This window comes from Mixophyes fleayi, chromosome 1, assembly GCF_038048845.1.
Source record: "Mixophyes fleayi isolate aMixFle1 chromosome 1, aMixFle1.hap1, whole genome shotgun sequence".
Taxonomy (NCBI): domain Eukaryota; kingdom Metazoa; phylum Chordata; class Amphibia; order Anura; family Limnodynastidae; genus Mixophyes; species Mixophyes fleayi.
This window is the reverse complement of record NC_134402.1, coordinates 343,296,831-343,368,919: the sequence shown is the minus strand read 5'-3', so window position 1 is coordinate 343,368,919 and position 72,089 is coordinate 343,296,831. Positions and strand designations below refer to the sequence as shown.

Here is a 72,089-nt window from a genome sequence, read left to right as displayed (position 1 = left end):
TGGATCATTTCTTTCCCACAGAGGGGAAGCCCATGCGAGAGCTTGTCCGGAAAACAAAGAAATGAGATAGGCCACTCTGGAACGATGAGTAGAGAAATTGTGAGGTTGAAGCTCAAAATGAACTGAGCATTGATTTAGAAAACCCCTGCATGTTTTGGGGTCTCCATCATATTTTGAAGGAATAGGCAGGTGTAGCGTGGAAGCAGTAGACACCTGGGATGGCACTAGGGAAACGGATGAAGGCACAGGAGCATCAACAGTAGCTGTGATATTTTGCGCAGAAGTTCCTTGGGAGGCTAACGCCTGGCAACATTGCAGCAATTGTTGTTGGCGAACATCCTGTTGTTCAATACGGGTAACCAGATACTGCAGCATCTCTTTAGCTGTAGGTTCCGATCCTGGGTCTGTCATGGCCTGATCTTACTGTCACGGGCACTAGGAGTCTTTGCCCAGGATATCACCAGATGATGTTCTTACTAGAGTAATATAGCTGGTACTATGGTCCTCTGGTAGCAGGGTGACAACGGAACAGGAGAATCAGCAAATGGTGAGAGAATGCTCAAGGAAAGTCTATGACTAGCAGCAACTGGTAATGACTTAGATGTATGAACACGAGGAACCAGATGGACAAGTAAACGTGAGGAGAGTCAGTGGTCTGCGTACAGCAAGTTGTACCACTGCTATAGTGAGAAAGAATGTCCAGGAGTAGAGAGGAGGTAGTGAAAGTCAGTGGTCTGCGTATAGCAAGTTGTACCACTGTCTATAGTGAAGGAACGGGTTCCAGGTGCAAGTAGGTAACAGGGAAGTCAGTGGTCTGCGTACAGCAAGTTGTACCACTGCTTATGTGAGAGGATACTTGAAACTGGTGCCAATGGGAAACAGGAATCAGTGGTCTGCGTTCAGCAAGTTGTACCACTGCTATATATATGTGAGGAGGGGCACGAGGAGATGAATGGAATACAGAGGATACACGGGCGGCACACGGAACTTGATTCCACGATGATAACCACAATACAATAATAACTGACAAGCGTTGCTTGAAGTATACAAAGTCACTATAGAGATCCAGGTAATAGGAAACAAGGTCAATAGTAACAATAGCTTCAGTAGATGGAAGACTCAGGAGATGAACACAACACAGTCCAGACGGATATGCAACACAATAGCAAAGTCAATGGAAAGTATGCATACCGCGGTTCAGGAGAGCAGGCTGTCAAGGAGAAGTGCAGGGATACCTGAACGGCTGAACGCCGGCAGGAGGAGAGACCACTGGAGGATGGACGCGGTAATCAGGTTGGTGCAGCGCACGAAAGGTTACCGGTAATCAAAGGAGCAATACTCAGGAAGCAGTAGTAAGTAGAACTGGAAACATGATGAACACAGGAGAGTTGAAGCTGTCTGGTATCCGGCAGTAGTAGCGGAGGGGAGACACGCTGAACACAGGAGAGTAGAGGCGGTCTGGAATCCGGCAGTAGTAGCGAAGGCAGCGGAGGGGAGACAAGCTGAAGACAGGAGAGTAGAGGCGGTCTGGAATCCGGCAGTAGTAACGAAGGCAGTGGAGAGCTGACACGATGAACACAGGAGAGTTAAGACGGTCTGGAACCCGGCAGTAGTAACGGAGGCAGCGGAGAGCAGACACGCTGAACACCTTCAGAGGCTCATGGGGAATGAGACTCCAAGATCAGGCAACTAGGTAATGATCACAGGTGGTTTAAATAGGGAGGGTTGCCTGATCATCCAATTAATTAAAAGCAACAGGTACTGAAGGTTTCATAAGGGCTGCACATGCGCGGACCCTCAGGATGGTGGACGGCCACGGTTCCTGAACACAGGAGAAATGGCACTCACAGTCCGGTGAGTGACAGCATGGACCACAAAAAAGACCAATCAATGCGGTTAAAAGCCTTTTCGGCATCTGTGGATAACGTGGCTGGAGTATTTGAACACAGTGTCGAGTGTACTAGATCGATAACCTTAGTCGTGCTATCCCTAACCTCTCCACCTGGGACAAAACCCACTTGATCAGAGTGGACTATTCCTGGGAGCATGAGTTTCAGCCGATTGGCAAGGAGCTTGGCGTAAAGCTTAATGTCTATATTGAGTAAGGATATCGCCTATAGCTCGAACACTGTGACGGGTCTTTGCCTTCTTTAGAAGGGTCTTTGCCTTCTTTTGTGCGTGTGTGTGGCGGTGTATATGTTGTGTGTGTGAGGGGGCTGCTGTATATGTTTTGTGTGTGTGTGTGTATGGGGGGGGGCGGTGTAAATGTGTGTGTGTGTGTGTGTGAGGGGAGGCCGGTGTATATGTTGTGTGTGTCTATTGGAGGGGGTGCCGGTGTATATGTTGTGTGTGTGTGTCTGTGTGAGGGGGGGCCGGTGTATATGTTGTGTGTGTGAGGGGGCCGCTGTATATGTTGTGTGTGAGGGGGCTGCTGTATATGTTGTGTGTGAGGGGGCCGCTGTATATGTTTTTTGTGTGTGGGGGGCGGTGTATATGTCGTGTATGTGTGATGGGGCTGGTGTATATGTTGTGTGTGTGTGTGTGAGGGGGGGCCGGTGTATATGTGGTGTGTGTGTGTCTGTAGGAGGGGAGGGCGGTGTATATGTTGTGTGTGTCTGTGTGAGGGGGCGCGGTCTATATGTTGTGTGTGTCTGTGTGAGGGAGAGGGGCGCGGTGTATATGTTGTGTGTGTCTGTGTGAGGGGGGGGGCGGTGTATATGTTGTGTGTGTGTCTGTGTGAGGGGGGGCTGGTGTATATGTTGTGTGTGTGTGTGTGTGTGTTAGAGAGGGGGCCAGTATAGTGTGTGTGTGTGAGAGAGGGGGCCAGTATAGTGTGTGTGTGTGAGAGAGGGGGCCAGTACATGTTGTGTGTGTGAGGGGGAAGGGGTATATGTTGTGTGAGTGTTTGTGGGGGTCGATGTATATGTTGAGTGTGTGTGTGTACGTGTGTGTGGGGGCCGGTGTATATGTTGCGTGTGTGTGGGGCGGTGTATATGTTGTGTGCGTGTGTGGGGCGGTGTATATGTGTTGTGTGTGTGTGTGGGGGGGGGCGGTGTATGTGTTGTGTGTGTGGGGGGGGCGGTGTATGTGTTGTGTGTGTGTGTGTGTGTGTGTGTGTATGAGAGGGAGCCAGTATATTGGGTATCTTATTTATTTTTATGTAATTATTTTTTATTTATCTTTTCAAATACAAAAACATAGAAGACAATAACCAAACCCGCAAGTATAAGGTAGCTTTGCAATGACATAAAAACTAAAAAAGAATTACAATCTGTTTGTTATAAGAGAAGAAGAAAGGAGAAGAACGGAAAAAGAAAAGGGACAGATGGGGAAGGAGAACAGGGACAAAGACGGGCAGAGGGGGATGAGGATCAGGGAAAGGGGAGGTGTATGGCATCCTGGGACACTGAGGAAAGATAGCCGGGAAAATGAGAATTAACTTAGACTGCTGCTTGTAGGAGGGGGGAGAACAGGGCTGATCAGAGAGACATATCCATAGTCCAAAAAGGACAGAGAACCGTACAGTCCCACCAAGTATGTAAGTGAATGCCTGGTACACTGTGACATCTCCAACAGGAATCAGATTCTCCTCGATAAAATTTAGCAGGGTGGGTTGGACACCTATACCATCTCGAAAGAACTATGTAGTGCGTCTCGACAACGGAGGTGCTAACGGAGCATGCATGGGTGGGCTTAAAAATAACTGGCCAATCTGCCTCCCGGAGACCCCCAAGTCACACTCCCAGGCTGTAGTGAATTTAGGCAAGGAGTCAATCAAGTTTTCTACTAGGAGTTTATAGACTTTGGATAATAGATGTGGAGGGCATTTCGAGGCCAAGTACATTGATTCAAAGACAGTGGGATCTCTTCCTGTGTCAGTGCGGGGAAGCCCCACTGATAGCAAGTGCTTAATTTGGAGATATCTCCAGACCTCAGAGTGCGGTAATTCCCATTTAGCTTGGATGTTGCCAAAGCAGGATATACACGATGAGCTGGTCAGATGGCCGACACGTGTGATCCTCGCCTGCACCCATGTTTCAAATGAACTAACTTGTAGGCCTGGAGCGAATAGTTAATTATCAAATAAGGGGGACAGAGGTGAGATGGAAGAAGAGATATATGGGGATGTCCGGAGTTTAGAGCACCTTGAAATAGTGGGACCAATAGTGGGATGTCCGACACTGGGTAATTTGCTTAGCCAAGGAGTGTATTGGGTGCTGAGATGGGAGGAAAGATCCCTCAATAGTAGACTACTGCTTCTTACAGTTGGGATTTGTTCATTCAAGGATCCTCCCTAGCATGACAGCATTATAGCAGGAAGGAAAGAGGAGGAGCTGGAGTCCCCCCAAGTGTCTGCGCCTATATAGGACATAGTGTTTAAAACGGGGCCTCTTTCCCCCCCCCCCCCCAACACAAAGTCCCTCAACAGTCTCTGTAGGTCATTGAACCATTTGTCAGAAATATAAATGAGTAATGTTTGTAGAAGGTAGAAAACGCAAGGGAGGATATTCATCTTAACTATATTAATTCGTCCCAACCAAGAAAAAGCCCTACCCCGCCACTTTCTCAAGTCGGTCCGCAACCTAGCTCTAAGAGGACCAAAATTAAGGAAGAAAGGTTGCGATAAATCTTTAGAAATGATCACGCCCAAATATTTGATATGGGCAGGGTGCCATTGGAATGAAAATGCCTGCTGGAGTCCCCCAGCCATGGTGAAAGGCAAGGATAAATTAAGGGCTACTGATTTTGAGTCGTTGATTTTGAAATTTTAATAAGGACCCAAAACATTGAAACTCTTTGACCAAATTAGGAACTGAAATGACTGCATTGGTTACCACGGCTAGGAGGTCGTCTGCGAAAAGCGCTAGTTTATAGTCCACCTTCCCCACTAATAAACCTGAAATGACAGGATTGGCTCTTATGGACCTGGCCAGGGCTTCCATACAGAGCACAAAAATGAGCGGGGAGAGAGGACAACCTTGTCTGGTACCATTACCGATCAATACCGGGTCCGAGAGCGAGCCATTGATTTTTATCCGGGCTGTGGGATTGCGGTAAAGGGCCAAAATCCGGTGTAAACCTAATGGGCCTAGACCCAAATAGAAAAGCATGGACCGCAAAAAAGACCAATCAATGCGGTTAAAAGCCTTTTCGGCATCTGTGGATAACGTGGCTGGGGTATTTGAACACAGTGTCGAGTGTACTAGATCAATAACCTTAGTCGTGCTATCCCTAACCTCTCCACCTGGGACAAAACCCTCTTGATCAGAGTGGACTATTCCTGGGAGCATGAGTTTCAGCCGATTGGCAAGGAGCTTGGCGTAAAGCTTAATGTCTATATTGAGTAAGGATATCGCCTATAGCTCGAACACTGTGACGGGTCTTTGCCTTCTTTAGGCATCACCGTTATATGGGCTTCCAAAGATTGCTTGGGGAAGAAGGTCTCCTCTGACACGACATTGAAAGCTGGCACCATCAGGTGAATGAGTTTATGCTTAAAGGCTTTGTAGTAAGTGGAAAAACCGTCGGGGCAAGGGCTTTTGCCCGAGGGGGTAGATTTTATTGCGTCTGCCAACTCACGTGGTTAAAGGGTTCCTCCAGTGAGGTTACATCTTCCTCTGAGAGAGTGGGGAAACCAACCTCTCAAGTAGGACAAAACTGGGGGACTCCTGTCCAGTAAGTCAGCCCAGGGAGCTTTTCCTGAAATATTATAGAGTCGGGAATAAAAAGAGTGGAAGGCTGCCACGATGTCAGTAGTAAGCTGACATTCTTTATCCTTATCGTTTTTAACCATAGCTATTAAAGTTTTAGGTCTTTGAGAGCATAGGGCCTTCACAAGCATGGACCCAGGTTTATTACCCCAAAGGAAATACCGGTTACATCATTTACATATGTCCAATTTAATTCTATCATAGAGAAGTTTTTCAATGCTGTTCTAGACTCAATTTCACCAATACCTCGGGAGATAAGTCGGCTTTGTGCCTAGATTCTAGTTCAGTGATTTTTTTTTGAAGGAGCTGATTTTTAAGTGAGTCCTTTTCCTTCTTCATATATGAGCCTAGCTGTATTATTTTGCCATGGAGGAAGCATTTCTGTGCCTCCCAAACAGACACTGCTGAGACTTCCGAGGTATTATTGAATTCGGTATAGTCGCCCAAGGCCTGTTCAATTTGGTTCTTGCAATAAGGATCTTGTAAAAGTAGATCATAAGATCTCCATGAGCAACTCTTAGTCTTGGGTTGTGCTAAATGTAAGGATAGAGAGATAGGGGCGTGATCTGTCCAAGTCGCCAAGCCTATAGATGCGGAGTGAATCAATAGATGTCTATGAGATAAGAGTAAATAGTCAATATGAGAGTATACTCCGTGTGGATGGGAGTAAAAGGTGTAATCTCTCTCTGAGGGGTGTTGTAATCTCCACGTGTCGACCAGCTGAGAGCCATGTAAGGTGCGCCTTACCTTCCCATGAAGAGATCCTCGGAACCTGGGAGCCCTGCTAGATGTGTCTAGTCCTGGATGCAGTGACCAGTTGAGATCGCCTCCCACCACCAGTATGCTTTCTGCCAGTGTAGCCACCTTCTCCAAAACCATTCCCAAGAATGCAGGCTGACCCCGGTTCGGAACATATAAATTGACAAAGGTATAAGTAGTGTCATACAATTTGCATTTAACCATGAGTGCTCTACCCTAAAAAAGTCAAATTCTCTGCAGGATATTTTAGGGATGTTTTTTGGAATATAATATTGCCACCCCGTGCTGTTGTTGCTAAAGTACGAACTGGGATAGTAATGATCCCGGAAAAGTGGGGAAGCACCCTGTTTAAAATGTGTCTCCTGTACAAAAACAACATCAGCACCTTCTTTATGAAACTCACGGAGGCCACGTGAGCGTTTCTCTGGTAGATCCAATCCCTTGGCATTGACGAAAGCACTTTTAGGATATCAGTCATGAGACCCAGCTATCAAGAGGACATGCTATGGAGAGAGCCACAGAGTTAAACCATACACAATATATATCCCAGGAGCCAATGGAGGAAAGAGGGGACACGAGGAGAGAGAATAAGAGAAGGCAAAAGGGAAAGAGAAAGGCATAGAGAAAAGCAATAACATAGAATAATAAACAACAAACACCGCTCCAGAGCAAGGGAGAAGGCCAAGCCACTTCCATTCTCTAGGAAAAATGTACTGTGGTGGGGATCAGTTAGGGTCGGTGACCAAGATAATGTTCAAAAACAAGAAGTAAAGAAATTAAGAAATGATCCAAGAAGACCTAGGGCTAGATTTACTAAGCTGCGGGTTTGAAAATGTGGGGATGTTGCCTAAAGCAACCAATCAGATTCTAGCTTTCATTTATTTAGTACTTTCTACAAAATGACAGCTAGAACCTGATTGGTTGCTATAGGCAACATCCCCACTTTTTCAAACCTGCAGCTTAGTAAATCTAGCCCCTAGTCTCCCTTCCAAGGGAGGCTAATTAAATTGTGGAGGATAAAATGAATAAACACCTATTAGTAGTATACGGTACTAGAACCAGCACAAGGGGGCCTAAATAACAAAAGGACCTTGTTAATCTGCAATAAAAACACAAAACATCAAAGAGGACGTCTACATTATATGTGTAAACTTAAGAACCAGCGAAAGATGACTCCACTTGTTCTTGAGGTTGAAGTGGGTATGGTGAGGACTGCTTTATCGAACCTGCAGTAGGCAGAGAAGAAAGAGAAACGGCATACAAAAACAGCATAATTAGGAATCAAGTGAAGAGAGAGGAGAGCTAGCATCGAAATGTCTAAGAGTCAGCTTATCCAAGTGCTAAGCAACTTCTAGTTTACGTCTCGGAATCGCTTGCAGAGGACTGTTGCCACTTAGATGATTTTCTTGAATTTTCAGCAGTCTGCCAAGTCTCTGTCGTCATAGGTCGGAACCTCTCTGAGTGTTCCCGCCACTCCGGGAGTTGGACAATAGGGATATCTAACGCGGAGCAGGAGGAGGCAAGGTCCCCTGGGGTATGAACCGATTCAGTCCGCCCATCACACGTAACCTGTAGGCCAAACGGAAAGTTACACTTATATTTAATGTTCCTGTTACGGAGAGCATCTGTCAGTGGTTTGAGCATTCTCCTTAGTTGTATGGTATGCCAGGAGAGGTCCTGGAAAATTTGGATTTTCTATCCATCATAGTCAATACCATCCAGGTCCCTTACTTTTTGGATGATCGCCTCTTTTTGCGTGTAATAATGGAGCCGACAGATGACGTTGCGTGGCCAATCAGACTGGGCGCCCCGCTGTTTAAAGGCCCTATGGGCTCTGTCGAAATGTATGCGTTCTTGAGGTTCTTATCAAAATATTTTGTTGAATATTTTCATTAGAAATGGGACTAAGTCTTGGAGCTCGATTGACTCAGGAAAGCCACGGATCCTTAGGTTATTTCTATGCCCTCTATTGTCCAAGTCATCCACCCTAGTTGAAGCTCTTGCATCTGTCTATCCAAGACCTCTGAAATCTATCTTGTCTGGCCTCTGAGTTCTCCCTGTGGCCTTCCAGGATGAACAGTCTGGAGGCCAGCTGAGCAAATTTAGACTGCAGCTGAGCCACCTCCTTACGGATAGCTTCATGGATTCTTGTCTCGAGAACTTTTTCGTTGGGAGCTTTTCCTTAGTGGGAAGTGATTTTATAAGTTGCAGAATTGTGCTGAGGTCCTGACCACTTGTAGAGGTCTGTTCAGAGGAAGCCATGTCGCCAGAAGAGGATATGTTAGATGCTGGAGAGCTTGGAGAGGAGGTCACAGGCTTATCCCCTGTGATGGAGGAAGGAATTGAAGCCCTCAGGAAATGTCTAAGGTCAGAATGTTGCGGAGTGTCTGAAGGCTTCCCCGGATTCTGTTTAGTAGGACCCCTTCTGTCCTTACCCATGAGTGACAGATGAAGCACCGTAGTCAAGCTGAAAAAAAAAATAATAGGAGAGGAGAGTCTTAAATATTGGGAGTGAAGATGAAGGCTAAGCTTGGCCACATCCACCTGCAAAGGGAGCCATAAGGCCAGGGCAACAGCCGTTCCCACAATCACATAATAGACAAACTGATGAGAAATAGTAGAATACTAAATGCATATATGGGATGGTTGCAATTACAAGGATTCAAGCAAGCAATATTAATGTTCTCCACTAGATGGTGCTACATGCTTAGAAAGAATTTTAGAGCAGCAGTAGGTGCAATGAAAATTGTATTAAACAACTTTCGCCACTAGGGGTAGCTGCTTGTATAGAAAGTCAAATCGTCGTGCAGAAGAGCAGGTTATATCTCTTAGTTGATGCCGGCTTTCACCCTTCGTGGGAGAAACAGATCTGTGTGGCAGATTGAGACTTCAAGATACTGCAGACCTACAGATCTCCTTTCTGGATAGCGGACGCTGTGAGACTTTTAATCGTCAATTAATAGGGATATCCATGGGAGAGAGACTGCAGGAATACAAACAAGGAGCTATGGCGCCAAATGCCTATTCGGTGTTTCCATTGGCTGATCCCCTTGGGCGCTCCTTTATAAGGCTCCTCCCTTCATTCCTCAATGCTAGTTCTTCGCATCATTTTCCTGGCCTGAAAGCAGCTCCCTACTCATTATCATCATCATTATTTATATAGCGTCACTAATTCCGCAGTGCTGTACAGAAAACTCACTCACATCAGTCCCTGCCCCATTGGAGCTTACAGTCTAAATTCCCTAACATAGACACAGACACAGAGAGAGAGAGAGAGACTAGGGTCAATTTTGATAGCAGCCAATTAACCTACCAGTATGGGGTTTTTTTTGGAGTGTGGATGGAATCCGGAGCAACCGGAGGAAACCCACGTAAACACGGGGAGAACATACAAACTCCACACAGATAAGGCCATGGTCAGGAATTGAACTCATGACCCCAGTGCTGTGAGGCAGAAGTGCTAACCTCTAAGCCACTGTTCTGCCCAGTACTCCTCGATGTGTTTGATCTCTACCTCTCTGTACACTGCCACTGATCTCCGATTACCTGCTCCACTTGATAGTGTTAACTGCTGTGGATCATCCTCTCCCTAGTGGTTAATAATAGCTACAATAGACTGCTACAAACTGTTCCTCTGAAGAAGTTGCCTGAGGGCAAGGAAACGTGTCAGGAAGCAGTAAGAACAAACATTGGAAAGATCACTTACTATTTACTTGGTGGCCATTGTGTCCCAGCACCAAGCGGAGTGAAACAGTGTGATTTGGAGTCACAGAAAATTACCTTGATTCTGTCCGGATGTATGCTGTGCTGTGAACCTTCACTTTATGTGGTCAGCTTGTGGATCCTATCAACAAAGGTCCATTTTTTCATTCTTTCTACCATCGGGCCGATGCTCACTATGCTGAGCCGAGGTAATCATATTTTATGGGCATTATTGAATGGACTCATTAACAGACACGGATTTCTGGACTGCAGTAAAATCTACATATAATATGACTGCATCTAATGCAGTTTTCTTGAAGCTCCCTCTTGTGGACTGTGAGGACACCAGGGTTAGAACCAAAGCTCACTAGATACCCTGTCCTCTAGGTTCACAGGTCACACAGGTAAGGAGACAGGAAAGAAATAATAATCCCTTTTATTAAACAAAGTGTACACACTTAGTAAAATACAACAGTGCTCCCCAAGGAGAAACTTGTTCCCCCACCAAATATATCAAGTGTCAGAAAATCACCAGTGCAAGTAAAAACTCCCCAACAAAGTCCCCAGCAGGTTACCTCCAAGCACAGAGTCCTAGCAGGCCCAAACTCCTGGTAATAAAATCCACAGCTGACAATCCAAGTGGCCCACGGTTTCTGATCCTTAAGGTGGGTCTGTGTATCTTGCTGATCCCAGCCGCTCGGCCAACTCTCCACCAGCTTGGTGGGACCCTGGGTATAGTCTCCCTACCGATGTAGGCTCACCAATTCCCCAGAATCTGCGAGTGTCTCCCGATGGAGTGGTAACAGAATCAGTCCTAGAGGTACACTGTCCAATCTATGTCAAGAAGCTCCTGCCTTAAGCATTCCTTTAAGGCCCTGCGAGAATACGGTTACTCTCCAACAGTCCAAGTCCTCACTGTCTCAAGATTCTCCAACTCCCCCCCTCCCCCAGACAGCTCCCTTTTGTCCCTTCCACAACCCCCCACTCATTATCCTCTTGTGATTGGTGGTGTGGAGAGTTTGGGTGGTAACAGGGGTGGAAATAGTGCATGACATCAGTGGTCTCCCCCCCTGCAGTGATGGTGCCATTCGGACTGTGTTGCAGACTTGCTAGAACAATAGTTAGCAAACAGGGAGAGACCCCCTCCTGATTTTAGATAAGGTCCTGACCCTCCTCTTTTTAACCCGTTCCACTACTTTTTGATGTCACAGGGTCCACAGCTGATTCACACTTCCTGTGAGCTGCCTCTCCCCTCCCTCTCTGGACACCACAGCAATAACAGATCTGGCCACTGGGCGGCATTTAATAACAGAGTGGGCCATGGTTGTTCAGTTGGCCCACTGAGGACAGACCGGGTTGGCAGGATATTCTCAATATAAGGCCCGGGTCTGTCACATACCTCCCCCTTATTAAATCAAGGGGACAGTTGGAGTCTGGTGGTCGGGCTCCAGATGTTCTCCTTGGCACGGTGGGTTCCTTAATGAAGGGTTCTCCTCCTCTCTTCTGGAGAGTCCGTCCGCATTTGAGTGGTCTTTCCCCTTTTTGTGCGAGATAGTAAAGTTATAACCTTGTAATGCTAAACTCCACCGTAATAACCTCCCATTTTCCCCAGAAGATCTTTGTAACCAGTAAAGGGGGTTGTGGTCTGTAATTACTGTGAACTCTTGCCCATAAATGTAGGGTTGTAATTTCTTTAGGGCCCACACTATGGCCAGGCATTCTTTTTCAATTGTGGCATAGGCTACCTCTCTATCCACCAGCTTTCTGGATAAATAAACCACTGGGTGCTTATGCCCATCCTCCCCCACTTGGCTGAGCACAGCACCGAGTCCACACCCTGAAGCATCTGTCTGTGCCAGAAATCGTTTCTTGAAGTCTGGGGCTGCTAACACTGGGGACTGGGTCAATGCTGCCTTCAGAGTGTCAAAGGCTCCCTCGCACTCTGGGGTCCATTCTATATGTCTGGAGTATTTTTTCTTTGTCAAGTCAGTCAGGGGCCTGGCAACAGTGCTATAATGAGGCACGAATTTTCTGTAGTACCCTGCGATCCCGAGGAACGCTCGTACCTGCTTTTGGTTGGTGGGTCGGGGCCACTGAACAATGGCTTCTACTTTTGCCGGTTCAGGTCGTATGATTCCCCCACCAACACGTTGCCCCAAGTATTGCATTTCTGCCATGCCCATGAAGCATTTGTCTGGGCGAATGGTCAACCCTGCCTGCCTGATTCTCCTCAGGACCTCTGACACTTGCACTAAGTGATCCTCCCACATCTGGCTGAAGATGGCAATGTCATCTAAGTAAGCCTGGGCAAATTCCTGACACCCCCCCAACAGGTCATCAATCATCCGTTGGAATGTGGCTGGAGCATTTTTCATCCCAAAGGGCATGGTTGTACATTCAAACAATCCCAGTGGGGTTATAAAGGCTGACCGCTCCTGAGCTTTGGGGGTGAGGGGAATTTGCCAATAGCCCTTACTCAGATCCAAAGTGGACACAAACTTGGCTGCCCCTAGCCTGTCTAGTAGCTCATCTATTCGGGCCATGGGATAAGCATCAGTGGTGGTGACCTCATTTAGTTTACGGTAGTCCACGCAGAAGTGGGTGGTCCCATCCTTCTTCGGGACCAATACCACCCCTGCAGCCCATGGACTATTTGACTTCTTAATTACTCCTAAGGCCAGCATTTCCTCTATCTCCTTCCGTACTTGGGCCAGTACTGCGGGGGTCATGCGGTATGCTACCTGCCTTATGGGCTTCTCCTCCCCCGTGTCTACATGGTGGGTGGCTAGGTGGGTACGCCCGGGCTTACAGGTAAATTGGGCCTGCTCCTTCTCCAGCACCTCCCTCATTTCCTGCCTCTGTCCCTCTCCTAGCTGCGTCCCCACTGACACTGTCTCCACCCCCTTTTCCTCTCTCACCTCCCCTATCATCTCCAGTAGGGGGTCTACCTCTGTGGGACCCATGGGGGGACAGTACACCACCATTGCTGCCATCTGCCGTTCCACATAACCTTTTAGTCGATTGATGTGGAAGGTTTTCAGCCAGGTTTCCTCATCATCCAGCGCTACTACATAGTTGATCGGCCCTACCTGCCTCACCACTTTGTATGGGCCATCCCAGGTGGCTTGAAGTTTATTCCATCTCATTGGGACTAGCACCATCACCTTCTGTCCTGCGTTCAGCTTCCTATCCTGAGCGTGGGCATCGTACCACTCTTTCTGTCTTGCCTGGGCTCCTTTTAAATGGCCTTGCGCCAGCTGCGCTACCCTCTTCATCCTCTTCCTCATCTTCTCTACATATTTAAGGATAGGCTGCTCATTAGCCTGGAACGTTCCTTCCCAGCTCTCTCTAACCAGGTCTAGGGGGCCTCGAACCCTCCGGCCATACAAAAGTTCGAAAGGAGAGTATCCGGTGGACTCCTGGGGCACTTCTCTGTATGCAAACAGAAGCTGCTGCAGGGCCCTGTCCCAGTCTCTCCCTTCAGACTGTACATATGCCTTCAGGAGGTGTTTCAGCATTCCATTGAAACGCTCACATAACCCATTGGTCTGGGGATGGTACGGAGTGGTTCGCAGGGGCTTAATGCCCCACTTTTCCCATAGGGTCTGGACTAGGTCCCCTTGGAATTGGGTCCCCTGGTCAGTAACCACTTCCCTGGGATATCCCACCCGGCTGAAAATGTCCACCAGAGCCTGGGCCACATGCTCTGCGTCTATAGACGACAGGGCTACTGCCTCTGGGTATCTGGTGGCATAGTCCACCAGGGTGAGGATGAATCTTTTTCCGGTGTAACTGGGGATGGCTAATGGACCTACGATATCTATAGCCACCCGGGCAAAAGGCTCCTCAATTATAGGCAGGGATTGTAGTGGGACTTTCTAGGGGCTCTCCCTATTCTCTGGCAGGTGTCACAGGAGGCTTTATACCGTTTCACATCCTGGGTGACTTGAGGCCAGAAAAAAGTCCGCAACACCCGGGCCAACGTTTTTCTGGTCCCAAAGTGTCCCGCTGCTGGAATGTCATGGGCCAGCGCTAATAAATGGGTCCGGTAAGCCCAGGCTACTACCAACTGCTTCACTTCTGTCCCTGGGTCTTGATCTAGGGTGGGGGTGACTACCCTATATAACAGCCCTTTGTCCCACACTACTTTACTGCCTGCCACTTCCCCTCCCCCAGCGTCTGCTGCACTCCTCAGTTTGGCTAGGGATGGGTCAGTCTGTTGGGCCTTCCTAAATTCCCTTCTGTCCTCCTCCCCCAAATCAATTTCTGGTACAACATCAGATCTTTTAGGGTTACTCACCAACGGTGCTGCCTCTGGCTCCTTGGTTCTGGTTGCCGGGGTTAGTCCTTCACCGTCCTCATAACAACCCTAATTATCATTAACCCCTTTATAATGAATAACTCCCTCCGCCCAGTATTAATTTCCACATCATTTATATTTATTATCCTCCTCATTATCTCCATCAGTCTCATCAAAACAACCCCATCATAGTAATTTAATCCATTAAGATCACCCTCACAAACAAACCAAATCTTAATAAGTAACCTCCTTATTCTCAATAGTATCTACCTTCAATTATACTCATTCCACCCTCCACTCACCTGCTCCTATTTCTCCCTCCATTCCCACTCACCTTCATCAACATTTATCAACATTTATTTATATAGCGCCAGCAAATTCCGTAGCGCTTTACAATTGGGAACAAACATTAATAAGACAATACATACAGACAGAGAGGTAAGAGAACCCTGCTCGCAAGCTTACAATCTATCACCTGCTCCTATTTCTCGCTTCATTCCCACTCACCTTTTCCTGACCCATTTCTTCTAGCTGCTGAGACAGCTTGCAGTGAATTGGAGGTCCTGCAGAGGCAAACTTGAAGGAGGGCCCCCCAGAGAGGAGGTAGGGGACGTGCAATGTAGCTATAGGCTGCACAGCCCCTACATTTGGACGGATTGGCAGCTAGTATGAAATAATAGAATGCTGGTGCAGGTTTGTGGTTCGCTGCCAGTAACGTTCTCTGTGGGACCGCCCCTTTTATGTCGTACAGGTTCTGATGGTTTATAAAACGGAGGCAGCCCCCCGAACACCCTGTGCCGCCACCAGGGGATTGAAAATAAAATACTATAAAAACAAAAAACAAATTAGGCAGCCTCATTAAGCCACCGACCTACTGGGAAAGTTCCCGCTAAAGCCTATGGCCAATCCGCCGCTGCTTACATAGGTCTCTAACCCCAACTGTGTCCTCAATGACCTCTTCTAGGTCCCATGCTAAACACCTAAGAAGCCAGGTGCTAGTTTATGGAATCATTCACATCACTTTCTGTCCCATTTGAGCTTACAGTCCACATTCTTCAACACACAGACACAAACACAGTAGGGTCCATTATGTCAGAAGGCAAATAACTCGCCAGTAGGTTTTTGAACTGTATGGGAGGAAACTGGCACACCCAATGGAAATCCACTCAAACATGTGGAGAACATACAAACCTCACACCGATGATTCCAGCACTGTGAGACAGTAATGCTAACCACTGTGCTACCATGCTGCCCTACTATAAATCACCTAACTGGTGACAAAACTCATTATTCTTGCAGACATAATTGACTTAATAGGACATGATTGTCACAAACCTTGAATCTATACTTAAAGAACATTTCAATGTAAATATCACTTGTTATTCCCTTTAACTATAATTTGGTAAGCTCATAAAGCTGCAAACTAATATCCAAAGCCTCATTTAGAACGAGGAAAAATGTCAGAACGAGGAGACAGACTTAATAAAGGTACCCCTGCAGCAGTCTGCCCACTCACAGTCCAGAGCTTGTAAAGGTGCCAAATTAATCCAAGATGAACAGATTGAAAAGTCTTTGAAGTATACTAAACCAAAACACTATGGAAAAAATAAAAAGGCCAACTGTCATCAAATTAAGAGGCATAATCAGTACAAATATAATCTTTAACATATGTCACTGACATCATAAAAATCTATAGTAAATTTTCAGCTAATTGGTTGAACAACCCTTATTTCCCATTGTTACGATTATGGACTAATTTGGATAATTAGGAATATAATATACAAATGGATCAGACTCCCTTTCCAAGATATAAGTCGCTTTTAGATAACATGTGACATCACTGTAAATAATCAAGGGGTTAATGTATGTCAGAGGCCTGAGTTTAGAATGTTTACTCAGAGATGCCTGGTGTCACAGACACAAAGATAAGATCAGCTGTAAACTGTGGTTTACTGCACAGCCCACATATGTTTTGACTTTAAGGCACAATAGTTGTGGCGGTGGTAGTCATTAAAACGATGCCCATCTCGACGATACTGGATACGCCGACAGGAATACACCGAAGGTGTATTGCCCCGCCACACTGGTAATACTGACAGCTGTAAAGTCTGACCGGAAACCGTGGCGACGGATGAAGAAGCCGGCAGTCACTTTTAATCCGCATATTATGTTTGCTGTTTTTATCTGCTATTTTAAGCAGCCGCTGCCTGTACAATGTTATATAGAAAGCCTAATACATTGTACAAGTGGCGCCTCCTTAAAGTAGCAGATAAAAACAGCAAACATGTGCGTGGATTAAAAGTGACGTCATCCTTACCTGCCGGCTTCTTCATTCGTCGCCACGGTTTCCGGTCAGGCTTTACAGCTGTCAGTATTAGCAGTGTGCCGGGGAATATTGCTGACGGCGTATCCAGTATCGGCGAGATGCCCATCGTAAAAAGGTACCCCACCCAGTTGTGGTCCCTCCAAGTACATGACTATTTTAATAAAAATACATAAAAAAAAGTACTTTTCATAATCCATTTGTGGAGACCTCTGTAGCAATTTGTAACCATTGGAAACAGCCATATAAAATGTGCTATCCATATTTCCTATGCATATGTGTAGAAAGTCCTACTGCATTTATTGTACTCTGTTGTGAACATAGAGAACTTACAGTTATAAGGGTTAACCTATTAAATAATTGGGGGGAACAAGGCATAAATCATAACTGCAGTGTTTATTTGATATATCAACTGAATCCATTGATAAATTGAGCTACTATGATGTAAAATGCAAAGACAGAAGGACTGTTGTATGTTTATTTGATGGCTCTGCACATCCTGGTGTTAGAAGATAGCAGTGGCAACTGTGGCAGCTTCAAAGGCCTCTGTGGTGAGCTATATCCTCAAGTCAGTTTTTGGACATCTGAATAGACTTTTTGGATCAGGCCACAGCTTGACAACCTTGCAGACAAAGGCAGCATTTGCAGGCTGCCTATACAGGTATACAGAAATATGAACTTGAAAGAAATATGTCTTCATAGTTCATATTTTGGGAAATCTATGTGGCACTCCATACTGGGGAGCAGAAAACACACCTGGGTTGTGAATTACTGGTACGAGTGGTATCAGGGAACAGCTGTAGTAACATGTCTTTTGGAAAGGTATGTCATATTGCTATATTCCCATCATGTTTGGTATTTAAATGTGCGGGAGATTATGACCGGCTTATTGAAGGGGGAATTATATCTCTGGGATATATCTGTAAAGAGTAACCAAGGGTCAAAACTTTTGGAATATTTGTGAGCAAACTATAGTAACACCCAGATGCCAACCCTGCCCCCTTATTAGCATTAACATTGCCCCTGTGAAGGCCGTCCCATTTCTTTTTTATTGAAAAAAAAGACCCACCTGTGCTGTGAAGGAGCAATGGTCAGTCTTTTGGGAAATCAATCATTATTGATAAGTTGTCCATCTGTATGGCAATTTCCCTTGACTAGAATATACCACTTATCTGTAAATTAAACTCTGAAATGAATCCCTTTATTTTGAACTGTTTTGCGTGTTATGTATGTCATGTCCTCTTAGTTGCTTTTAATAAACTGTAAGCATTGTACATTTTGTAAATCTAAAAGTTTAATAGTTCATGTCCTTATTGCTCTAAACAAATGTGTAGAAGAGACAAATTGCTTGACCATTCCTAAAACCTTTCATTGCTGAGGTGTAAATGGGGAATACATTTGTATACCAAGCCTAGTGTGTGCCTGCATGAACATTTGTGTCATAGAATCTTGAGGGCTTAGGGGTTAACCCTTTGATTGCTGGTGCATGCCTTGCTAACATGCTAAGAAGTGCTCATTGTGTGCCAGTGTGGGACAGGATATTGGGGTCCTATAGCCCTTATTTAATAGGTGGTGGCAAGACCGAAGTGGGTTTGGTTGTTTGGGGGCGATTCAGCAAATCTGTAACGTGCGATAGGTGAGAAGATTGAATGCTGGGATCGTGTTTAACCCCATACCGTAAACACTTCCACGTCACGAGTGCACAAAGTGCAGTTTGTGGTAAAGGTAGTTAGGATAGATTTTCCTGACAAAATAGAGGTGATATATTGTCTGACTGTGTGAATATGTGATAAGATATTAAATCAGGGAGCAGTTAGAGGGGCTTATTCCTGACAGACTCATTATCAAACCCTGCTGCATTTTCTTCTTCTCCTGTTGTGAACTACCATGATGTCACTCAACATGTGACAGAAGGAGAAAGAAAAAGAAGCGGCAGAAATACGCACAGTGCAGGGATTCAGAGAGAGAACTACTAAAAGGATGGTTCATCCCTTGTGGTGGTGGCTGAAGGTGCAGGTGACAGTGTGTCTGAAGCAGCAGTTTATTAGGGGCACTAAAAGTGAATGCAGTGGAACTTAACCAGACCAACTGAGGTAAGTAGTCCAATGGGTGGTGGAGGGGATAATTGTTTCATTGGGACAATAAAAGAGTCTGGTTAATTGTTAGATCTATAAATTGGACAATATCACTCATGCAGAATTTACAACATTAAATTTAATGATAACCGCCACAGCATCCAGGGTACTAATGTAGCCATAGACTGAACCTAATCATCATCTATGTGAGTAGGCCAAACCCCGGTCTAAATTTAGTTTTAACATCCTGGCTACTACTATGAAAACCACAATGTTTGGGCAAATACAGAGTCACTTTTCCTAACAGTTGTCAAAGTGGTGGTATGCCACACCACTACTTCTCCTACTGCTTGGATTGTAAAACTTAAACTTACTAAAATGTATTCACATATATTTTTCATAACGCCATTTCTAAATTTTCATTTTGACCACTAACATTGCGCATATCCGTACTTACAAGCAAGCTTTTAAGTAGGGATGTGCACCGGCGACTTTTGAGGTCTCGTGTTTTGTGTTTTGGATCCGGATTTTCGTTATTTTTGAGGTTCGGATTTGTCTCGCAAAACACTTGACGAAAGGTCTCGGTTCGGATTTAAGGTATTGGATTCGGATTTTTTTTGAAAAAAAACATAAAAAGTTTAAAAATCAAGTTTTTGGGCTTATTTTCACTCCTAGGCTATTATTAACCTCAATAACATTCAATAACAAGCATTTCCACTAATTTACAGTGTATTCTGAACACCTCACAATATAGTTATTAGTCCAAAACGTTGCAACAAGGTATCTTTCTGGACTGCGTAGAGGAGTGGGTCACCACAATATATTATAAACCCTGAACTTTTATGATTCGCACCAATAATTGTACCTGGACTGCGTAGAGGAGTGGGTCACCACAATATATATAATAAGAAAACCATCAACTTGTATGATTCGCACCAATAAATGTACCTGGACTGCGTAGAGGAGTGGGTCACCACAATATATATTAAAAACACTGAACTTTTATGAATCGCACCAATAAATGTACCTGGACTGCGTAGAGGAGTGGGTCACCACAATATATTAAAAACCCTGAACTTGTATGATTCGCACCAATAATTGTACCTGGACTGCGTAGAGGAGTGGGTCACCACAATATCTTAAAAACCCTGAACTTTTATGATTCGCACCAATAATTGTACCTGGACTGCGTAGAGGAGTGGGTCACCACAATATCTTAAAAACCCTGAACTTTTATGATTCGCACCAATAATTGTACCTGGACTGCGTAGAGGAGTGGGTCACCACAATATCTTAAAAACCCTGAACTTTTATGATTCGCACCAATAATTGTACCTGGACTGCGTAGAGGAGTGGGTCACCACAATATCTTAAAAACCCTGAACTTTTATGATTCGCACCAATAATTGTACCTGGACTGCGTAGAGGAGTGGGTCACCACAATATCTTAAAAACCCTGAACTTTTATGATTCGCACCAATAATTGTACCTGGACTGCGTAGAGGAGTGGGTCACCACAATATCTTAAAAACCCTGAACTTTTATGATTCGCACCAATAATTGTACCTGGACTGCGTAGAGGAGTGGGTCACCACAATATATTAAAAACCCTGAACTTTTATGATTCGCACCAATAATTGTACCTGGACTGCGTAGAGGAGTGGGTCACCACAATATCTTAAAAACCCTGAACTTTTATGATTCGCACCAATAATTGTACCTGGACTGCGTAGAGGAGTGGGCACTGGGCACCACAATAAAATATATAAAAAACCTTCAACAGATCTGCATTACACTACACATACGGCTGCTCCTCCATCCTCTCCATCATATACATGTTGGAGTTTTAGCGTGTGACAACCTCTTGTTTTTGATAATGTCAGTGCATTTTGAAAATTTTTCAATTTGCCCCACACCACTGAATGTACTTTATCTATGATACGCAATACGCATCTATCTATCTTGACTGCGTAGTGTGGTGGCCCCGGTACACAATTTGGTACCGAGGCCACAATATAATTAAAAAACCCTCCACGTGTCTGAATTCCACCAAACAAGTATCTGGACTGCATAGTGGGGTGGCCCCGGTACCCAATTTGATACCGGGGCCACAATACCTCCTCCAAACATGGTACAGACAATTCGTCATTGAGAGACCCCAGACAGACAGGGTCGAAGTGTTATTGTTTGACTTTGTAAACCCAAAAAAATGTCCCTGTTGCACATAGTCGTGCAATGAAGACTGACTTTTTCATTTAAAGGCACGATCTTTAAAGTGTAGTGTTTGTAAGTCTAAGTCATATTATACTTTTGGTAAAATTGGTTTATTTTGTTCCTCTTTATGGTAATTAATTAGTAATAGAATTAAAGTAGGAAATAGAATTAAAGTATGAAATAGAATTAAAGTAGGAAATAGAGTGGTATAGAGTTGTAGTGTGGTATAGATAGAGTGGTCCACACAATATAATAATAAAACCCTCAACTGGTCTGAATTCCACCAAACAAGTATCTGGACTGCGTAGTGGGGTGGCCCCGGTACACAATTTGGTACCGAGGCCACAATATAATTAAAAAACCCTCCACGTGTCTGAATTCCACCAAACAAGTATCTGGACTGCATAGTGGGGTGGCCCCGGTACCCAATTTGATACCGGGGCCACAATACCTCCTCCAAACATGGTACAGACAATTCGTCATTGAGAGACCCCAGACAGACAGGGTCGAAGTGTTATTGTTTGACTTTGTAAACCCAAAAAAATGTCCCTGTTGCACATAGTCGTGCAATGAAGACTGACTTTTTCATTTAAAGGCACGATCTTTAAAGTGTAGTGTTTGTAAGTCTAAGTCATATTATACTTTTGGTAAAATTGGTTTATTTTGTTCCTCTTTATGGTAATTAATTAGTAATAGAATTAAAGTAGGAAATAGAATTAAAGTATGAAATAGAATTAAAGTAGGAAATAGAGTGGTATAGAGTTGTAGTGTGGTATAGATAGAGTGGTCCACACAATATAATAATAAAACCCTCAACTGGTCTGAATTCCACCAAACAAGTATCTGGACTGCGTAGTGGGGTGGCCCCGGTACACAATTTGGTACCGAGGCCACAATATAATTAAAAAATTGGGCATCAACTGTCACCGTTGTTTAATATCTGATACACCTAAATATGGACTGCACAGTGGAGTGGCCCCGGTAGTAAATTTGGTGCCGGGGCCACAATACCTCCTCCAACTTCCAAGTGTAGTGTTTATAAAGACACACAGCGTCGAAGTGTTATTATTAGTTGACTTTCTTAACCCTAAAATTGTCCCTGTTGCAAATATTCGTGCAATGGACAGTTACTTTTCTATTGAAAGACTCAAGCTTTCAAGTGTAGTGTTTATAAAATATAAACAACAATACAGTAGTTTTAGAGCACGTCAATACCTCTTGTTTTAAATTATGACACGGCATTTTACTTTTGGTTTAATTTCTTGTATTTTTTTACATTTGGTTTTACTTTTTGAACATGGCAAACGACTGTTGCTTGGTCATATAATGCAAAAAAAAAAGTTCCAAGATGGAATTGTCCTTGGGCCCTCACACCCACCCTTATGTTGTTGAAATAGGACATGCACACTTTAACAAACCAATCATTTCAGCGACAGGGCCTACCAAACAACTTTGGCTGAAATGATTGGTTTGTTTGGGCCCCCACACCAAAAAAGCTATTCATCTCTCCCTGTACAGACTAAACAGGCTCTACTGAGGCAAGATGTCGTCCTCATCCTCAACCTCTGATTCCTCTCCCCCTACAGTGTGTACTTCCTCCTCATCACACATTATCAATTCGTCCCCGCTGGACTCCACAACCACAGGTCCCTCTGTAGTATCTGGAGGGCAGTGCTGTACTTCATTGAGGAATTGATTATTCATTTTTATAAACATCATTTTTTCAACGTTGTGAGGAAGCAACCTCCTTCGCCGCTCACTGACCAGGTTCCCCGCTGCACTAAAAACTCTTTCCGAGTACACACTGGAGGGGGGACAACTCAGGTAAAATAGAGCCAGTTTGTACAGGGGCTTCCAAACTGCCTTTTTTTCCTGCCAGTAACAATATGGACTGTCTGACATGTCTACTTGGATGGTGTCAGCAAAGTAATCATCCACAATTTTTTCTATTGTGACAGCATCCAATGCAGCGAGAGTAGACATGTCTGCAATGGTTGGCAGGTCCTTCAGTCCGGACCAGATGTTATCAGCATCCCCGCCAGTGCCTCTTTTGGGAAAACTGAGCTTTTTCCTCGCAGCCATAGATGTGGAAGAAAATGAGGGTGGAGCTGTTGGCATGTCACGGTCCTCTTCAGAGGACAATCTCCTGACCAGCAGGTCTTTGCACCGCTGTAGACTTGTGTCCGCCGGAAACAGAGACACAACATACGCTTTAAACCGAGGATCGAGCACGGTGGCCAGAATGTATTCCTCTGACTTTAAAAGAGTGACCACCCTCGGATCCTGGCAAAGCGTACGAAGGGCTACATCCACAAGAGCTACATGCTTGGTGTAATCGCAATGGCTTACCAGCTCCTCCCTCACTTTCTCCAGCTGCTTCTGCAACAGCCTGATCAGGGGAATGACCTGACTCAAGCTGGCAGTGTCGGAACTGACTTCTCGTGTGGCAAGTTCAAATGGCTGCAGAACCTTGCACAACACGGAAATCAGTCTCCACTGCGCTTGACTGAGGCGCATCCCCACTCCTTTGCCTATGTCGTAGGTGGCTGTGTAGGCCTGAATGGCCTTTTGCTGCTCCTCCATCCTCTGCAGCATATAGAGGGTGGAGTTCCAGCGCGTCACAACCTCTTGTTTGAGGTGATGGCAGGGCAGGTTCATGCTTTTTTGATGTGCCTCTAGTCTGCGGTAGGCACTGGCTGAATGCCGAAAGTGTCCAGCAATTTTGCGCGCCACCGCAAGCATCTCCTGCACACCCCTGTCACTCTTGAGGTAATGCTGCACCACCAAATTAATGGTGTGGGCAAAACATGGGACGTGCTGGAAATTGCCCATATTTAATGCCCGCACAATGTTACTGGCATTGTCTGACACCACAAATCCCCATGAGAGTCTAAGTGGGGTAAGCCACTGGGAGATAATTTCCCTCATTTTCTCTAATATGTTGTCAGCGTTGTGCCTCTTATTAAAGCCTGTAATGCACAATGTTGCCTGCCTTTGCATGAGCAGCCATTTTGTAGATGCTGCTACTGATGCAGCTGTTGCTGTTGCTGCGGAAGGGGATGCATCTACCCAGTGGGCTGTCACAGTCATATAGTCCTTCGTTTGCCCAGAACCACTTGTCCACATGTCCGTGGTTAAGTGGACAGTGGGTACAACCGCATTTTTAAGAGCACTGAGGACACTTGATCGTACTTCTCTGTACATTTTTGGTATCGCCTGCCTAGTGAAGTGGAATCTCGAGGGGATTTGGTACCGGGGACACAATACCTCCATCAACCCTCTAAATCCCACTCCACTGATGGCGGACACCGGGCGCACGTCTAACACCAACATTGCAGTTACAGCCGCAGTTATACGCTTTGCAATAGGGTGACTACTATCGTATTTGGTGGTCATGGCAAACGACTGTTGGACGGTCAATTGTTTTGTGAAAGACTTAGCGGTCTTACGACTTCCCCTCTGGGAAGATGACCGACTAACAGCAGCAACAGCAGCAGTGGCAGTAGTAGGCGTACCGCTGCAGGATTCCTCGGATGAATCCCGTATTGAGGAGGACTCAGTCTGGCTGCTGACTTGGGCTGCAGGACTGAATCTGATGGAGATTGTGGAGGAAGTTGACGAGGAGGGTGTTGCTGGTGTGTATCCAACTGGACCACGGGATTTAGGTGTCCCTGTACCGATGAGGGTCCTAGCCCCAGTTCCTGAACAAACCACTGAACTATGAAGGTTATTCAGGTGACGTATAAGGGAGGATGTTCCTAGGTGGGCAAGATCCTTACCCCTGCTTATTTGAGCTTTACATAAGCTACATATTGCCATACATTGGTTGTCTGGATTTGGATAAAAATAACTCCAGACCGAAGAGGTGCATTTTTTGGTCTTCTGACCAGGCATGACGATGGGCTTTTTCATCCCATGGACATCAGCTGTTTCCCCCCCTGGTGCCTCATTTACAATAACCACATCACCATCCTCATCATCAAGTTCCTCCACAGCGCCAGCTACATCATCAATAGCCTCCTCCCGAGCCACCTCTTCCCGTACAGTGATGGGAAGGTCAGGCTTGACAACCACCAAACACCCTTGGACTCGCCTTGGGGATTTGTGATAATTTCTCTTTAGAAGGCAGAGTTGTTTGCTGTTTTGTTGCTGACAGCATAACTCTCTTCAATTTTTTGTAGGGGGGGGGAGGAGGAGGAGGGCTAAGATCCGTGGGTGAAGCTGAACCACTAGTCATGAACACGGGCCAGGGCCTAAGCCGTTCCTTGCCACTCCGTGTCGTAAATGGCATATTGGCAACTTTACGTTTCTCCTCAGATGATTTTAAGTTTCTCTTTTTGCTCCTTTTTCTTAACTTGGGCTTTTTGGATTTTACATGCCCGGTACTACGAGATTGGGCATCGGGCTTGGAAGACGACGTTGATGGCATTTCATCGTCTATGTCATGACTAGTGGCAGCAGCTTCAGCATTAGGAGGAAGTGGGTCTTGATCTTTCCCTACTTTATCCTCCAAATTTTTGGTCTCCATTATATGTAGAACAAGATACTGCAGAATGTGTGAACTTGGTAATATTGCAGTACCAATGGACTTATACTGCTGGATTGGTTTTGCAAATTTGGTTATAATTATTATATTTTTTTTTTTTTTTTAAATTTTTTATTTTTTTTTACTTTTTTTTTATTTTTAAAAAACTTGGGAATAGTGGGGAAATAACTATGCCCTTAGAAGCACAGAGCACAGGACACAGCACCACTGGACTGAACAGGACACGGCACAGGACCCAGCAGCACTACGGAACTCAGCAGGACAGAGCACAGGACACAGCACCACTGGACTGATACTGCAGAATGTGTAAACTTTGTAATATTGCAGTACCACTGGACTTTTACTGCTGAATGTGTGAACTTGGTAATATTGCAGTACCAATGGGCTTATACTGCAGGATTGGTTGTGCAAATTTTGTGGTAATTAAAAAATATTAAAGTAGTTTTTGGTATTTTTTAAAAAAACTTTTTTTTATTTTTTTAAACACAGGGGAATATTGGGGAAATAACTATGCCCTTAGAAGCACAGAGCACAGGACACAGCACCACTGGACTGAACAGGACACAGCACAGGACCCAGCAGCACCACTGACCTCAGAAGGACAGAGCACAGCACACAGCACCACTGGACTGATACTGCAGAACACAGCACAGCACAGCACAGAACTAAACAGCACAGAACTAAACAGCACAGAGGACCACCTAACACACCCTCCCTCTACCCTGATCAATGCCCGAGTGAAGATGGCGGCGACTAGCGGGGAATTTATAGGATCCGAGTATCGCGAGATCCGACAACGGGATTATGAGTCAGAGCCTCAGTTTCACTTTTGAATTTGGCGCCAATACCCGGATCTGTCTCGGATCCGACTCGGATCCGCAACGTTCGGGTGGGCTCGGATTTCATAAATCCGAGTGCGCTCATCCCTACTTTTAAGAACGTCCTGTCAGGTAAAACAAACTATACAAAACAATATCGTACTAAAATATAAGTCTAATTTTTTTTTTAGGATTTGTGCCAAAGGATTAGATTTCATCATATATTGAGAGTTTTAGAATCATTGTCATATAGAAGCTATCTGTACTAGGAGGTTTCACAGTTAACTCACTTTAATTAGTCATAGTTTAGGCAGGGTTTCCCAAACCCAGTCCTCAGGGCTCCCTAACAGTGCAGGTTTTCCAGATCACATGTGACATAATTAGGACCACCTGTGGATCTGTTACAATGTGTCAGTTAGTAATGAATACACCTGTGCTACAGCAAGGAGATATGGAAAACCTGCACTGTTAGGGAGCCCTGAGGACTGGGTTTGGGAAACCCTGGTTTAGAATGTAAGTTATGTTGCATGACCTACTAACCTTATTGGAGATACCCTGCAGCAGTGCCGTAACTAGACATTTTAGTGCCCTGGGCGAGACAGGGCACCGGCGCCCCCCATCTAAGTGGGAGTGACATTTGCCAAGTGGGTGTGGCCAACCTAATGTGGGGGTGTGGCTAGCACTTTACTGAATGAATTCTTTTGTATTGCTGTGTAGTTGGTAGCCTCAAAAATACAGGTGTAACCTATACAAATTTCTCTCACTATAGGGAAGAAATATAAGAGCCCTTGGCTACACCTGTATTTTTTGCAATAGACACTATGTGGAGGAAAATAGAAATCATAGATTATGAATATGAAAATGACAAATTTTCTATTTCCTGTACTTTACACGACATACACTATATAAATTTGGATTTTTAAATACATATAAACCCAGTGCTGGAAGTGGGCTGCAGGTTGACAAGTAAGAGGAATAGGGGAGAAGATGGTGCAAGGGGGTAGATGAGAGGGACAGGGGAGAAGGTGGGCCTGGGGACAAGGTGGCACAGAGGGGGTAGTAGATGAGAGGGCCTGGGGACAAGGTGGCACAGAGGGGGTAGTAGATGAGAGGGCCTGGGGACAAGGTGGCACATGGGGGGGGGGGGAATAGATGAGAGGAACTGGGGAGAAGGTGGCACAGGGGGGTAGATGAGAGGGACTGTGGAGAAGGTGGGACAGGGGGGTAGATGAGAGGGACTGAGGAGAAGGTGGGACAGGGGGGTAGATGAGAGGGGCTGGGGAGAAGGTGGCACAGGGGGGTAGATGAGAGGGACTGTGGAGAAGGTGGGACAGGGGGGTAGATGAGAGGGACTGGGGAGAAGGTGGCACAGGTGGGGTAGATGAGAGGGACAGGGGAGAATACATAAATGCAAATACAAAAAAATACAATACCAAAAAATAATCATTATACATTTTCATGTCCCCTGCCCCCATAGCTTTTGCTTCCCCACTACACTCCCTTTAGTTTTTGCTCCTGATGGAGCACCCTATTTTCTATTTTTTTTTTAATATATATTTTAATTACAATATAACATTTACTTACCTATTTTTCTTCCCTCCTGGATGGTCAGCATAGCAGTCAGCAGTAGATGCAGGGGACTCACTCTCTCTGCTCAGCAATGGCCGCTCCTCACCTTCTTTTCAGAGGGGGGGGGTGGAGCGGAGCACAGCATCCTGGAAGGGGAGGGGACGGGTCCTGACAAATAACTTTATACACACAATCTGACAGACAGTGTGATCATTGTTTGACCAGCCACCACACTAGCCCCTCCCCCGACTCGCGGCAACCGCCCCCCCCCCCCCCCTCCCCCGACTCGCGGCACCCCCCCCCTGCATGAGTCGTGGGCGGGGGCCCCAATATTTTTTATTTTATTTTTTTATATTTTATTTTTTTTACTTTGTACCACAGAGGGGAAGGTAGCGGGCGGCTGCTGCGCCCCCTCGGGCTTGCGCTCGGGGCGACGGCACCGCCCGCACCACCCTAGTTACGGCTCTGCCCTGCAGCTCTGTATTCAAATGCAAAGGCAGAATTAGCGAGCTGTGGGCCCCAGTGCGGGTGGGAGGGAACTGGGGCCTCCGACCCTCTGCATCTGCCATGCTGCGGGCCCCTTTACCTCCATGGGCCCCAGCTTCCTGATCATAGGCTACAATTGACACAACTGAAGATAATTTTAAGTTTATTAAAAAAAGATAATTTATTTTATACTACTTAATTGTTGTTTGTTTTGTAATTTTCTAGTATTTTTAACCAGAGAAGGTACTGATTAGTCAGGTAATATCCTAATAGTAAGTATCTCCACACTTCCACAAATTATTCAATATAATTATAGTTGAGATGGGTAAGTATAAACTTGCTCATGCCCCTCTCTCCCTCTCTCCTTCTTATGTTGTGAGGAGCAGGGTGGCAGCTTCTCCTCCTGGGAGTGTAATGCTGGTCTGTCACACCACCATAGGTCAGAGCCATTCTCCCAGTCTATTCGTAGCATGGAGGAGCAGCAGCCAGTAGCTTCAAAGGTAAGACCATCCATATCATTGACTATAAAAGAGAGAATGCTTGTAGTATGTATGATATTAATTATATCTTTACATTTGTGGTTCAAATGAATGTATGTTTCATCACATTATGTTGAGCTGTGCAAACACATCTTGTTGCTCTACAAGGTAGCCCCTTTGATGCTCTGTAATTTATGTGGCTGCATGATGGGGGAACTTGTTAATTATAATTATGTTATAATAATATGTTAAAATTATAGACACCTACCTGTCATTCAGTTATTAGCACAGAACATGAGATAATCTGCTGTAACTCTCCATTATTCCCCCCCCCCCCCCTTCCAATTCACCTCCCCATCCTCTTCCACTTGCATATTGCCTACCTCGTTCACAATATACTTAAACAGCCGGCAGTGTTCTCAGGGGGAAGGGAGAGTTCGGTCAGCAAGAGGATAATGGGGACACGTCCTAAATGGCATGGGTATGGGGCAGGGATTCAGTCAGTAGCGCTTGCTCCTGATGATTGAACGTGTGTGCAATATATACACACATACAGTGGTCGAAGTGGGGGTGTATATAGTGGTATATACAATGTAGAGAGGATTCTACTGACCTCTGTACAGTAAATAAAAAGCCTTCTGGTGACCAATATAATACGAAGAGTAATCTAGTGATTTATGTACAATATATAAAAGCATTCTATTGACCACTTTAAAAAAAAACGGGAAGCATTTTGTTAACTCTTAAATATTGCTACAGGCTTGACTTTTGGGATTCAGGTCAATTTTAAGATAAAGATCAAATCAATTTCAGTTGGACCATTAACAGGCATCATGCATGTTTTTAGGTCCAGTTGTCAGAAATTGGCTGAGATATCAGCTCACCTAAAAGAGGTAACATGAATTCTCTATGTATTGTATAACAACCCCAATAAAACTCTCTTTACAGTATAGATATCAGTAGAATGTGCTTTTTATTGAATATTGTAACTAGAATGTTCTCTGTATTGTATATAAGGAAGTAGAATGCTCTCTCCATTTTATATCCGTCACTAGAAAATTTTCTGATTTGTATTTCAGTTACTAGAAGCCTCTCATGTTTGAATATTGGCCATTTTTAAAAGCTTTCTGTGTTGCATACAGGTCAGTATAATGATCTCTGTGTTATATACATGATAGTAGAATTTACCCTGTATGTAGGCTAGCGCTACCACTGGGCGAACCTAGATTATTGCTTAGGTGGCATCTAAAACATTGAGTGACATTCAGTGTTTTTATTTTCCATGCTGCGTACCCACACTGAGTGCCGCCCGCTAACGTGGAGGAGCAGCAATCAGTGATTTGTTCTTGTGAATCTGCCAGCTTCTACTCCTTCATGTGGGTGAAGGGCTGGGAGTGTGGTGTTGGGATAAGATATCACATCCTAGCGCTCCATGCCTGCCTATGTTCTATATTAGGCAAAATAATGCTCTCAGTATTTCTTTATTAGTCAATGTAATGATCTCTGCATTTTATATCACTTAGTAGAATGTTTTTTTGTATTATATAATGCTCAGTAGGATACTGCCCAAACCATATATGCTACCTGTAATCTAAACTCAAGCTCTAAAACTAATCCGTTTACATTAAAAACATTTTAGAAAATTAGGGAACACAGTTGAGACCACAGAACATTCGACTTCTCTCTCTGCATCTCTATCCCAAACTCTAGAACAGGGGTGTCCAACCTTTTAGCTTCCCTGGGCCACATTGGCAGACGACAAGTTGGTTTGGGCCGCACATAAGATACACTAACAATCAGTGCCGGATCCAGGGGGGGGGGGGGGGGGGGGGGGGGGGTGATCGGGGCAATCGCCCCACCTAACAGGGACTTGCTGCTGACGACTGCACACAGTGCAGGTCCGTTCAGCATTGACAGTGTGCTGCCTGGCTGCTCTGATTGTGTTTTAAACACAATCAGAGCAGCGGGACAGCACACTGTCACTGCCAAGCGGACCTGCACATACTGTGCAGCCGCCGGCAGCCTTAGCAATTAGAAAGGGGGCGGGGCCTAAATCGCCCCGGGTAGAGCAGTTGCCTAGATCCGCCCCTGCTAACAATAACGATAGCTGATCATCCAAAAAAACATAGAAAACATAGTTAACATATATGTATATATATATATATATATTATACAAGTTAACCCGTGCATGATACTCATGCATTCTAGTCAAATCAAGCTACTTAAGGTGTTAAAAAGGTTCTTGTCATGCATTTGGGCCTAGCCCAGGCCTCCTCAGGGGCAGAGCGTTACTTCCTGACGCAAGCGCCCTTTTTTAACGTGGTTTTGTCCACATGTCACCATCTCATCATTTTTCTCCATCACCTCATCCTTCATCTTCATCGTCACATCCTTCATCAAGCTACTTAAGGTGTTAAAAACTCCCCACTGTCACCCCCGGCAACCACCAACCACTCCCAACTGTCACTTCTCCTTCAAGAAATATATAGGTCAGTGTATAACTCTGCCCAGCAGGTGGCGCTGCAGCTTGTTGGTTTTTTTTCACACACGCCACTAGGCATTTATAGGGGGGTATTCAATTGTTAGCGAGATGCATTAAAATTTCGTGCTCGAAAAAAAACCAAAAAAAACCTGCGCTCGTTTTTCAAAGGCGCGTTTAAAAAAACCAAACCCTCAATTCAATTGTTTTTTTGCATGCACCCCCTCGCGCTCTATTATTGGTCCTAGCAAGTTTAAAAATGGTTAAGGCACTCATTTTACTATAAAAAAATAAAAGTAAATTAATGCAATCAAGAATGGCCCCAGCACTGCAAAGGAGATTGGGCCCCTACACTGCAATCAAGAAGGGCCCCAGCACTGCACAAGAGAATGGGCCCCCACACTGCAATGAAGAAGGGCCCCAGCACTGCAAGCAACAATGGCCCCCCCTGTACAGCAGAATTAAAGAATTTACAAGGAGGTACATTTTTTGAAATTTACAAACATTTGAACACTGGCCAAGCATGGACATTTGTAAGGTACAAATATTTGTGGGACAGTGGGCAAGCCGGACCTTTCTTCGAAGGTAAAAATATTTGTTGGGACTTTGCGTAAATGAGTGTGTGTAAGTAAAGCATCATAAAACTGAGGATTTCGTCCATGGTGAGTTTTTTTTTTTTTTTTTAATTAAAATCTATGGTGTACATGAGGGTGTTTACTGTATTTCTTGGGGTTTTATTATTTTTAATAAAGATTTGTGGTTGGAATGAGGGTGTTGTGCTTTTATTTAACATTTTGCTTTGTGGAACTACAGATCACAGCCAGCCGTGGGTGTAAGAGCATGTTGGCACTTGTGGTTCTACTACAAGTGCAAACATGCCCTGGGTGCTATGGGTACGCTGGTGCTTGTATTTAGACAAGTTGCAGCATGCCCTACTATTTAGGACAACATGGCTGGCTGGGACATGTAGTTCCACAAGTAAAAAAAAAAGTTTTTGTTTTTTTTTCATACAAAAAAAATCCCCATTTATTACCCTACTACTCACAGCCCAGGGGTAGTAGGAAGAGCCCTAGTGCTATCGGCACTGGCCTGGGTGTCCCTAGGGGGGTGGCCCGCTTACATTTTTCAGCGGACCACAATCCCTAGGGAATCCAGGCCAGCGCTGAGCAGTCTGTGGGTGTTTAGTCATTATGGCCGTGGGACCCAAACTGCGTTCCCCCCCCCCCCCCCCCCCTCTGTTATAGTGCCTATCACCCCGGCTGGTTTGCCTAGTGCTGGTTCAATTAAATTAGGGGGAACCCTTTGTCAAATTTTTCACACATCAATAGCCTGCCAGCACTAGGGCAAAGACTAAATAGAGTAGGGAGCAAACGATTTTGCTTTTAAAAAAAACCCAAAAAACATGATACTTTTTGGCACAACCACCCCCCCTTAAAAACAAAAAAATAATATAAAAAAGTTTTAAATACATGCACCACTATGGTTTTTTCTAAAGGGGGAAATTTCCAAAAATAATTAATTATTATACACTTTTGTGAGTACTTTTCTTTTTTTAGGTTACTTTTATGAACTTTTACACCTATTTTCTCAGTTTAATGTATATTTTTCTTAACATAATAAAAAAAATTTTTCTTTGAGCAGACCATGGAGGTGCGAGATAAAACAGCATATTTGCCTTTTTCACACTCGGCGTTAAAAAACAATTGAATAGCTTTTTCCGCTAAGGGTTCGCAGCCAGCCTATACTTTAACATTGACAAAATAAGGTAAAATAGCAAAAAAATGACTTTTCACGCTCGAACTTCCAAACTCGCTAACAATTGAATACCCCCCATATAGTAGATATCACTTTTTTTCAAATCCCCCTATACTTACCTTTCAATCGCCCTGTTAAAAAAATCCTATAGTTATTATACTATAATCACTTTTTGTATTGTTTCGATGCAATATCATTTAAGCCAGGCATTGTATATCAGGGTGCCCTGAGCAGCCCTGCGGTACCTGACATATACACCACTGTGACCTGTTTTGATAATTACACCACTATGTTAGTTAAGGGATAACAACTTATAATGGGCCAAAGAGAATAATATATAATGCCCCATTAGTAATTCAAGTAGAAGTATGTAGCAGGGAGATAAGGTCCATGATGCTCCAGGACCAGGTGACTTTTATTCACTTGTCAGCGTCCCTTGAAATAATAAAAAAAATCCCCCTTAACTTACCTTTTAATCGGCTTGTTCTCTTCTTTTCTCCAATTCTGTGCCGCTGATTGTTCTTCTCGCGCGGGTGTCTCCTCTGTGCTGTGCTCCGCAATGGATGTTGGGCGTGACATTCACGTGCGAGCGCCGCACGGAGGAGGAGACAAGGGAGGGAGCCGGAGTACCAGCTGACGTGACCGCAAGGTAAGTATTTTCTTTTCTTTTTTGCAGGATTTTTTTTTTTCCATTAAGAGCGCTGCCCCCTTGCCACAACCAAAACTCCTTCTGGGCCACATTTACAGGCGTGCTGGGCCGCATGTGGCCCGTGGGTTGGACAACCCTGGTCTAATTGAATCATACGTTCAGCTTGACCATTATACTGAAAAGCAGTGAATTTACTTTGCAGCAAGTTTAATTTTTATTCAGGATGCAAAAAGTGTATTTTTTTAATAGGTAATAAATCGGCCTAGTTGTGAGAGCCGCGCATTCAAGTTCAGGCAGCCATCCACATTTAACCTAGGCAGTTGTTTTGGGATGTTTTTTCCGATTTTTGAACTAAAAATTAAGCACTAAAAACAGCACTAAATCACCATTGGTATCATATCCATGGGGGGAAAATGAATTAACAATGGTGGCAAAAAGTCCAAATATATAGGATAAAAATTGTGAGGTTCATTACTAAACTTTTTTGTCTCTGAAAGTTTTGATGTACTGGTTACATTTGCTTGTTATCACCTCAATAATGATTACAAAAAAATTGCTAATGTGCGACTTGCTGCTCTATATCCACAACACACAAAGTAAAATACAGAGATACATAATAAAATAAGGAGCACATATGATCCCACTCCAAAGGCTATGTGTAGAATTAAGTATTAAATGAACGTTAAAATGTATATTTTCCAGTGTATATTAGCATATGTCCATACCCATATGATCTGCTACCACTTAGCCCAAATCAAAAATGGCTGCTCTGTCCTCCACACGGCCGCGCCCATTCTGTGGATGATGTTGGGGATGGGGGTTTCCATAGGAGACGCCACGTTCTTGGCAGGCTCCACCTCCTGATCAGCTGACGCTGCCTGGTTTGTGTTGTGACAGGGAGGCGGCCGCGGATGAGACGGCGGAGACAGGAGAGTCGGTAATCCTTCCCCGGGGACAGGGTCTGTGTGGGGCTACAGCCAGCTAGCTGTATGCTGGCCTGCTGCAGCTGGGATTGTGATTGTCACTGGTAGAGGAGGGTGGGAAACCCCGGGCAGGCCCAGAATAACATGCACCCCCACCCTGGGACTACGGAGCCCCATAGCACGTACAACTCTTTCCACATTAAAGCTCATGTTATGGCTTCTCGGACTTGCAGGAAGTCCTGGGATTCGGTATTGATAATTTTTTTGTGCTCACCATGTAATTTATCACCACCGTGATAAGCACTGTTTTACCTCCGCCCCACTGATGTCTACAGTTGTGAAGGCTGACACTCCTTTTACCCTAGTCTGTGCTCTTAGTAAACTGATGCTCATGTAGCAAGCCCAAGTACCCAGTGCCTATAGTGTGCCAGTTCACCCCATGGCAGTCATTTTTGTCTGTGTCAGTAGTAACCATCTCTTCTGGACTTGCAAACTCCCCTAAGACCATGGTACCCCACTAGGGAGTGGTATTTTTTGATATTTGAGCTACTGCCATGGGTCTTTAAAATAGTAATAGCTTGTTATCCATTTCATCTCTTTTGAAAATATCAATGTTCTTTGTGTAATCTGTGCAGTATGAGATCCACCATCCACCCCCCCCCCCCCCCCCCCCGAAACACAGGTTTATACCGATTATCCAGCCCCCTTCTGTAGCTCTTAACTGGAGTATTTTATCTATTCTTCTTTTCTCCAGCTTTGGTTCCTAGTCTCGCTTAATTAGTAAGTATTTCATTTTTAAGTTCTATACATGCCTAGGGAAGTCCCCTGGAAAAATCCTACTCCTCCCTACTGGAGACTCAAATTCCATGGCACCTCATCATCCAATCAGACTCCCATATTTATAGACAGCTGCCTTCAACCCCCACTCTGACTCAAACAGGAAAGCCTCAAAGAATAATACAACACACAATTCTATCTATTAATCTGTACTATATATCTCTTTATATTGATAGACTGAAAGAGAAAATATTAACATCTGTATTTTAAACTTTATATGTATTGCCATCTTTTTGTGCATAATTAGTTGTATCTTTTTCTTTTTGTTACTTTTTTTTTTTTTTATGCATTCAATTGCATTAACATTTGCTGTTATAGAGAACTAGGTCTTGTTTTATATTGCTTTATCTTGATACAGGAATAACAGTTACATACAATACACAATATATCATAAAGGTAGCCATGTACTGCAGCACTTAATTAGCAAAAGCTTCTGTATTTTCCAAGGCAATATTTGTTTTAATGATGCAAAATTGTGATAGGTGTTTGTGTGCTGGGCATGCTTGCAACGTAGAAGTTAATACCATTATGCCTGTCTCCAATACCTTGGCTGTCAGCTCTTGCAATAATAGCTTGTTCTCTAGTCTGAGCTGCTGCTACTGTTGTGTCTGGTTGGCAGGGGGGGAGACTTCTCCCTGATGCGTAAGTTTGGTTCTCCCTGCCCCCAACTCATTGTGGTTTTCTCCCGATTGTTTCAGATGTGAATTGAGATGGAAGGCTTAGGGGAGAAGAAACCTTGGGGGAAGCTGAGCAGACTGCCGGGAGCTGAGACAGAGGCTTCCTCTGAGCTTTTTCTTTGCAAAAAGCAATGGACAATTGGAAGGAAGAAAGGTAATTCTCAGTCTACAAGTATAACAGAGAAGGTCAAACATAAAGTTTAAGGGCTAATAGCAGCTACTTTGCACACTTGATTTGTTACATTTAATCTTTATCTTTATTTTTATTTTTATTTAGTGTAGTCTGTGAGCAGTCCTTTATTTCCTTAACACACTGACCTTTTTTCACCTCTTAGAAAAGGCTAATTCCTAAATGTTTCCTTGAATTTGTTGCTATTGAAGAAGCCCCCCCTTCAGCTCCCACCCTTCCACTTCAGAGCTCAGTCTTCTCTTTTTCCTACTCATTTATATTTTGTGTAATGTAAGTTTGCAAGCAATATCTGTATTTGCATAGATTTCATAAATTGTTTGACCAGTATTTATTTTAATTGTTTAGAGTATTTTTGTAATATGTATCATATTAGTTGCCAAAACAAATCTTTCCAAAACAAATGTAACTGTTAACCTGTTCTTGCATAGAGGTTACTACTTTATTATCCCTTTCTTTACTTTTATATTTTATTTTTTAAATCTCTTTATAGAAACCGACACGAGGGTAAATGCAATAATTGTAAATCTGTTATTTTGTTTAAATAAAACATTGCAGTAGCAAAAATAGCAAATAAACTATTCGCTATTAACACTAATATTAAAATACTAAAAGCCAAGGAGTAGTGAAAACAGACACAGCCCCTCAATAACATTTTGCCCAAACCATAGTTGAAAACTTTTATTTTAAATGTGTTTGAGATTGTGGGAAGAGGAGAGGGCAAGGGATTTGGTGGAGAGAAAAATTAAAATTATTGATTGTACAAATTGTACCCGTGTGCATGTATCATGGTATTGGTACCAAAGTTCCAAGTTTACTGGAAGCCAGATACCCTAGAATTAAGTAGGCTGGATAGATATTCCACTTTCTTGAGATTTTGACCAAGGCATTATTTGATGAACGGCAACGGAACTGAAAAAAACCCATTTCATATGTTGATGAATTGTATAGTTCTGCTTTTCCTCAAATGTTAGGACAGCGCTGACTAACTAGAAAATAATATTGAAGTTTCTCACTACTTGTTGCCATTTTCTGTGAAGGTCCGTTTCAAACTCCAAGTTACTGACTGATCAATAAAGTAACTAATTCTAGAAGTAACGTGTGTGACTGTAGCATTATATTTTGTTTGTTTGTCTGTTATCCAATTATATATCACATTAAAAAAACAATGAAAAGCAGTTCTGGTACTGTACAATTTCCAAGCTCTCAACATATACGACATAATCTACACACTCTTTTATAACTTGTGTAGGTGCTTCATAAGTGTTAAATGTATTTATTTTTTTAAAAGCTTTATTCTATTTTAAAGACTGATCTCTGTTATTGGGTTAGGTATTATCAAAGTTTTAGGTATTCAAATTGTTAGTAATTGAACACTATGGTCTCAAAGTATATATTCTTCAAGTATGCAGATGTTCTGCTGTGTTAAAAGTAATTCTTCAAATCTAAAAAATGGTTTTCTTGATCCATTTTATATTTGCCTAGGAAATATAAAGCAGGTCCTATTTTAGTATGTACATGTGGCTTCAGTGATCACATTGGGAGGTAACACTTGCTTGTTTGACCCCCAAACTAGAAGAGCTGAGCAGGAATCTCATTTTACTTGTTTTTGGTCTTGGATAGTGGAGTTTTTATACAGCAAATTTATCCTGTTATTTCCCCACAGGCTGCGATCTGTCATTCCCTGGCAACAAGTTGGTATCTGGGGAACATTGCAAAATCACAGTGGATGAGGACTCTGGGCTTGTTTCATTAGAAGATACAAGGTAAATGAGAATGAACTGGTCTAATACATGGTCATCGGTATAATTAAGTATATAAAGTATATTTTAATTAATTTGATGCACTAAATCAATAAAATCCCACATCTAGAAATTTCTAGATGATGATATATATGTTCAATAAGAAAATGGTAAAGGGCATCTAGATATAGATAGACATATCTTTCCAAGAATAAAGACTTGTTGACCACAAAGCTGAACCTTTTCAGTTTGTGTTGATATATTTTAATGACAGTTTTCACGTGTTGATATGTACTCGTTATAATTGTTAATATGGAATTTTTTTTTTTTTGTTTCTACATACATAATATAATGTTATCGTACCTCTACTATATATTTATGCAGTACCAATGGCACAGTGATTAACCAGCAGAAAGTACTAAAGAAACAGACCTACCCTTTAAAGAACGGTGATGTGATTTATGTCGTCTATAGGAAAAATGAGCCAGAACAAAGTAAGTTCCCCCAAAAAAAATTTTCCTTCATATTTTTATTGGTGTAAATTAGGGATGTGCACCGGCGACTTTTGAGGTCTCGTGTTTTGTGTTTTGGATCCGGATTTTCGTTATTTTTGAGGTTCGGATTTGTCTCGCAAAACACTTGACGAAAGGTCTCGGTTCGGATTTAAGGTATTGGATTCGGATTTTTTTTGAAAAAAACATAAAAAGTTTAAAAATCAAGTTTTTGGGCTTATTTTCACTCCTAGGCTATTATTAACCTCAATAACATTCAATAACAAGCATTTCCACTAATTTACAGTGTATTCTGAACACCTCACAATATAGTTATTAGTCCAAAACGTTGCAACAAGGTATCTTTCTGGACTGCGTAGAGGAGTGGGTCACCACAATATATATTAAAAACCCTGAACTTTTATGATTCGCACCAATAATTGTACCTGGACTGCGTAGAGGAGTGGGTCACCACAATATATTAAAAACCCTGAACTTTTATGAATCGCACCAATAAATGTACCTGGACTGCGTAGAGGAGTGGGTCACCACAATATATATAATAAGAAAACCATCAACTGGTTTGATTCGCACCAATAAATGTACCTGGACTGCGTAGAGGAGTGGGTCACCACAATATATTAAAAACCCTGAACTTTTATGAATCGCACCAATAAATGTACCTGGACTGCGTAGAGGAGTGGGTCACCACAATATATATAATAAGAAAACCATCAACTTGTTTGATTCGCACCAATAAATGTACCTGGACTGCGTAGAGGAGTGGGTCACCACAATATATTAAAAACCCTGAACTTTTATGAATCGCACCAATAAATGTACCTGGACTGCGTAGAGGAGTGGGTCACCACAATATCTTAAAAACCCTGAACTTTTATGAATCGCACCAATAAATGTACCTGGACTGCGTAGAGGAGTGGGTCACCACAATATATATAATAAGAAAACCATCAACTTGTTTGATTCGCACCAATAAATGTACCTGGACTGCGTAGAGGAGTGGGTCACCACAATATATATAATAAGAAAACCATCAACTTGTTTGATTCGCACCAATAAATGTACCTGGACTGCGTAGAGGAGTGGGCACTGGGCACCACAATAAAATATATAAAAAACCTTCAACAGGTCTGCATTACACTACACATACGGCTGCTCCTCCATCCTCTCCATCATATACATGTTGGAGTTTTAGCATGTGACAACCTCTTGTTTTTGATAATGTCAGTGCATTTTGAATATTTTTCAATTTGCCCCACACCACTGAATGTACTTTATCTATGATACGCATCTATCTATCTTGACTGCGTAGTGTGGTGGCCCCGGTACACAATTTGGTACCGGGGCCACAATAAAATAAATACACCCTCCACGTGTCAGAATTCCACCAAACAAGTATCTGGACTGCGTAGTGGGGTGGCCCCGGTACCCAACTTGATACCGGGGCCACAATAAAATAAATACACCCTCCACGTGTCAGAATTCCACCAAACAAGTATCTGGACTGCGTAGTGGGGTGGCCCCGGTACCCAACTTGATACCGGGGCCACAATAAAATAAATACACCCTCCACGTGTCAGAATTCCACCAAACAAGTATCTGGACTGCGTAGTGGGGTGGCCCCGGTACCCAACTTGATACCGGGGCCACAATAAAATAAATACACCCTCCACGTGTCAGAATTCCACCAAACAAGTATCTGGACTGCGTAGTGGGGTGGCCCCGGTACCCAACTTGATACCGGGGCCACAATAAAATAAATACACCCTCCACGTGTCAGAATTCCACCAAACAAGTATCTGGACTGCGTAGTGGGGTGGCCCCGGTACCCAACTTGATACCGGGGCCACAATAAAATAAATACACCCTCCACGTGTCAGAATTCCACCAAACAAGTATCTGGACTGCGTAGTGGGGTGGCCCCGGTACCCAACTTGATACCGGGGCCACAATACCTCCTCCAAACATGCTACAGACAATTCGTCATTGAGATCCCATTAAGTATGTTAAAGACAGACAGGGTCCAAGTGTTATTAGTTGACTTTGTAAAGAAAAAAACTGTCCCTGTTGCACATAGTCGTGCAATGAAGACTTACTTTTTCATTTAAAGGCACGATCTTTCAAGTGTAGTGTTTGTAAGTCTAAGTCATATTATACTTTTGGTAAAATTGGTTTTTTTGGTTCCTCTTTATGTTAATTAATTAGTAATAGAATTAAAGTAGGAAATAGAATTAAATAGAATTAAAGTAGGAAATAGAGTGGTATAGAGTTGTAGTGTGGTATAGATAGAGTGGTCCACACAATATAATAATAAAACCCTCAACTGGTCTGAATTCCACCAAACAAGTATCTTGACTGCGTAGTGTGGTGGCCCCGGTACACAATTTGGTACCGAGGCCACAATATAATTAAAAAACCCTCCACGTGTCGGAATTCCACCAAACAAGTATCTGGACTGCATAGTGGGGTGGCCCCGGTACCCAATTTGATACCGGGGCCACAATACCTCCTCAAAACATGCTCCAGACAATTCGTCATTGACAGACCCCAGACAGACAGGGTCGTAGTGTTATTGTTTGACTTTGTAAACCCAAAAAAATGTCCCTGTTGCACTTGCACATAGTCGTGCAATCAAGACTGACTTTTTCATTTAAAGGCACGATCTTTCAAGTGTAGTGTTTGTAAGTCTAAGTCATATTATACTTTTGGTAAAATTGGTTTTTTTGGTTCCTCTTTATGGTAATTAATTAGTAATAGAATTAAAGTAGGAAATAGAATTAAATAGAATTAAAGTAGGAAATAGAGTGGTATAGAGTTGTAGTGTGGTATAGATAGAGTGGTCCACACAATATAATAATAAAACCCTCAACTGGTCTGAATTCCACCAAACAAGTATCTTGACTGCGTAGTGTGGTGGCCCCGGTACACAATTTGGTACCGAGGCCACAATATAATTAAAAAACCCTCCACGTGTCGGAATTCCACCAAACAAGTATCTGGACTGCATAGTGGGGTGGCCCCGGTACCCAATTTGATACCGGGGCCACAATACCTCCTCAAAACATGCTCCAGACAATTCGTCATTGACAGACCCCAGACAGACAGGGTCGTAGTGTTACTGTTTGACTTTGTAAACCCAAAAAAATGTCCCTGTTGCACTTGCACATAGTCGTGCAATCAAGACTGACTTTTTCATTTAAAGGCACGATCTTTCAAGTGTAGTGTTTGTAAGTCTAAGTCATATTATACTTTTGGTAAAATTGGTTTTTTTGGTTCCTCTTTATGGTAATTAATTAGTAATAGAATTAAAGTAGGAAATAGAATTAAATAGAATTAAAGTAGGAAATAGAGTGGTATAGAGTTGTAGTGTGGTATAGATAGAGTGGTCCACACAATATAATAATAAAACCCTCAACTGGTCTGAATTCCACCAAACAAGTATCTTGACTGCGTAGTGTGGTGGCCCCGGTACACAATTTGGTACCGAGGCCACAATATAATTAAAAAACCCTCCACGTGTCGGAATTCCACCAAACAAGTATCTGGACTGCATAGTGGGGTGGCCCCGGTACCCAATTTGATACCGGGGCCACAATACCTCCTCAAAACATGCTCCAGACAATTCGTCATTGACAGACCCCAGACAGACAGGGTCGTAGTGTTACTGTTTGACTTTGTAAACCCAAAAAAATGTCCCTGTTGCACTTGCACATAGTCGTGCAATCAAGACTGACTTTTTCATTTAAAGGCACGATCTTTCAAGTGTAGTGTTTGTAAGTCTAAGTCATATTATACTTTTGGTAAAATTGGTTTTTTTGGTTCCTCTTTATGGTAATTAATTAGTAATAGAATTAAAGTAGGAAATAGAATTAAATAGAATTAAAGTAGGAAATAGAGTGGTATAGAGTTGTAGTGTGGTATAGATAGAGTGGTCCACACAATATAATAATAAAACCCTCAACTGGTCTGAATTCCACCAAACAAGTATCTTGACTGCGTAGTGTGGTGGCCCCGGTACACAATTTGGTACCGAGGCCACAATATAATTAAAAAACCCTCCACGTGTCGGAATTCCACCAAACAAGTATCTGGACTGCATAGTGGGGTGGCCCCGGTACCCAATTTGATACCGGGGCCACAATACCTCCTCAAAACATGCTCCAGACAATTCGTCATTGACAGACCCCAGACAGACAGGGTCGTAGTGTTACTGTTTGACTTTGTAAACCCAAAAAAATGTCCCTGTTGCACTTGCACATAGTCGTGCAATCAAGACTGACTTTTTCATTTAAAGGCACGATCTTTCAAGTGTCAGAAAGAGAGAGAAGACACAGGAGAGGAGAGTTGTAGCTGGGGACCTGGGGTGGAAGCTCCCAGGCTCCCCCAGCATTGCCTGGAAGTCTGAGCGTGGTGACTGAGCCAGGGCAAGGAATGTGTGCCCTGGATGAGGGGGAGAACTCCATGCCACTATAGTGAACCCAAGAGAGAGGGGGACACTGCACATGGAAGAGGCCCTGGAGTGAGGGCTGCTACAAGAGGCATGGTAGCTGTAGTGTCAGATCCTGAGGCTGAGAGTACACAGAGTGACGTGTCAGAGCACAGGAGACATTATCCCCGCAGAGGAGGGATGAGCTGCAGTTGAGAGGTCTGCTGTTGAAATAGGACATGCACACTTTAACAAACCAATCATTTCAGCGACAGGGCCTACCAAACAACTTTGACTGAAATGATTGGTTTGTTTGGGCCCCCACACCAAAAAAGCTATTCATCTCTCCCTGTACAGACTAAACAGGCTCTACTGAGGCAAGATGTCGTCCTCATCCTCAACCTCTGATTCCTCTCCCCCTACAGTGTCTACTTCCTCCTCATCACACATTATCAATTCGTCCCCGCTGGACTCCACAACCACAGGTCCCTCTGTAGTATCTGGAGGGCAGTGCTGTACTTCATTGAGGAATTGATTATTCATTTTTATAAACATCATTTTTTCAACGTTGTGAGGAAGCAACCTCCTTCGCCGCTCACTGACCAGGTTCCCCGCTGCACTAAAAACTCTTTCCGAGTACACACTGGAGGGGGGACAACTCAGGTAAAATAGAGCCAGTTTGTACAGGGGCTTCCAAACTGCCTTTTTTTCCTGCCAGTAACAATATGGACTGTCTGACATGTCTACTTGGATGGTGTCAGCAAAGTAATCATCCACAATTTTTTCTATTGTGACAGCATCCAATGCAGCGAGAGTAGACATGTCTGCAATGGTTGGCAGGTCCTTCAGTCCGGACCAGATGTTATCAGCATCCCCGCCAGTGCCTCTTTTGGGAAAACTGAGCTTTTTCCTCGCAGCCATAGATGTGGAAGAAAATGAGGGTGGAGCTGTTGGCATGTCACGGTCCTCTTCAGAGGACAATCTCCTGACCAGCAGGTCTTTGCACCGCTGTAGATTTGTGTCCGCCGGAAACAGAGACACAACATACGCTTTAAACCGAGGATCGAGCACGGTGGCCAGAATGTATTCCTCTGACTTTAAAAGAGTGACCACCCTCGGATCCTGGCAAAGCGTACGAAGGGCTACATCCACAAGAGCTACATGCTTGCTGTAATCGCAATGGCTTACCAGCTCCTCCCTCACTTTCTCCAGCTGCTTCTGCAACAGCCTGATCAGGGGAATGACCTGACTCAAGCTGGCAGTGTCGGAACTGACTTCTCGTGTGGCAAGTTCAAATGGCTGCAGAACCTTGCACAACACGGAAATCAGTCTCCACTGCGCTTGACTCAGGCGCATCCCCACTCCTTTGCCTATGTCGTAGGTGGCTGTGTAGGCCTGAATGGCCTTTTGCTGCTCCTCCATCCTCTGCAGCATATAGAGGGTGGAGTTCCAGCGCGTCACAACCTCTTGTTTGAGGTGATGGCAGGGCAGGTTCAAGCTTTTCTGATGTGCCTCTAGTCTGCGGTAGGCACTGGCTGAATGCCGAAAGTGTCCAGCAATTTTGCGGGCCACCGCAAGCATCTCCTGCACACCCCTGTCACTCTTGAGGTAATGCTGCACCACCAAATTAATGGTGTGGGCAAAACATGGGACGTGCTGGAAATTGCCCATATTTAATGCCCGCACAATGTTACTGGCATTGTCTGACACCACAAATCCCCATGAGAGTCTAAGTGGGGTAAGCCACTGGGAGATAATTTCCCTCATTTTCTCTAATATGTTGGCAGCGTTGTGCCTCTTATTAAAGCCTGTAATGCACAATGTTGCCTGCCTTTGCATGAGCAGCCATTTTGTAGATGCTGCTACTGATGCAGCTGTTGCTGTTGCTGCGGAAGGGGATGCATCTACCCAGTGGGCTGTCACAGTCATATAGTCCTTCGTTTGCCCAGAACCACTTGTCCACATGTCCGTGGTTAAGTGGACAGTGGGTACAACCGCATTTTTAAGAGCACTGAGGACACTTGATCGTACTTCTCTGTACATTTTTGGTATCGCCTGCCTAGTGAAGTGGAATCTCGAGGGGATTTGGTACCGGGGACACAATACCTCCATCAACCCTCTAAATCCCACTCCACTGATGGCGGACACCGGGCGCACGTCTAACACCAACATTGCAGTTACAGCCGCAGTTATACGCTTTGCAATAGGGTGACTACTATCGTATTTGGTGGTCATGGCAAACGACTGTTGGACGGTCAATTGTTTGGTGAAAGACTTAGCGGTCTTACGACTTCCCCTCTGGGAAGATGACCGACTAACAGCAGCAACAGCAGCAGTGGCAGTAGTAGGCGTACCGCTGCAGGATTCCTCGGATGAATCCCGTATTGAGGAGGACTCAGTCTGGCTGGTGACTTGGGCTGCAGGACTGAATCTGATGGAGATTGTGGAGGAAGTTGACGAGGAGGGTGTTGCTGGTGTGTATCCAACTGGACCACGGGATTTAGGTGTCCCTGTACCGATGAGGGTCCTAGCCCCAGTTCCTGAACTAACCACTGAACTATGAAGGTTATTCAGGTGACGTATAAGGGAGGATGTTCCTAGGTGGGCAAGATCCTTACCCCTGCTTATTTGAGCTTTACATAAGCTACATATTGCCATACATTGGTTGTCTGGATTTGGATAAAAATAACTCCAGACCGAAGAGGTGCATTTTTTGGTCTTCTGACCAGGCATGACGATGGGCTTTTTCATCCCATGGACATCAGCTGTTTCCCCCCCTGGTGCCTCATTTACAATAACCACATCACCATCCTCATCATCAAGTTCCTCCACAGCGCCAGCTACATCATCAATAGCCTCCTCCCGAGCCACCTCTTCCCGTACAGTGATGGGAAGGTCAGGCTTGACAACCACCAACACGCTTGGACTCGCCTTGGGGATTTGTGATAATTTCTCTTTAGAAGGCAGAGTTGTTTGCTGTTTTGTTGCTGACAGCATAACTCTCTTCAATTTTTTGTAGGGGGGGGGAGGAGGAGGAGGGCTAAGATCCGTGGGTGAAGCTGAACCACTAGTCATGAACACGGGCCAGGGCCTAAGCCGTTCCTTGCCACTCCGTGTCGTAAATGGCATATTGGCAACTTTACGTTTCTCCTCAGATGATTTTAAGTTTCTCTTTTTGCTACTTTTTCTTAACTTGGGCTTTTTGGATTTTACATGCCCGGTACTACGAGATTGGGCATCGGGCTTGGAAGACGACGTTGATGGCATTTCATCGTCTATGTCATGACTAGTGGCAGCAGCTTCAGCATTAGGAGGAAGTGGGTCTTGATCTTTCCCTACTTTATCCTCCAAATTTTTGGTCTCCATTATATGTAGCACAAGATACTGCAGAATGTGTGAACTTGGTAATATTGCAGTACCAATGGACTTATAATGCTGGATTGGTTTTGCAAATTTGGTTATAATTATTATATATATTTTTTTTTTTTTAAATTTTTTATTTTTTTTTACTTTTTTTTTATTTTTTACAAACTTGGGAATAATGGGGAAATAACTATGCCCTTAGAAGCACAGAGCACAGGACACAGCACCACTGGACTGAACAGGACACGGCACAGGACCCAGCAGCACTACGGAACTCAGCAGGACAGAGCACAGGACACAGCACCACTGGACTGATACTGCAGAATGTGTAAACTTTGTAATATTGCAGTACCACTGGACTTTTACTGCTGAATGTGTGAACTTGGTAATATTGCAGTACCAATGGACTTATAATGCTGGATTGGTTTTGCAAATTTGGTTATAATTATTATATATATTTTTTTTTTTTTTAATTTTTTATTTTTTTTTACTTTTTTTTTATTTTTTACAAACTTGGGAATAATGGGGAAATAACTATGCCCTTAGAAGCACAGAGCACAGGACACAGCACCACTGGACTGAACAGGACACGGCACAGGACCCAGCAGCACTACGGAACTCAGCAGGACAGAGCACAGGACACAGCACCACTGGACTGATACTGCAGAATGTGTAAACTTTGTAATATTGCAGTACCACTGGACTTTTACTGCTGAATGTGTGAACTTGGTAATATTGCAGTACCAATGGACTTATAATGCTGGATTGGTTTTGCAAATTTGGTTATAATTATTATATATTTTTTTTTTTTTTTAATTTTTTTATTTTTTTTTACTTTTTTTTTATTTTTTACAAACTTGGGAATAATGGGGAAATAACTATGCCCTTAGAAGCACAGAGCACAGGACACAGCACCACTGGACTGAACAGGACACGGCACAGGACCCAGCAGCACTACGGAACTCAGCAGGACAGAGCACAGGACACAGCACCACTGGACTGATACTGCAGAATGTGTAAACTTTGTAATATTGCAGTACCACTGGACTTTTACTGCTGAATGTGTGAACTTGGTAATATTGCAGTACCAATGGGCTTATACTGCAGGATTGGTTGTGAAAATTTTGTGGTAATTAAAAAATATTAAAGTAGTTTTTGGTATTTTATAAAAAAAACTTTTTTTTATTTTTTTAAACACAGGGGAATATTGGGGAAATAACTATGCCCTTAGAAGCACAGAGCACAGGACACAGCACCACTGGACTGAACAGGACACAGCACAGGACCCAGCAGCACCACTGACCTCAGAAGGACAGAGCACAGCACACAGCACCACTGGACTGATACTGCAGAACACAGCACAGCACAGCACAGCACAGCACTAAACAGCACAGCACTAAACAGCACAGAACTAAACAGCACAGAACTAAACAGCACAGAGGACCACCTAACACACCCTCCCTCTACCCTGATCAATGCCCGAGTGAAGATGGCGGCGACTAGCGGGGAATTTATAGGATCCGAGTATCGCGAGATCCGACAACGGGATTATGAGTCAGAGCCTCAGTTTCACTTTTGAATTTGGCGCCAATACCCGGATCTGTCTCGGATCCGACTCGGATCCGCAACGTTCGGGTGGGCTCGGATTTCAGAAATCCGAGCGCGCTCATCCCTAGTGTAAATATGAGCACAATATTTTCTATAGAACAGTCTATGGCTGACTAAATAAAATTACATTTAAGTCATTGCTGCTTTTATATGTTCTATAAGCATGTGAATTTATCTTGATTTCCATGTTCTCTTTAATAAATATATCCTTTAATAATCTTCCTTGATTGTTAGTCAGATGAATATGTATATGTATCTTATTATTGTATATGCTCTTATTCTTTTCCTTTTCCAATGCTGCCTGCGCCTCACAATTTAGCATTTTTATTACAGTGTCTTCTTATAGGCTTTATAGAGTAGGGGTGCCCAAAGTGCAGTCTGCCAAGGCCTTTGTGCGGGCTTTGTATTCCAGTACATTTTAATCATTGATGGTGCCCGGAAGGGAATCTTTGTGCTCACCAGTGATTGGTTGGTGGTCTGTTTAGGTTATGTAATGCTGGAAGACAGCGAGATTGGTTGCACCGTGCTGTAGGGTTTCAGCACTGAATACTCACCAGTAGCTGGTGGATTTTGATAGATAGCAAGTCACCCTTCTTGTCTCTTTGAGCATATACTTTAAGGCTTTTGTAAGCTTTTAGGTAGAATGAAGTTCACAGCAGATTGATACTAGTTACAGCTAAGCATGTCAATTTTGTACAGCTCCTATTAAGCTCTCAGTGAGATAGCTCATAAGCCCTTCCCTGTGATAGCCCAGTATAATCATTGTTAATATCTACAAACTGCTTAACGGAATGTTTTTTTATTTGGGAGGCAGTTAATAATATCATCTTTTGATATTAAACACATCAGGTTTAGTGGTTAGCACTTCTGCCTCACAGCGCTGGGGTCATGAGTTCTATTCCCGTCCGTGGACTTATCTGTGTGAAGCTTGTATGTTCTCCCTGTGTTTGCGTGGGTTTCCTCCGGGTGCTCCGGTTTCCTCCCACACTCCAAAAACATAGTGGTAGGTTAACTAGCTGCTATCAAAAATTGACCCTGCGCTCTCTCTGCTCTCTTCTCTGTACAGTACTGCGGAATCAGTGGCGCTATATAAATAAATGGTGATGATGATCAGGTTTTACCACCAACCAGTGATGGAATACAGGGGATACAAAGAGATAAATGTTTCAAAACAATTCTTTAACTGCAACATAGTAACTGCCTAGACATTCTCATAGCATAAGGCAGTAATGTGGTCTAACTAAGGAGGATTTAGCCAGTGAATTCAATTGCTAGCTGCATAAAAGGGAATATTAATTCCTATAAATAAGCTTTACTTCATTATTTTGCCGGAATAATTTGAGTGTGAATTCCTCAATCAATATAGGAGACAATAATCGTGCACCCAGCAATTTTAAACACATCTTTTGTTTATTCACAGGCACACAAAATATTTTCTTTTATATTTCACTGGTTTTCATATTTAAACTATTTTAATATAAATTATTACAAAATTATATTTTGCACTCAGCAGACGTTTGCACACTAAAATTATTTGTAGTAATTAAAATAAGAGTATATTGTGCACCACTCTGAATTAACCTTCTTTTTCTTCCCATTTCTAATCAAATGTTTGTTTTTCATAAGCACAAAATTGCTCCCAATTTCCAGGCTGACAAATCACACAATATCGTCATACACATAACCAGTTTACTTAGTGTATCCATATTTTCCTTTCTGTTCTGTTTACAGTTACTCATACTGTGAAATTCTTATATTTAAAATGGTTATTTTCATGTTATTAAGTGTGGTTTTTGTTTCCAGATGTTGCATATCTGTACAAGTCCTTCAGTTCAGCACAAGACAATATGCAGGAACCAACAGGTATGTCAATTGCCATTTAGAATAGAAATAATTGATTACTTACTAACAAAGTAACTCATAGCAAACTATCAAAAATTAGCTGTGATTAGTCTAATGCAGCTTAAACTGTAAAGCCAGTGTCTGTTTGTAGTATTACTGCACTAGTGCTCTTTTTTTTATCATAGGATTTTGAGAAGCTCTAGAAAACATGCAGGGCAATGTGTAATTAGGGGTGTGCAAGTACCAGGCACTGCAACAAATAACTTTTTTTTTTTTTTTTAAGTTACTAACTTATTGTGCACTTATTCAGTGGCTTTAATGCTCCGTTTACTTTTTGTCTGCAAAAAAACAAAGTATCCACACTTAGCCGAAGGTTAATACTAGAGCAGAAAAGCTCCACTATGATTTGCTGGCTGGATATGGAGAGAGAGTTTATAACGGCTGCACTACCTTTCCAAAATGGAAGAAATGTGTGTAGATGCCCACGCTGTGACAGTTCATATTTGAGACAGCATTGATGGTTTCTGTCAGTAAACGCAAATAGCTTTTGCACTGGGTGTTTGAAACGCACAGCATTGTGATAGAATAAAGAACGATCGCATATATGTGTGTTTCATTGCTGTAAAGAAAAAGCAGCTGGTAGATGAAAGTTCTCTGTATAGTTTGCTGTTATAAATGTCTGCATGTCGATGCAGCACGTCTGCATTATTTCATTCATAGATCAGCTTTATGGATGTGTTGTAAGGGTCCTTCACTGGTAACACATGAACAAGAGTTGTTTGAGTGGGAAAATATCTAGGAAAAAGACCAAAGACCGTTTTCACAATGCTATTGGAAGATTGTTTTGTGGGCAGAAGTGTAACTTTTTATTGTAAATGGTCAATGTTCTTACTTAGAAAACAAAGCACTGCAGTCCAGCGATAACAGTCCATACCTGGTGCATGTGGGTGGTAATATCATGGTCTGGGGTGCTCAAAAGAAGAATTATACTTTTCAACAACAAAAAAGTAGAATAGAATTTCACAGTGTCCTTCAATGTGCTGAACAGACCGCAGCGCATGTAGTACAGCCAAGGTCATAAATACAAGTAAATACACTATGTTAAAATACCTGTCTCGCTAATCTTCCTCACTCATATTATCCCTGCTATGCAGTTCTTCACCGAGAAGTAGTTTGGAGATATCGCTCTAAGTCAGTGGTGTCCTAGTTTAGTCATCAAGGGCTGCCAACAGTTAATGTTTTCAGGATTTCTTAAGTCATGTACCGGTGAGTTAATCTATTTGATTGGGTCAGTAATTATCCCACCTGTTTCTACAAACAGAAATTCTGAAAACATGACCTGTTGGTAGCCCTTGGCGACTGAACTTGGACATCTTGAGTGGACTTACATTTGTCCAGAAGACTTAAATAAGAATCTTCTTAATTTAAGTTCCTTAATGAATCAGGCCCCTTGTGAGGAACTGATAAACTGGTACAGGAGTTGTTTGGTGAAAGTTATTGTTGCTAACTCTAAAGTTATGGTTGAGTGTGTTCAATAGAAACGGCAAAAGTACAATATGTATGTACTTTGCTTCTTCATATATTACTCTGAAAATTCACAGATATGATGTCTGTTTTGCCTACACCTGCAGATACCTCAGAGGACATAGATGAAACTCAGACTTTGTCTTCCCTTCAAGACTCTTCATTGACCTGTGAGGAACCTCAACCTTCCACCTCCACATCTAACCTCTTCAGCACACCCACTACCTCTGCGCATGAGCCAGATTCTGCCATGCAGGTTGAGCCGTCCCCAGCAGGTTTGAGCAATGGGATGAATATATTGGATTATGTCAGTGGCATAATTAGTTCAGTGAACTAATCTAATTTAATTATTGCTGTGGAGTACATCTCTTGCACATCAATATGTAAGAAATTAGGTATTGATTCATTGCAAATCTACTCCTGTGTTTTATAGGGCATTCCTCCCGAGACTGAAAGCCCTAATTTTAGCTGTTCCATCAAACAACTTGAAATATTTATGTTTGTTTGTGTGTTGATATGCTTTATGTTCCACCAGTAACCCTTTTCTGACACACTGTTTTTCACATAAGTTGTTTGTGCAGCAGCAGCAACAGAGCATCAACATGACCTGCGGTCCAAGGCAGGACTTGGCGGAGAGAGTTTCTCAGCGGAGACCAGTGACACAGCTGCGACCTCTCTCCTTAAATCTGACACAGAGCAGGATAATCCTCTTCCTCCTCCCAAAAAAAGGCTGAAAATTGGTTAGTGTTCCCTATTGTTTCAAATCCTTTGGCTAGTGCCCCCCAAAATACATCTGGAAAATATTACAGAATGAGGGAGTTACCAGGAACACCCAATTTTTTATTAAGAATTAGTTTTTTTTCTCTGTGTATAAAAAGACAACATACAAATCTGTTAGAATATATATAATAAAATTCTCGATCACTTGTAGGGTCTTTGCACTACGGGTTCAGCACTGATTCTGAAGTACGATCCATGGGTCATTTCATTATTTTGTTACTTTTTTAGTTTTTTGCAACTTCTTTGTGGTGCTTAAACTGTTGTATGACTTCAATACAAGCCTAGCTGTTAAACAGTTTATTGCTGTAATTTTGAACCATGGTAGGAGTAATATCAAATGTGGAGTCAAGACTGTAGCCTTTTGGGAGCCTGACAGCCCCTGGTAGCTTTACTTATGGACTCATAACTTGTGTAACTTAGCAAGGATATAATATTTCCATTTTTTTTTTTACTTTAGAGTTAAAAAGATTCTTCTGATTCCATTACATCAGAGTCCATTCCTTCTGTAGCTATTGCTGTTAGACATTCAGGGCCTGATGTAGAGTTGGATGCAATTTACACTGAAATCGTAAGTCTAAATTGCATCCCGTAATTTACACAGTATTCCAAGTAACACATATTTAGATCCGTGTGACTCAGTGCACTATGCATATTGCACGAACACAACTCTTTATCTGCCTTAAGGGCCGGTATTAAGTGTATCAGTCAGAGCGGCCTTATAAATTACTGTTTAAAACAATAATAAAAATTTTTAATTGTGCTTCTAAACCCTTCTCCCCAAATCCCCAGCAGCACACGGGTTGGGAGGGGGTGCACACCTTTTAATTATTTTGTTTTGCTACTTGTTTTTTGTTTTTATTTTGTTTAACACCGCAAGGTCTGTTGCATCAGGAGAAAGCACCCACAAAATATACATCTCCTAGAGACCTATCTGCGGATGATTTAATCTCAGCATAGCATGTAAAGATCGTGTACACGTCTTTACATTGCTAGGCTCGCCCACTGCCTTCCCCGTTGCACCTCCCTAAGCGCAGAGAGGTGCAAGAGGGAGATCCGTCTCAGTTGGAGTGCAAACTGAGTCGGAACCTTGACTAAAAGTGCTTTTTGCATTCATGAGTTGGACTCTACATTAGGCCCCTAGGGAGTAAGTTCCCTGTAAAGGTATAGGGTCCTTTTTAAAAGCAGTAGAGTAGCCTCTCATTTCTTGACTATAGCCCTTGAAGTGATGAAATCTGCTCTTGGTGGCTTTCTGGATGAGACTGCGATAAGACAAAGATTTGTATTTGTTATTGTATTAAATATAGTATATGTGTTTTCCCTTTTGTATTTGCTACAATAAGAAGTGCTGGTACCGAAGATTATGTTCAATGTCTCCTCTGTAGGTTTATTTTAAGCCATTGTGATAACAGCTGGTGTGTATTGTAGAGCAGTATGTAAGCCACAGCCAGGGGTGGATCTAGACTTTTCTTTTAGGTGGGTGGGAGCGGTTTATCGATTAGTCTGGACTCCTCCCCCTCTCCAGCCCTGTGTCTCACAAATGAATGCATTTTAGGATACAAATCGGTCAGGTTTAATTCAGTTATAATATCACAACAATAAGAACAACAAATAACAGATATGTCTGCGCCGTCATCACGCTCTTTGCCCCCCTTTCCTGTGGTCTTTTTTTTTTTCTTCTGTCGTCTTTTCTGTCTGGTTCACACTGACAGATGCTGAACGAGATGATGGCATCACCCCCTATAGTCAGTGGGGAGGGAGCAGGGAGTGGGACTGAGGCACTGTCGCTTCACACCAGGGGGCAGCAGTGTGCTTGGGGAAAGCGATTGACCACACTGGATCCAATTCTGGTTCCAGCTCCCATAATACATTGTCTCATTGCTACTGCTTGCAAGGGTGCTGCACACTAAAATCTTTCACCAGCGGACACCATACATGTTCCCGCAGCCACTGGGCTGTTTTAAAATAAAAATTATTTGTCTGTTTAGCACAACAGTTTCGCTTTATTTGCAAAGGATTATTCCACCAAAGTGCACGGTACTGATCTGTAAGCATTGGAGCAGCTGCATCAGTTGCTCTAACTCTTTCTGTCTGGTCTTTGAAATAAGAGATATCTGTCTGTAGGTGAACGTGAAGTGTAACTAAAGTAGATATTTCTCTAGATTCAGTGAATTCAGAACCTGGTATATTGTACAGTAAGTTAGAGGCACATCATAGAAAAGGCTCTTTGTAGCCTACATTACATTAGTACAGCCTTAATAATACGGAGATAATTATCACAGGGTTCTAGTTTGTAATCACTAGAATATAAAGGTTACTGTGCTTTAGGAAAGAATGGAACGTAAGCTTAATTTGATCATGATTTCCTTAAGCCAGGTGATCAATACTAGTAGTAATAATTGTAAGCTCCAGGGGAAAAGCATTTAACAGTAAGTTTTGAAAAATGACTGTTTCATTATGAGCTCTTGAACCACCAACTTATTGGCTCTTCTCTTATTATACATACGTTTTGAATTTTTTTTCCATTAATGTCAGATGTCTTAATGACTTCATTTAGAAACGGACTGTTCAGATACCCATGGTCCTGCGCCAGCCAGCGATTCAAAAGGAGCAAATGAAGATACAAAATCAGCTAACTTGAAGCCAGACAAAATGGAAGAGACTCTGACCTGCATTATTTGCCAGGAACTGCTGCACGACTGTGTCAGGTAAATAAGATCATTCAGATGATGTAACTCTCTTGTTCCTTGTGATATAAAGTTAGCTGTAATTAATATCCGTTGCATAGAAGTGTAAATGTTTCTTCTACCTCAAATTCCTGTATGTTTTACCACCTCTGAACTATCGGCCTGATTCCTACAGATGTATGTGAGATGAGTCCTGGTCCCTCTTCCAGGAATCAGATGCTCCAGTTTATTCACATAAAGGAAGTCAGTTACAGATTTTCCTAAACAGAACAGACTTTAATACTAAGTGGTGGGAAATTTAGTGTCCCCAAGGTCTAGGTGCGTTTTGTTAAGGGCAAAATTCCTTTTTGCATTTCATTATTCATGTACTGCACATCTTGGTCTAATAGGTTTGATGTTGGTAGGACTAAAATAATCTGTTAGAATGTGAGCGACACAAAGCATTTTGGTTCATGAGTGTGCTGGTCTCGGTTTGTGGAAGTCAGAGATGTGTCCAATTGGACTAATGAATAAGTGAGGGCAAGACTGAATGTCATACACAAAGTCAAGATATTAAGAGGCAATGGAGGCAGACAGGAAGTCACAGGCTGATAGTTGGGTAGCAGAAGGAGCAGGGTCCCCAGTGTCCGTGCTGAGGACAAGATAGGGAAGGAGTGTGACTATCATAACATTGCCAACTTCATCTTCTGTGTATACCTTCATCTCCCAAAATATAGCCAATCTGAGAATTTACAAGTTGGCGGCATCACAGAACGGTGATGTGAGATTCCGGTTACACGTGCTTTATATACCAATGAGTTTAATACCACAAAGTTCATACAACCAACTAGTTCTTACATTCAGGTGGCTGATCTGTTACATAGAAACAGCATGAAGTGTCAATTTCATTAGGGGTCACTTAACAGCAATATCTGTAATCCCGATATGCTTTTTATGTACACAAGTACGCCAAGCACATTTCACATTATGGCCTTTGGAAACTGCCCCATAAAATTGAACTGTTACTAATTCTATTTGTTGGTGGAATATCTGCATGCTTCATTATGTCTTACATAATGAGTGAGGAGACCTCAAGGCTGTCTTTATTACAAATGCAGTCTCCCACAGAGGTGCAACTACAAAATATGGGTCTCCTAGGTAGAAGGGGTCAATTATCACATTCAGCTAGGAAAGCAATGGGCTCAGGTGGTAGCACAGAGGGGCGAAAAGGGTAAAAAGAACAATGTTCTGTGCCTTATAGCCAGCACACCGTACACATGTAAAACAGAGTACGTAAATAGGATTACAAGGAAGGAACAAAACACCACAAATGTGTGTAGGATGTGCCATTTAGGACCTTGTATAAAGATTTGTAATTATTTGATTAAAGGAAAGTGTTTTTATAATATTTCTACAATTCTATTCACTTGCTTTGAGTAGGTTGGGTTACTGTAGCTGTGGTGTGTTTTAAACAAATTCATTTTTTTGAATGTATCTTGTTCCTATCAGTTTACAGCCCTGTATGCACACATTCTGTGCGGCCTGTTACTCCGGCTGGATGGAGCGCTCGTCCCTTTGCCCCACCTGCCGCTGTCCTGTTGAACGTATTTGTAAAAACCACATCCTTAACAATCTAGTGGAAGCCTATCTGCTCCAGCACCCAGGCAAGTCACTGTATGTGTGTGGCGTACTTTATTGTTGGCACGCCAGTTCAAATGCCGCAAGAGATTCAAAGGTGGGAGGTGCTCTCGCTTAATCTGGATTATGAATGTGCAAGTTTGTGTACCTTGTTCATTAAATCACAGTCTATATGATTTCTATATAGTTATATTCCCATGATGTTTGTGCTTTACTTCTGTGAAATACAGAGAAGTGCCGCAGTGAGGAAGACAGACGCAGCATGGATGCTCGGAACAAGATCACACAAGACATGCTGCAGCCCAAGGTGCGCCGATCATTCTCTGATGAAGAGGGGAGTTCTGAAGACCTGCTGGAGCTGTCAGACGTTGACAGTGAATCCTCAGACATTAGGTTTGTGACTAATAACAATTACATTGTGTAACATGTTACATACCTTTTTATTTTACATTTATGTTTTTTCTTGTTGGAAGAACTATTGAAGGAATTTGTTGCACTTCCTCAATAACTTCAGTCCACCAACTACATGTAAATTGTCTTTATCTTAAAGTCAGCCCTACACGGTCTGCCGGCAGTGCCCAGGATATGGTAGACACAACATGCAGCCGCCACCTTACCCACCAACCATTGAAACAGAAGCCTTACGGACCTTAGGTGACGCTCCTTCTACCTCTGCCAACTTTCCTGCAGGTTTGTGCTTAAATATTACTATGTGCAGAGATATATATTTTTTTGTAAAATAAGTATTCTGTCTGCTATGAACTAATCGGTTAACAGAATGGCAGGCAGCAGTAGTGTTTGTTACTAAGATCGGGAAGTGCCTTTTGTCTTGTCCAAAAAAACTATAAAACTATATTTCCATGGTACTAATCAAGCCTCCCTCTCCACAGTCTGCCTTGGGCACACATGTTGCAAATTGTATTAACCCCATAAGTGCTGTTTTTGGGAATTATGGACTGAGAGGTTTGTTGAGATTTGGCCTATTATCGACACCTGGCTTGCATGGGACAACCTGTTCATTTTAATTTAACATCTCTTCTTCTTTTTGTATATCTTGTAGTTGCCCAGGAATATGTATGCTCTTCCCAAGGAAGTCATGTGATATGTACCTGCTGCTTTCAGCCAATGCCAGACAGGAGGAGTGAACGGGAGCAGAACCCACATGTCACACCTCAACAATGTAAGGCCTGAGTTTTTTTATATGGTCTGTTTCTGCCTGGCTTGCTAACTTGAATTTTATTGGAAAGGGGAGCTGATGTCACCAGAACAGCTGATGGCTTTCTATGTTGTAAATTGCTATTGCAAAGAGATGCCCTAGAGAATATCTTGTACACTAAAACATGTGCTTCACAAAGCAAAACATAAACCCTCTTCTCATCTGTCTTTCAAGCTCCACCACAAGTTATATTAGGTCTGTTGCATCTCATTGACCTTTTTTTGCTTTCACAGGCACTGCATGTTTGCAGCCTTTCTGTCACATGTATTGGGGATGCAGCAGAATGGGCTGCTTTGGTTGTCTGGCACCTTTTTGTGGTAAGCTGCTTGTCGTGGGTGTGTGTTATATCGCTATTTTACTTTTCAGAATTTAAGTGTCGCATTTCACAGTTGTTCTATTAGAACCATACAAATACTTCATATCTTTGTACAGACCTATTAGCATTGACCTGACATTGAAGTAGGCCACACCCCTTTTAACTGCTATAAAAAAAAAAAATTGGGTCCACCTGCAAAAAATTGTGATAGAAGGGTGGTATGTATGCATCATGTACTCCAACCTATTACTTTACTTGATACCTTCTATAAGTATAGATTATCATAGAAAAGGTTGCAATTAATGTATTGTAACCACATAGTGATCAGAGTCCCAACCTGTCTGTGCCAAAAATTGGTTTGCTTGTATTTGGCAAAAGTACAGGCAGGGCAACTGATTAAAGGAGTCTTAGTTGTTTTGTTAGGAAATAGTAGACAGTGAGTTAGCACAGTGTAGTTTGTTTTCTACTTTCTGTAACTATGCTTTGCCCTCGTCCGGCTGAGCTGTTCACTCCTTCATTGTGTAACCAAACAAGTACAGTGAGGTTTGAAGAAAGCAAGAAAGAGGATCTGACTAGTGCTCCCCTCACCTAGAAGTATTCATTCCAGCCCAGCTAGTGATTTCTAACATTCCAATTCATTGTACCTGTTCTGCATATTTCAAATGTACAAATACAATTCTAATATTGTATTATTTAACTTACAGATGAATATAGTGAATACTGAGTGTGTATGTCATCATCATTCTCATAACCATACTTTTCCATAGAGAATCTGCAAAGCTTTACTATTAAGCCTGTATCACGAGCACTTGAGACAATTTTCATTTTAAAGCACACATTCTCCTGCTTTCCCCTCAGAATTAAATCTCGGAGAAAAATGTTTGGACTCTGTGTTAAACAACAACAACTATGAGTCTGACATTCTAAAGGTAAGGGTAAACCGATAAATGCCAGATAAAAAAATTAAATAAATATAATGCATGTATATGTTGTCCTATTGTGCAAGGTACACAATTTGCTTATGGCTATAAATCCTGATTTTGAAAGTCTAATTAGTTTCTATGTGTAGAATCTGCACATCAACAGTATGTTACACCAAGCTATTTGTTCTCTTCTCTAGACATGCTTTCAAAAATCATTATAGCAATTTGTTGCCGTATACAACTACCTAATGAATTTAAGGGGCTACTCATGGCAGCTGCCAGTCCCACAAAGCTGAGACTATTGAACTGTTGTCAATCTGTAATAATCAGCCATTTATCACCTTCACACGCTTGAATAGATGCCCTTTTTTTAAAAAAAAAACAAAAGAGAAAAAAAAAGTTTTATTTGAATTAATTTTATCAGCACACCAGATGGGGATGCTCATAAAATGACTACATATATAATTTCATTTGTTTGTTGGGCATGACTACTGAATTACTAATTTGTAGCCAATTTAACCACACACATGTGGCTAAATTTTCCAAGATTGATTTTTCCAGTGGGCATGTTAAATGTACAGTTCACAACGGCACAATATCAATGTCAATACACACTTTTTTACCTGACCAGATTGTTTTGTTTTTTTATTGAACCGAGCAAAACTCTTGGTGCCACACGTCTAAAACAGACAGATTTGCTGACACGTGTGGTACAGCATTATACAAACTGTTAGAATAGGGCTGTATATGTTGCCGCCTAAATTGTCATTGAAACAAAATATTATACAATGTTTATGGAGGTTAAAGGCCAAAAATACTTTTCTGGGCTGAAAAACCATCTGGGTAGACCAGTTTTAGTACATGTAATGCCAATGTTATGCTTAGATAATCATTTGGTGTTGATAGGGGGAGTCTTATCTCTCAAACCATGGGGGTCATCTGGCGTTCCCTTTTAACCAAGCAATAGATCCTTTTTGTATTCTCTGAACGCACAAGAATTATTACTGTAAGGAAGGTTTGTCAAACTGTAGGCAGCCCTGTCTCTTGTTTGCAGCCCTTTTCCATTGTTACATTTAATTTCACAGTGTGTTATTAAACATTTGGGTTAGGAGTTCCTCATGTTCTTGGTGGTTTTTCTTGAAAACCTTATTTATGTACCTAATTATAGTTCATCTTCAGGTGAAAGTATAATAGCATTCATTCAACCATATTATAGCTTGCGTTCTAGCTTGTTCTTCAAATTCTGCACATTCAAGTTTCCAGTCTTATATTTATAAATTACGTTAATGGTTTATGAAATGACAACATTTTCCATTTATGCATGCATCAATTTGTATACTGTGTGTTTATCTATTGTTTTACCAGAATTACCTGGCATCCAGGGGCTTAACATGGAAAGACTTATTAAATGAAAGTCTTGCGGCTGTTCAGAGAAGTGTTTTCATGCTTCCTGGTAAGTAAGAAGGGTACCATAGTAGTCAGAGTATGTAACAGGATTTTTATACTTTCATTAAATCCTTTTCTCTGAATCCATTGAGAGACACTGGTCTCTGGGAGGGGGGGTTAGAGTCTTCTAGTCATTATCAACATTTTTTTATATAGAGCCAGCAATTTCCATAGCGCTTTACAGTTGGGAAGAAACAGTAATAAAACAATACTGGGTAATACATACAGACAGAGAGGTAAGAGAACCCTGCTCGCAAGCTTACAATCTAATGACTAAAAAAGTATATTAGTCTGCTGCAGCAGTTTAATAACGCACTCTGTCCCACAGGATGGGGATATGGAGGAGGTGCAGTTCAACACTTTAGGAATATTAAAAAGTGCCAACATCCTTGGAGACTTTATATCCTCCAGGATCCGGTGACCTTAGGATAATAGAGAAATTTTATTTGCACATGCAATATTACTTATGTCCACTAGATGGATCTACTGTTTCATTAAATCACCCTTTAGTGTGTGCATCTGTATTCCTTCAATTAGTTCTCAACTGCAATCTTCAAAGAATCTTGACACTGTTCTAAGTGGTAGAGGGCTATATAAAATGAGAAGAGCAGTATTGGTAAAAAAAAGATGTACATGGTATGTCAGACATAGCAAAAATTCTTAATGACTGGTATTGCAATAATTCTGTACGAATAAAACAGAATTATTCTGATCAATTATGGGGAATTTTTCTTAATCGCGTTATCGTCCGACATTGTTAAGTTCAATACAAATGATATTCATACTAATAAGGTGGACTGATTTTTGTTGTATAAAGCCCGATATACCACACCCCGATTACTAATTACAATGGGTAAACCACATATTACATATTGAATATCTCCCATTTGCTCACTTCATTTTAACATTTTAATATTTCGCTTTCAAAGAATGACATTCTTTTCAAAGTTAGATTTAATTTTTTTCAGTTGTGTTTTGTCCACATATGGATTGGTAATTCAGTTCCTGTAGAACATGCCTATACAATTAGCTAAGCAGTGCCTCGATTTAAAGTAGTACTTTCTTCTCTGTTTAGTGACCCATGTCGGGCTGCCAATCACACAGTGTTGGTTCTGTTAGGCTAGTTATACCTATAAAAAGTTTTCATGATGGTTGTGCCCTTTTTAGTTTAAACACGATATTTATTTTTTAAACCAATGTAAGTGTTATAATGTGTTCTTATAGTGTGTGTTTTGTTCTGGCTTTGTTTTTTGTTTTTACATTAATATCTTCATTATATTTGTGCCAACAGATTACAGGATAAATGGAAACACTGTGCTCTGCTACTTCTGTGGCCTGCGTAATTTTAGAGATCTAACCTACCAATACAGGCAAAACATCCCACCTTCTGAATTACCAGGTAACCAGCCTTAATCTCAGTTATTACTAGAACTTTCCTTTATGTGCAGCTGTCCCTCTAGGTTGTGGTATATAACTAGCTGATGTACACTTTAAGTTAAAGGAGATAAAAGCATGCTTGTGTCTATACTTGTCTTACAGCTAGTAATTGTAGTAGGAGAAGCATTCTTCCCAGTAGTTCTGGCTTTGGTGGGACAGTGACAAGTTTCGAACCCCAAAGGAGGCACAATGGGCCTGCAAATGGTCAGATCATGAGTGGGGCTTATTTTGTCCCCTTTTTCTTCTCAAATGTCAATTTAATGTAGTAGAGGTGTATCACAGAAAGGAAAGAAGACACTTATTTCCCTGGAATTACCATTATTTTTAGCTAGACCGATTATCTGAGATTATGAGCATTTCTGTGATTGATGATGCCATGGGCAGGATGTTGGCATTGGTAAAATAAAAGTTTGTGTCTTCCTAGTCGCGGTGACATCACGGCCAAACTGCTACTGGGGACGAAACTGCAGAACTCAGGTTAAAGCACATCATGCCATGTGAGTATTACAGTACATAGCAGATATCACATATTATAGCTCGTGAATACTGTTGTGAGGTAGTGATTACCATGTCACAAATTATGTCACTTGGAGCCATTACAACATGATTATAGTTTACTGCATCATTTATGTATAGGATACATTTCTATGTATGCTTTGTTAAAAAAAAAAATGTAGAACTGGTCAAAATGAAGTGCAGTCTATCTGGTCCTATCCATTAATACCAAATGTAGCCTGACTTCCTTTCTCAAGGCATCTCTGGTAGAGCAGCCTAAAAAGGCTACTGGTGACTGGATCCTTTCCAGCCCACGGACTTTCCCTCTGTGTCATGATCAACCAGTCTCTCACCTGCCGGAAGATGAGGTATTTCATATGCCCGATTATATGGGCCTCATCAGTCGTCTTTCCCTCACCAATCTGATTCCTACACGGTGTAGAGCTGCTGGGGAACTGGGTGCAGAGCCACACTGAGCTTGCAGTTCAGATGCCCCAAGCACAGGAGACGCCAGTACGGAATTAATGATTAGTACCTGTCTCTGTGGCAGAGGTAGTGTGTACTTTTTGCCACGGCGCCCCACATAATTAAGACAGTCGGTGAGAAGTGCCAGGGTGTTTTACAAAAATATTATGGCATCTGTAGTTCTGCAATGCCAGGAGAGCCACTGGGTTCAGACATTGGGCTTAAAACTTTACTGGACTGAGAAATGCTTTTGTTTATCATCTTCAGGATAAATTAAAAATGCAACATCCTGGAACCTGACGCACTATGTTGTCTCTTCCCCTTTTAGGAAATTCAACCACATTTGTGAACAAACCCGCTTCAAGAACTAAGTCTAGGATCACCTGCTGTCTGTGATGCCTTAGTCACCTATGGGACTGTGCTACTATCCTCTCCAGGGAAGGCATGCGTGCTTCAACTGAGCATCAGAATATCTGTGCCCCCATGTCATATGCAGCTCCCTATTCCTGAATTTCCTGGACTGCTTACACATTATTGACAGATGTTATTGGAACACCAAAAAAGTGGTGACCGTTTAATCGCTGTTCGGTTTCTAGAACATGCTGAGTTATAATGGTTTTAAGCTAGATAGGTGACAGATATTATGCAATGCAATATATTGTTCTTCCAGTTAAATGCATGTAAATAATGGTTTAACAATGGGAAAAGACTGGCCCTTCAATGTGGGTTTGTACTACAACTTTTTGCTGAACATCGCTGCATTGCTACGTTGATGGACAATATATCATTTGTACATGACCTTTGTCTTTTTGCTCTTTAATTAATTTTACTTATTTAAAAACTCACTTTGACTACATTGCAGGTTATTCCTTCTTCCAGCGTCCTTTCCATTCAGGGAAGTTACTGTAATTTACAGCCATTAGTTTGTTATGCACATAAATGATTATGTAAAGTCTGCTTCTCCTGTGGCATAAGGGCTAGAATGAGGGGAATTATTTGTCCTTTCATCTAATGGAGTCCTGGGAAGATCCTGCTCAGCACTGTGGTTTCTGTGTATGTGACCTGCATAGCGAAATCTTTTTGTTGCTTGTGGAATATGCCTGCAAGACATTGCGTGTAATATGTACGTATTCTCCCCTTTGATACCACCTTTTTTTTATGGATTTTCAATATGTTAAAAACGGAGAAAAAAAAAAAAAAAGTACTGTGTAGTACAGGGAAACTGAAAATGTTCTAGTAAATGTTTATACCTCAAGTGTGATGTTCCATGTATTATAATTATGAACACATAATATCAGGATTTTTTTATTTTTTTTTATTTAACACAACTTTTGCTTAGACTTGCACAATTCTGTCCAGATGTTTATACATTTTAAAATATATATATGTGTGTATATATATTACACTGATCAGCCACATCATTAAAACCACTGACAAGTGAATTGAATAACATTGATTATCTTGCACCTGTCAAGGAGTGGGATATTAGGCAGCAAGTGAACACTCTGTTCTTTAATAAGAAATAATACTTAACCTTAAGGTGTGCCAAGACTATTTATTCTAAGACCGTGATGGACAGTGACTGCTGTTCATCTCGAACCTCCTTCCCCTCCAACCTCTCAATCGCTGTTGACAATTCCTCCATCTCTCCTGTTCCCCAGCTTTGCTGCCTGGGTGTCATTCTGGACTCCTCTCTCTCCTGTGCCCCAAACATTCACTCTCTTGGCAAATACTGCCACTTCCAGCTACGGAACATTGCTCGCATTCGGCCCTTCCTCTCCAAGGATGCCACCAAATTTCTCATCCACTCTCTGATCATCTCCCGCTTGGACTACTATAACCTTTTTCCTCTTTGTTCTGTACTCAACGCAGCTGCTAGACTTGTCTTCCTTTCTCACAGCTCCACTTCTGTCTCCCCCTCCCCCCATCTACCAAGCCCTACACTGGCTCAACTTCCCCTACAGAATCCTTTTTAAGCTCCTCACCCTCACATACAACTCCACTGCTCCCTACATCTCCAACTTCATCTCTATTCACACTCCATCCCACCCACTGCCATCGGCCAATGACAGTTGCCTCTCTTCCCTTCGGATTACCTTTTTTCATGCATACATTCAAGACTTCAACCGCACTGCCCCCCTCCATTGGAACGATCTCCCTTGCTCCATCAGAGCATCCCCCAATCTGTGCAGTTTCAAACGGGCATTAAAAAGCCACCTTTTCTTAAAAGCCCTTCAGTCTTCCGCTTAACTACCCACCTTGTCGGCTACCTCTCCCTCTCGTCCCTTCTTCCCCCCTTCCTCTCTTGTTCCATGTGGCTCTATCTTCGTATCCCCTTGTGTCTTCAGTTTGTCTTCCCCTTCCATTAGGTTGTAAACTCCTTTGAGCAGGGTCCTCTCTCCTCCTGTTTCCAGCACTTTTAACTTTGCAGCTACTCAGTCCACCTGTCTTGGACCTTTTGCTCTCTGTCTCCTCTCACTTTTCTCTGGACCTTCCAGTGGCTCTTAACCTGTTAACTGAGCCCACTCTTTTGGGCACAGGTTTCGAGCTTGTGCCAATATCCCTCACCCTTTCAGCCTTTCTCTTTAGCTGTGTTTTGAGCTTCCTGAGTTATAGTGCCTATGGTTAACTGTACAGTGCTGTTTTTACCCTGTACTGTCCTATTGTTTGTCTCTGTACGGTGCTACGGACACTTTGTGGCGCCCTATAAATAAAAATAATAAAAATTACCAATATAAATACCGATAAAAACAGTGGTCAGTAAAACAATGTATTTTAAAAATAAATATCTTTAGATGTTAAAAACAAAATACATTTGATAAAATTAAAATTCCTGAGCACAGGAGACATGAAGTATATCTGCATGTGTAGATGGCTTGCAATATATATCATAGGATTAGAATCTATTATTACAATATCATCATTATAATAAAACATAATTTCTGGCCAGAACATTGAATCCATAAACCAGGGTTTCCCAAACCCAGTCCTCAGGAACCCTAACAGTGCAGGTTTTCCATATCTCCTTGCTGGAGCACAGGTGTATTCATTACTGACTGACACATTGTAACAGATCCACAGGTGGTCCTAATTATGTCACATGTGATCTGGAAAACCTGCACTGTTGGCGAGCCCTGAGGACTGGGTTTGGGAAACCCTGCCATAAACAGATACAATCATATGACCACAAATAACTGTATTAAATGTTATACTCTTGTAATTAGCTAACAAATCTTGTCCATATGGACTAAAGGTCTATATAGAATCCAAAAGATGCCATTCTTATGATATTCCACCATTTCGGTTATGGGATATATTGCGCTGAGATAGTAATGTCTTTATTCTAATAAGAAAAGATCCCACTATATAGGTAGAGTGTAACAGTGATGTTATAGATTGTGAGAATACAAGCATTTACTCAATGCTGGCCTTACAGATGATGAAAAATATTGGCATAAGTTTTCAGCAGTCCCATTGTCTGAGTCAAATTTAGCGAGAATGGAACATACGATTAGATGATCAGTGGGTGCCTTCCTTTTAGGAGTAGGTCCTTCTAGCTCCCCTGTGTCATGGGTCGGTTTGTGCCGAGTTCCTGTAATAGTGTGGTCCGGATCGTCTGAGTTGTGCGCATACGCAACAGTGTTATCCTCTTTCTGTCGGCTCGTATTATCAGTCGGTCTTTGGCAGCAAAGTATTGATCTTGTCAGCTGTATGGTTTAAACGTCCTGTAGGCAAATCCTCTTAATACAACCAGCAAAGGGGAATAAAATTTTATTGTTTTTAACATTTAAAAAATGTTTATTATATAAATATATTGTTTTACTGACCCACTGTTTTTACTGATTTTATTGGTATTTATATTAATTGATAGTCACTGTCTTATAATACTTAAATAGTCTTCGCTCTCCTGAAGTTTATTTGTTCGTTCTTATTCTGCTTTTACCACTGAGGTAGTGTGAAAGGGAATTTCCTATTCTTGCAATATGAGTTCTTGAAGCATTACAAATCGGAGTGCTCGGACATCTCCTTTATCAGATGCTTGTGATGTACTGCAATTGTGAAACTGAATAATACCATTTCAGATTGCCACCTCAGCAATATCCCGAGTGCATATTCAAGTCCTCCGACCCTGTCCAATACCCTGGTAGACTGTGTTTACACTGAACACGGGTCTGCCTGGGTCTCCATGGCAACATCACAAGAGGAGCTCTAATAATGGTAATAGTGTGCAGGCCACGTACTTTTTAGTAACGCAGCCAATTGAATTCCCCCTGATGTGTACTAAAAAATTTTAAGGCAGTGGATCCCAAACTTTCTCAGTTCGAGGCACCCTTAGGGTCTCCATAATTTTTTCAAGGCACCCCTAAGCCAAAATATTTACCAAGAAGCCCCCAAAGCCCCCTGTCTTGCTTACAAACGGCCCTGGCCAGGGCACCCAAGGGAGCCATGGCACACAGTTAGGGAACCACTGTTTTAAGACTTTAGAACATAATGGTCTGAACTAACACATGAAAACTGAACAGCTGTGACCAAGTCCTAAAATAATGCCACATTCCTGTTCTTTATTCTTGTTTAAGTCTGTGTATTTAGAGTGCCCCACATAATCTGTTGTTTCTTACTTTTAAATATTTTGGCAAAGATTTCTAAACCCTCCTGTGGCTGGGCCCCTGTTTCCATCACACACATACTGGGAGAATAATTTCTTACATTCAAAAGGGCTGCACATTACCATTAATCTCAGTAATAAGTTAAAACAATACATCTAATAAGACACCTATCTGTAATAACAGACATATTACACGTGTTACAAACTTTAACAAATCTCTGACTGTAAAGCATAAAGGGGGTGGGGTGTCACAGGTGAAAGCTCCAAGGGCCAAAGTTAACCATTATGTGCACAAAAGGGGGTCAGTCTGCATTTGGTGAGGAGCGGGTTTCTCCCACCTGGTCTTGTGTAAACACCGCACAAATGTTATCTGCATTTAAAGGAACAACTCTTATGAGCTAATAAACCTCATTACTAGTGTCCTGTTGTGTTCTTGTGATCAAAAGATTAAAGTACCCATTTTAATCTATCCCCTGGTTGATCCTAACACCCTGTGTCCACGCTGAACCAGCTCCAATGCAGTCATGATCCACAGTAAAGCTGGGTACACACTACACTGTTTTCGTCCAATAATCGGCTCAAACAGCCGACATACGACCACTCGTTCAACAGTCGGGTCAGTGTGTGCAGTGACATGATGGTCGAAAGTCTGCCCAAATGGACGATTATCGCCTCATTTGGTTGGTCATACCGTTTAATATTTTCGTTCCAATCTCGTTTCTGCTGTGTAGTGTGTATAAACTTCCGACCGATCCACAACAGTGAGTACGAAATTACAGTCATTGCGCACGACAACATGGCTGTAAAAAGTCGCTAAAGGGACGTCCGCTCTTCCCTTTATCGTCCTAAACAAGGCTAGTGTGTATGCAGTCCATGGACCAAGCGATCGGACCATCGGTCGGATGTAAAATCGCGCGGCATAAAAAGTTGGTTGAAATTTCTGTAGTGTGTACCCAGCTTAAGTGGTCAGGTAGGAGTCATTCAGAGCAGCCACTGGAGCGGTAATGCAGCATCAAAAACTGTTAAGTGATTTCACGGTGGCTTAGTGGTTAGCACTTCTGCCTCACAGCACTTGGTTCATGAGTTCAATTCCCAACCATGGCCTTATCTGTGTGGAGTTTGTATGTTCTCCCTGTGTTTGCGTGGGTTTCCTCCCACACTCCAAAAACATACTAGTAGGTTAATTAGCTGCTATCAAATTGACGTGTGTGTGTGTAGGGAATTTAGACTAAGCTCCGAAGGGGCAAGGACTGATGTGAGCGAGTTCTCTATACAGCACTGCGGATTTAGTGGCGCTATAGAAATAACATGATGATGATGTGCTAGTAACCAGGGGCACCATGGTATGCAGTTGATACAGTGCCTGGAAAAAAAGCACCAATATTTACCCCTGCAGTGACTAATGAGGGGCCCATAGAGGAGCCAGCTGACTATCAATCACTGACCCTAATAAAGACACTGCAACTTTACTAAGAAAGCAGCTGGTAGTCATAGGTGTACTGAAGCAGAGTTTTTTGCCCAGGCATGGATCAACAAAGTAGTTCTGATGACCTGTAGCACCCAGTGAATATGTAACCGCTTCTGTACCCAAGCTTGAAGACAGTGTTGTGTACATAGCTGGACATCTGTAGGTGTTTGAGGTATCATCCAGGTAAGTGGAGAACTATCAGTCACCAGAGGAATCTATGGACTACGGTTTAATAAAAGGGACCCTCTTTTAACATTATGCCAACACCTCACAGACAAGCAAAAGTTTCAGGACTCAGCTAAGAGATAATATCAATCTCGATGCGTTTGACAATCATGATGAGACCAGTGAATTGAGCCACTGCCCAAACATGGTAAAATGTAATGGACCTATTGTGCCAGAAACAGTGCCACCACCTGTGTGCACCAGGTGAAAGAATTGGACTGGGAGCCTTCAAAGTTGAGAGAAGCTGGCTGGCCACACAAGTAGAAGCACCAGCCACAAATGGATGTGAAAGCATGGGAACATCCCTGTGCTGTCCACCATTTCCCCAAGCAAGTAACCACATATTTGGGTGCTTCTAACTAGCTACAGATCTGTTCCTTCCCTGGCAGCAGGTAGACACCATTGTAGCCCATGCTGGAGAGAAAGTATACTGGGATAGCCAGACAACTGAGAATGCAGCATCCCACAGACCAAGCTTGTGCTACCAGAGTCCGGAAGTGTGATTTGCTTGCCTGACTAATGGAGATGAACAAATGGAGACTGTTCCCACTCCAGGCAGCCTAGTGGGGAGTCACTTGTGAGGAAAAGTGTTACTGCACAAAACATATGGAGAGACTCTTTGTGCTTCCATTTTTATATTAGCATTGCCAAAGTTACCGGGGCAAGGGTTGCCCAGTGGAAAGTACCCATAGTTAGGGTGTTTAAACTGAGGAATCTGCAAGGAGATCAGGTACTTGATAGACAGTCCCTACCAACAGATATAGTCATGGGAAGTTACCTTTGTCAAGGGTTGTGGTCAGAGATTTTTGTCCCCCATCACCAGGAATCAAGCAAGCAAGCAGGCCTCAGAGGAACAGCACCAGCTTCAACCAGTTCCAAGAAACCACTAAAGCTGGACTGCCCAGGCAGACCCTTACCTCTGAAGTGGCAACATTTCTTAGTAATGCAGAGGATTTTGTTTCCATCCTGTTTAATCCAGTATAACACTAAGAAGGTTCCTTAATGTCTTCAATGCCACTAAAATCAGTTTATAACTGGACTGGTTTTGAATTGTGTTCTGCGATATAAATTAAAGACCTGGTGTTCCCATGTATATACCCATATAATATAGTAATGTTGATCTGTATTTATGGATAGGTTGTGCAGGTGATGACCATGAACTGATAGTGTGTGAAGAAGGATACTCAAGACATACACCTTAGGAAGTTACCTAAGTGCACAATCTCAAGAAGCGTAGTTCTGCATTCTATGATACCGGAAAGAGACTAATTTGCCCTATAATCCTAAGAGCCTAAAACTGCATGCTCAGACATTGCAAGAACTTTTGCAGACATTTTCCATTCAACTTAACCTAATTTATTGCTTAAATTGACACTGGGTCCAATTTATATATTTATCTATTCATCACCCACCTAACGGGTCAATGAGTACACTAAACACGTAACGTGGATACTGGAGCACAGAATAAATGCCCATATCCAAATTTCACCAAGGAACCTAGTTAACTCCCTATTCAAGCAGCTCCCACATGTACTTGAGCATCTATACTGACCACACCATCCAGTCAACAAATTTCTCAAATCCTGTGGTGTTGTCTAGGAATGCTCTAGTGTTAAGTCAGCTCTAGCTGTGCGTAGTAGAGAGCACAGACCTGACTGCAATGACTTTCTAGTGACAACCACCCTGATGTAGGAGGAGTGAAGAGGTGACAAGGATGCTACCAGCCATGACATAGTTATCTGGAGGTCCCTTAAGAATCTACCACTTTTTCACTCTTTGAGCTGCTATGTGAGTGCAGGGGCTAGGGACCCCTTAATCTGTTCCTGGAGTAGGGGTAATTATACAAGATACTTCCATAGTGGATGTTTGTAGTAGAGATGCTCAGGCTCGGTTCCTCGAAAACCGGACACACCCAAACTTAGAGGATCCGAGTACCGAGCCGAGCTGGCTCGGTACTGTCGTGCTCCCTCGGAATTGAAAACGAGGCAAAACAGTCATTGTGACGTTGTCGGATCTCGGGAGTTTTGAATTCCTTATTAAGATCCAACACAGCGAGGGGTGGGAGGTAGGGCGGACCCCTATTTTTCTTTTCTGCCACTGCTGTGTGCCAATGTGTCCTAGATGTGCCAGGAACTGCCGTGTGTTTGTGTCATTGCTCTGTCATTTAGCATCCAGCCAGGTCGCTGCAGTATTTGTCCGAAAGTGTATGAAAATAATATTGTGACCTGTGAGTTGGTCAAAATTGGCTGCAAATTACTTGAAATTAGTGTTATTAGGTTAATAGTAATGTTGGAACAAAAAACAGAGCAAAATTATGTGATTTTAGCATATTTTAGGATTTTTTCTAAAAAATCCAAAACCAAAACTAAAACATACGAGGGCGGTTTTGCCAAAACCAAAACTAATCCAGATCCAAAACAAAAACCAGTTCATGGGGTTACCTAGAAGCACAGGCCAAGCAGAAGGCTTGGTATGATTAGTGTGCCTAAGTTAGATGAAGGGCAGAAGGTGCCTTTTCTGAGTACTTCATGTCAGAACAAGCTCTAGGCTACATATGCCAGAATGTGCATTAGGTGCTGGAGTCAGGTATTATTCAGCCATTTCTCAGCTCACCGGCAGCTTCTGTTGTGTTGTTCCCTAACAAGGGCAAATTAATGAGGTTTTACACACATTATTGAACAAGGTATCGTTTTCTAAGGACTAGTATTTATTCTCTCAAACGAGCTAGCTAGATTCTAGTACATTTGCACCTTTTACTTGAGCACAGGGTACGGCTGCCCCAGAAGTTCAAGATGGATGGTGTTCATCACCGTAGTTGGCTTAGACGAGTTTAGAGTCATGTTGTTTGGAATGAAGAATGCACTGGCCACTTTCCAGGACCTAGTAAGCCACCTGCTGGATAGGT

At 42.7% G+C, this 72,089-nt stretch overlaps 1 protein-coding gene across 3 annotated transcripts; it reads left to right on the top strand.

Annotated features, from left to right (window-relative positions):
- Positions 1-34,695: 34,695 nt before the first annotated feature.
- Positions 34,696-66,711, top strand: CHFR (checkpoint with forkhead and ring finger domains). Of its 3 annotated transcripts, none has more exons than XM_075216999.1 (18): positions 34,696-34,802; positions 36,324-36,456; positions 38,156-38,255; positions 38,616-38,725; positions 49,944-50,003; positions 51,614-51,781; positions 52,088-52,246; positions 54,841-54,991; positions 56,459-56,613; positions 56,818-56,980; positions 57,138-57,277; positions 57,648-57,767; positions 58,037-58,120; positions 58,978-59,048; positions 60,408-60,495; positions 61,780-61,887; positions 62,350-62,422; positions 63,214-66,711. In XM_075216999.1, the coding sequence occupies exons 2-18, from the start codon at positions 36,336-36,338 to the stop codon at positions 63,254-63,256; spliced, it is 1,914 nt and encodes a 637-aa protein (XP_075073100.1). In that variant the 5' UTR covers positions 34,696-34,802; positions 36,324-36,335; the 3' UTR covers positions 63,257-66,711. The 3 variants fall into 3 exon arrangements, with proteins under 3 accessions (XP_075073100.1, XP_075073082.1, XP_075073092.1); XM_075216981.1 differs by having other exon boundaries at positions 52,076-52,246; XM_075216991.1 differs by lacking the exon at positions 34,696-34,802 and adding an exon at positions 34,813-34,879 and having other exon boundaries at positions 52,076-52,246.
- The last annotated feature ends 5,378 nt before the right edge of the window (positions 66,712-72,089 follow it).

Coding starts and splice junctions, on each gene's coding strand:
- CHFR (XM_075216981.1), top strand. CDS start 36,336: ATGGAAGGCTTAGGGGAGAAGAAACCTTGGGGGAAGCTGAGCAGACTG. Junction 52,247..54,840: donor CAAAAAAAGGCTGAAAATTG/GTTAGTGTTCCC, acceptor GACTTCATTTAG/AAACGGACTGTTCAGATACC. Junction 57,278..57,647: donor CTCTGCCAACTTTCCTGCAG/GTTTGTGCTTAA, acceptor TATATCTTGTAG/TTGCCCAGGAATATGTATGC.